Source organism: Larimichthys crocea, chromosome III, assembly GCF_000972845.2.
Source record: "Larimichthys crocea isolate SSNF chromosome III, L_crocea_2.0, whole genome shotgun sequence".
Classification (NCBI taxonomy): domain Eukaryota; kingdom Metazoa; phylum Chordata; class Actinopteri; family Sciaenidae; genus Larimichthys; species Larimichthys crocea.
Window position 1 is genome coordinate 15,778,114 of NC_040013.1, and position 70,489 is coordinate 15,848,602.

General features: G+C 40.5%; 4 protein-coding genes and 1 long non-coding RNA gene across 10 annotated transcripts; 3 read left to right on the forward strand and 2 right to left on the reverse strand.

Moving 5' to 3' along the window:
* Positions 1 to 4,712: 4,712 nt before the first annotated feature.
* Positions 4,713 to 10,751, reverse strand: slc25a28 (solute carrier family 25 member 28). Of its 2 annotated transcripts, XM_010744618.3 has the most exons (4): positions 10,180 to 10,751; positions 7,776 to 8,004; positions 6,962 to 7,018; positions 4,713 to 6,542 (listed from the first exon to the last, which is right to left on the reverse strand). In XM_010744618.3, exons 1-4 carry the CDS (start codon positions 10,519 to 10,521, stop codon positions 5,974 to 5,976), a joined length of 1,197 nt encoding a protein of 398 aa, XP_010742920.2. In that variant the 5' UTR covers positions 10,522 to 10,751; the 3' UTR covers positions 4,713 to 5,973. The 2 variants fall into 2 exon arrangements, with proteins under 2 accessions (XP_010742920.2, XP_027133671.1); XM_027277870.1 differs by lacking the exons at positions 7,776 to 8,004; positions 10,180 to 10,751 and adding an exon at positions 7,420 to 7,769.
* A 2,721-nt stretch (positions 10,752 to 13,472) lies between these two features.
* pyroxd2 (pyridine nucleotide-disulphide oxidoreductase domain 2) lies at positions 13,473 to 21,230 on the forward strand. 2 transcript variants are annotated; one of them, XM_019260829.2, is made up of 17 exons: positions 13,473 to 13,680; positions 13,873 to 14,070; positions 14,437 to 14,456; positions 14,583 to 14,676; positions 14,999 to 15,072; positions 15,188 to 15,343; positions 15,557 to 15,710; positions 15,844 to 15,905; positions 15,994 to 16,091; positions 16,625 to 16,766; positions 16,880 to 17,014; positions 17,094 to 17,166; positions 17,841 to 17,994; positions 19,549 to 19,700; positions 19,967 to 20,073; positions 20,497 to 20,617; positions 20,848 to 21,230. In XM_019260829.2, the coding sequence occupies exons 2-17, from the start codon at positions 13,935 to 13,937 to the stop codon at positions 20,916 to 20,918; spliced, it is 1,749 nt and encodes a 582-aa protein (XP_019116374.2). In that variant the 5' UTR covers positions 13,473 to 13,680; positions 13,873 to 13,934; the 3' UTR covers positions 20,919 to 21,230. The 2 variants fall into 2 exon arrangements, with proteins under 2 accessions (XP_019116374.2, XP_010742927.3); XM_010744625.3 differs by having other exon boundaries at positions 13,473 to 13,662.
* A 1,541-nt stretch (positions 21,231 to 22,771) lies between these two features.
* On the forward strand, positions 22,772 to 32,078 carry zgc:123010 (tetratricopeptide repeat protein 31). 4 transcript variants are annotated; one of them, XM_027277391.1, is made up of 16 exons: positions 22,772 to 22,992; positions 25,346 to 25,428; positions 25,523 to 25,603; positions 25,713 to 25,769; positions 25,866 to 26,075; positions 26,154 to 26,267; positions 26,759 to 26,804; positions 26,932 to 27,022; positions 27,102 to 27,243; positions 27,373 to 27,477; positions 27,690 to 27,783; positions 27,916 to 27,946; positions 28,093 to 28,167; positions 28,352 to 28,454; positions 28,547 to 28,668; positions 29,533 to 32,078. In XM_027277391.1, the coding sequence occupies exons 1-16, from the start codon at positions 22,935 to 22,937 to the stop codon at positions 29,666 to 29,668; spliced, it is 1,548 nt and encodes a 515-aa protein (XP_027133192.1). In that variant the 5' UTR covers positions 22,772 to 22,934; the 3' UTR covers positions 29,669 to 32,078. The 4 variants fall into 4 exon arrangements, with proteins under 4 accessions (XP_027133192.1, XP_027133194.1, XP_010742938.3 ...); XM_010744636.3 differs by having other exon boundaries at positions 22,773 to 22,992; positions 28,090 to 28,167; XM_010744660.3 differs by lacking the exon at positions 22,772 to 22,992 and adding an exon at positions 23,003 to 23,483 and having other exon boundaries at positions 28,090 to 28,167.
* On the reverse strand, positions 28,607 to 36,384 carry LOC113745599 (uncharacterized). The gene is made up of 3 exons (XR_003462233.1): positions 36,268 to 36,384; positions 35,970 to 36,092; positions 28,607 to 28,710 (listed from the first exon to the last, which is right to left on the reverse strand). It is a non-coding gene; the product is annotated as an uncharacterized LOC113745599 (long non-coding RNA).
* On the forward strand, positions 34,929 to 57,052 carry loxl4 (lysyl oxidase-like 4). Its single transcript, XM_010745686.3, has 15 exons — positions 34,929 to 35,074; positions 36,274 to 36,621; positions 37,653 to 37,951; positions 38,039 to 38,253; positions 45,316 to 45,354; positions 45,647 to 45,860; positions 45,955 to 46,132; positions 50,464 to 50,618; positions 50,706 to 50,873; positions 51,266 to 51,428; positions 51,522 to 51,765; positions 52,786 to 52,901; positions 53,223 to 53,359; positions 55,992 to 56,103; positions 56,195 to 57,052. The coding sequence occupies exons 2-15, from the start codon at positions 36,294 to 36,296 to the stop codon at positions 56,263 to 56,265; spliced, it is 2,439 nt and encodes an 812-aa protein (XP_010743988.3). The 5' UTR covers positions 34,929 to 35,074; positions 36,274 to 36,293; the 3' UTR covers positions 56,266 to 57,052.
* Positions 57,053 to 70,489: the final 13,437 nt, after the last annotated feature.

Genomic DNA, 70,489 nt, shown 5'->3' on the forward strand with positions numbered 1-70,489 from the left:
CAACAGCTCCTTTATCCAGCAGCACCCCCAAGGAGCGTGAGATCACAACCTGTATGTGTCTGTGTGTATCCCAGTGAGTTAGATGAAGAGCCTGTAATCACACCTCATCCATTAACTGCTGGCAAGGATGGAATAAAGTGGACATTATGGCGTAATCCTGTATCACTCTGTAATTCATGCTGAGTGGTCCAGTCATGATTTGGCTTAATATATGGAGAGAGATCTGACAAGAGGAGCAACAAAAGAGCCATAAATATGTAGAGTGTAAGAGAAGGCGAGCGACTGAGGGAGAGTTGTTGTAGAGGACCTGAGTCCTTCAGGCGTTCACATTCCTAAGTACCCTTTGAGTGTGTGTGTGTGAGCGTGTGTGTGTGTTTGTGTGAAATACACCCTTCCACAGGTGCTTGCAGTAAGGGGCTTTGACCGGAGGCTTGAGTTTCCAAAACATGGGCTTACACCAATACACAAGGGATTGTATGCATGTGTGTGTCTGCCAGCCCTTCATCAACTCATAAGGGTCTTTTCCAACAAAAAAAAGATTTATGCAGTGTGTGTGTGTGTGAATGTGTGGGGGCGTGTTATTGTCCAAATAAGTCCAGATAAGATGGCCTTGAAATTGCAATAATTTTCAGACAAGGAAAGAAAGTGTTTCAGGTTTATTTAGAGGGCAGCAGCCACTCATCTACACACTCGTATACATCTACCCACACCCACTGGGTAAACACCTTGGAGTAATTATGACTGACAGTGTAAGGTGTGTGTAACGGTAGACAATATTATCATAATGTCAGACCTCTATTAAGACACATGAGGGTTGAAGTGGTTAATGTTTGATGTTTAAATGAATCATCAAACAAGTCAAGGTCTTTTAAAGTCAGGCTCATTTATTTACTGTACATACAGTACACAGGCAAACCTCTTTACAGAGAGGTTAGGACAACACTAGTAAACAAGTAGGTATCAACAAAAATAAGTGACATAAACAGCATCTTATATAACTATAACACCGGAACATGTATTAGATTGATTGTGTCTCTGCATTGCATAATATTTAAGCATTGTTTAAGACATACGTAATGTACAAAAACAAATGCACATATACTGAGTTGTGTTGATTAGTGATACTCGCTTTAATATATGGAGTGACATTGTGCGGTAGAGTCGGGCATGAGCTGCGCCAGGTACAGGAGAACAGTTTTTCTACCATGTGACACAATGTAAGTTTTTTCACTGTATCTCCTGTCATTCATGTTAGACTGAAGTTACTTTTCCTACAGTTGGATTATTGCTTATTTTTATGAATGTCATTAGATTTAACAGAAAAACTGCTTGGTGGAAATTAGTCGAGGGAGTGCTGGATGGAGATTGATGATGTTGGTGGCTGGAAGATCTCACTTATCTCTCAGACTTCAACAAAGGCAGATGTGTTAGGCCTGGACACACAGTATAAGCACAGAATGCATATATTTTCTGATGCTGTTAAGAGCGCCTATAGCTCAGCGTCTTATCTTGTGTTGGTAAATTAGCAGAGCAGAAGTCATCGTTCCCTTAAACAGGTCACTATTCCAAGACCGGAGATAACTGTGGCAGTTGTCACAGTGAGAGTGGACAGGAAGTCGCAAGAAGAAGGAAGAAGATGTTCCACTTCAGAGGTCTATTTTCTGGACTGAAAGTACAATGGTTTCCAGATACATCAGAGTGAGACAGTTTTTTTTTATTGTAAATATTCGTCCTTGTAATAATGTTTCTATACACTACAAGGCTTGGGAATAAAAACAGTATCAAAACAAAATACATGAGACATTTTGACCTGTAGCAGGACAAGCATTGGTGTTACTAATAACATTAATGATGGCTCAGTTCCAATGAAGCGTCTCAGCCAACTTACATCAAGGCTCAGGAATTGGCACACTTTAGTGGAAAGCAGCCATTCTTGGTGTTATTAATACACCTGTTTGTTTTTTGCAATGACATTTTATTTTTATCCATAGGACTAATGTCAGCAAAAATGAAGGCAACACCTGTATAATTTGCCAAGAGGAAGCACGTGTCCAGGTGACAGAAATGACAGACAGCCATACACAACAAACGATTCCAGTTGTGCCTTGACACCACTTATTTTATGTACAAAGGGGCAAGCAAACTGAGCGAGCAGGCATGTTTGAACAGATTGTCCTGATAATGGCTCCTACCTTACCTGACATCTATATAAACAACAAATTTTACTATTCCAGGATTAACAGCTTTGCTTTAACACAAGAACAATATCAACCACATTGAACCAAAATGTACTTGCTGTGCACTGTACCATCTCAACTCCAGCCACCATTTACATTTGAAAAGATCAGTACTGAGGACTCTCCTACACTCGTTAAAGTGATAATGTGCTTGCACAACAGGGCAGGTGTTGTCAGGTGAGTATATTAACAAAAACAACACCAAGGTTGTACGTGTGGTTATTTCAACACTACATGCAGCAAACAGTAAAGACCGTGGACAAGAGACTGAATGAACGGGTGAAGCAGAAAACATCAGCTGTCTGTGAACATCAGATTAAAACAGGTCACATCATTGATTGGGTACAGGTTAAAGTCATTGACCAGGAATCAGTGAGCGAGAAGCAACAAGGCAACCACATCTGACACCAAATACCACTCTTGAACAAACACAGGGAATGATCTCCCTAAATGATCACCCCATTTAAACAGTATACCCACCTCTTTTAGGTCGAATGGTGATACCTGTGATACCTGAGATGACATGTAATGTTCCCACGGCAACGATTGAACTTTCATCCTCAAACAATGAAACTCTGAAGATTTCTGAATGCCCTGTGATGAGAAGCCATTATTTTCATTTATAGAAGAGGAGAGAGCGAGACAAAGCCATTCCTTCAAATTGTCAATGTGTCTCTGAGTGTTTCTGTCCTGACATTGCTTACTTATTACTCAGACTACACACACTCTTACACAAACAGGGTGAGAATGAAAGGGGCAAATGAGCAGACTAAATAGTTTACTCCTCTCAGACTGCTGAGATTTGGAGCAGACACACTCAGTCACACTCTCCTACACATACACACACATTCACAAACAGAGAAATGAAAAACAGAAATAGCATGGCCGACGACACTCACCTTTATATCCATCTATCGGATATCCAGTTTCTACTGGTGTCCATCTGTATTTTTACCACAGTATTTCTACGCACGTGCCATTTCAACACAAAACGTTCCTACACGTGTCTGTCAGTCTGTCATGAGATTCATCAGCAGAGACACACTGGGCAAGCTCTAGCTGGCTGAGCAGAGGGAAGAGAGGAGCGCACAAATATGCCATTCGAACAGCATAAACTTTGACAGGCCACACATCCTGTATACATGACGCAGAGTGAGCAACAGAGACTGTTCATTAACACTCCCTGTTTGAACAGGTGTCTGTCTGACAAGCATGGGTGTGAGTGTGCGTCCGATTGTGCTTGTATAAATGTAGAGGCTGTCACTCTTCACCATGATCTGTAAAAGGGTTAAACTTGTTTCTCTCAAACTGATGTGTCCACAGATTATAACTAAAGCATGTCAGTGTTTGTGTAGTCTATTTCATATTTCTCCCATAGTGGAATCATGTGAACATGTGACATGACGTGACTTCAAATGGCTGTTCATAATCTCTGCCTGGTGCAGATGTCACATGCTGTTGATTCATATTAATATACATCAGGGGTCTTTTTGATGTCATGTCATTTCTACTTATATTTAAGGACAATAATAATAAAATAATAATTTGACGTTGTTGTTGTGACAATCCAACATTCTAAATAAAAAATGTAGTATTTTTCACTGTAATGGAGGGAATGGTAATTCTGCAGGTGTCATCATGTATATCGATATTACAGATCTCTCACAATTAATGGAAATGCATGTTTCCAGGACTTTCTGTAGAACTGGCAATGAGCTTCACTTCACTAAATTTCAGCATCTCAAAGCTTCTCTTTTTACTGGAGAAAGATTATCCTGCAATTTTGACCAACATGATCACTAGTTCTGAAGGTGTAAAGACCTGCAACAGGTTAACAAGCTCCATATGTCATGGCAGAATGGTGACAAGCAAGGATGTTTTAAAAAAGAACTATTTTCCTAGTTTTACTTTAACGTTGTTCTACATTCATGCCGATATAATTTTGAGAATTTCATGCTGAGCTTGTTCTGGTTCCATCTTTTTAGGCAGTAGTATTTCTTGCAACATGCAATCTACCTACATCAGTTTCATACCAAATACCAGTTTTGCTTTTATCAGTTTATGTTATCATGCATCATCTGTTGAATTCCAAAAGCTTTACTTGCCCGGCTGTTTGTGCGCAGATACACAAGTTCAAATCATGTTTTCAGTTTAGAGGGTCAAAGTCGAAATCTGCAACTGTGTTCAAGACTAAACAACTGTACATGCGTCAAACTAAAAATAAATACCTGAAAACACACAAACTCTCAACGTGTCTCTGGCAGTACAGACGTGGCTTAAGGCATTGCCTCCTTTTAATTCATTCTTTGGTTTCAGTTCATCCAGGAAACAAAGATCAAAATCATACAGACTGTATACACAACCAGATTAAAACGGCAACATGGATTTGTTGTTTTTACAATTATCATGATTGGGCAATAACCTTCTATTAAGTCTACTACACTCAGAAGCTTTTAAAGAAATCATGACTGCGCCTTTCATTTATGAGCAGTGCTTAGAGCCCAGCTGCTCAGTCTTTATTCAATGAGTGCAATTCAGTGCTGGAAACAATCAGACATCAATCGATAAGAATGACAGCTTCTATTTATGTGTCCTCAATAGGGGTACAGATACATATCTTGTCTTCTTTTGGGCACAGTACATTGCAGACAACCTTTGCTATCAAGCACAGATATTGAAACTCTGTAGTTCACAAAAGCTGAATAGAGGCTGATGGCTACGGTAAATGCACAGAAATGGCCATCTTAATGCTGCCCTGGTCTGCTACGCCAAACACATACACAAGGCATTGATGTTGAGTATTTGGATGATCCAACAAGACTTGGTTAAACACATAAGGGGGGAAAAAAGTTTAAAGTAATATATTTGCTGAAAATAATTATTTTAAAACAATTATTAAAAATAAATTAAACACATGCTGTAGACACCTTAGAGCCACTGTAAACTGGTGTTTTTCTGTCCACTTAGATGGTGGGGAACAATCTTAAACATTGACATTTTTCGTTTACCATGTTGGCAGGGTTACTTTAATGGTATCTGGGTACTGATCCACGCCAGGAAACGTGTCAGACTAACAACAAAATGTTCTCAGCTAGGGTCAATTTACTTTCCATTCTAAACGGCCAAAATATCAGAATCAAGTGAATACAATATTTTTAATTAAAGACTGAATGCCTGTGTCCAAACTAGACACCAAAATGAACGTGTCTAGGATTTCTGTCAGAATAGTGTGTCAGAAAAAGCAAAAATGATTCATAAATCCAGGGAGGGATGTGAAACAGGAGTCAGTTATAAGTTTTATTTGCAAACTCAAGGTCTGATGGGTGAAAATAAAAATCTGGTCCTAGGACAGCAAAGCTCATGAAACTACGAGATTTAACAGCAGAGATTTAAGTAACACTACTGCCCTCTGTTGACTATCTTTGTGCGTTCTTCATATTTATCCTTAGCTTAGACAAACGTAGTGGTCACTAGAATGGCTTTAAAATAAATCTAGTTCTATAACACTGTGTAAATGTTTTCTCCTAGAAGAGAGAAACAACATAACTCAAAGTCTTGAAATAGTGTAGCAGAAATATTACGACTCAAACTATCTTTGAAGATGTCTTTCTTATCTGCTATGTCTGAAATGGACAGGACAACTGAGGTGGATTTTAGTCAGATTCTATGTGCGCATTGACTTCATATTCTCCTTACAGGGAGGGCACAGCAATATTAGGATATTAAACCACGACATCTACGCCTCTATGTGCTGCGCTCTCCTCTTGTCGTGCTGGTGTTTGGTGAGTCCATACTTGAAGAACTCATAGACCGACCAGCTGATGGCTGTGGAGGGCATCTGATAGATGACCCTCGCCTGGACTCCCTTGAAGAAGCCCTGCAGGCCGCCCAGCCTATACACTGTCCGGAAGGCATGGGCCAGGCCTGAGATTTGTCTGTGGGCTCCTTGGCTTTGGCCTTTGCCGGGGCCTTGGCCGGAAGATAGGGAGCCAAGGGTTAGAGACTCCTGGGTGTTGAGCAGGGTCTTGCAGACGTCTAGAGGCGTGGTGGCTGCAGCCGCGATAGCTCCTGCCAAAGCTCCGGACAACATGTGGGATGAGGGATTGTACTGTCTGTGGGGGTTGAGCAGCTCCTGGAGGTACTCGTAGGTCATGAAGTGCAGCGCCTGGAAGGGCACGTTCATGGTGAGCTGGGTGGTGTAGCTGCGGTAAAATGCAGCAGGACCTTCTTTCTGCCATACGGCGCGTACACAGTCCAACACGCCGCGGTAGGGCGAATTATACATCTGCATGCGCTGCTTCACAACTAAAGACAGGAGACGGCCCAACGTGTCCAGGGTAAGCAGTACAAAAAATGGAAAAAGAAAAGAAGAAATTTGTGAGTTGTTACCTGTAGTAAGGCAGGTTAAGGCACATTTCCTTTCAATAAACACACAGAAACATGTAGTGTGTCATGTTGATAGTGTTTGCTGAAACAGCTGCACCCCATCTAACAGCTGCAGCACATGAGGACTCTGACCACTGTCCTTCTACAGACATGTCTGAGCAGGTGGACTAGAGGCAGCTGTGAAAGCCAATATGTGAGAGTGCAGGGTTAAGGCCAACATGTGAAGATGGTTGGCCCAGGCGTGGCACCTGCAAGTTTCTTGACTGGAGTTTCTATGTGGCAAACTTAATTCTTTGATCAAAGTTAACTAGCTTCGTACTGTAAAGTGTCACTCTTACCTTCAGCTGGGTTCATGACGGCATCATGAAGCAGTGTGGCCACACACCCAGCGGTTCCTGAAACAAACAAACCTCAGAAATTACTACACGTTAAGATAATCATGAAGAATACACAAGAGACTGCAGCAAAGAGGCACAGACTGAGAAGGAAAAGCATTTTCACTTGCAACAGTAAGAACCTTTTTTGATCATGTCAAAGCCTCCACTGCCTTATCCAGAAAAAGCATGTTCAAAACAATATATCATAGCAGAATTGGTGCACATTCATCAAATTGCACAGGTGTATACTTGAGATCCCGCCTGATCGAATGCAAGAGGCCAAACCTGAGCAAAGACAGACACCTAGTGGACAAGGCAGTTCACTGCTCTTTTCAAGGAGATTTAAACCAAACCCAATACGCTTGAAAAGACAGGAGGACAGAGGAGAGAGCAGGTAAGATGGGACAAAGAGGACTTACCCAGCCTCCCACTAACTGGAAAACAAGGAGGAGAGAGAGTAAGGAGAACAAGGAATAAGGAAATGGTTGACATTCAGAGCAGCTTTTCAAATTAAAACCCTGGCACTTCCTTACAGTGTAATAATGTGGCTATGAAAAACCAATATGAAGGCCTGCCAAGGGGTTTTTAGAATTGGTCATGGCATGTCTACTCTATAACTGGATTAGTCTGGGTCAGCTGTTTCACTGGTGTTGCTTGGCACTAGGGTTGAACCGACCTATGTTACTGTGATCTCAAAGTTAAGATAGCCATACACGATCTTTACATCTATGGTATAAGTCTTTGTTAATATGTGTATATGTGTGTTTTATGGTACCATTAGCCAAATGACTGTTAGCCCCTGGGTGAATGACATCACTTAGAGTCTTTTTGAGTTTCTCATAGCAGGCAAAATAGAGGGCATGGGCAGGTCCCGCCCCAACCGCTGTTGCATTCAGCCCTCTCATTGGCCGCCAGACTCCCTCTGTGGTTACAATTCGGCGAAGAGCATCCATCACGTTCCTGTAGCGGGCTGCGGGGTCGGGCTGGAGACTCTGCATTCGTGTCTGTAAAAAAAAAAAAAAGTAAAAAGTGGAACGTAAGTTGACCTTCCTGCGCACCACAGCTAGTTACTAAGTTTAGTGATATGTTGAGGGAGTTTGGAGTTAAAAATAGAACGAAATCTGTGATTTACATCTTACAATATGTCTGCCTGTTATAGCAAATAGTCCCGGGACAGACTGCAGTGTGAATAAGGGGTCAAATAAGGGAAATGAGGTGTTCGACATTGTGTGTGGGGTGTGTTGGTGTATATGCGTAATTGAATAGAAGGAAGTATGGAGTTACAAGCTCCAAGGTCATGGGGGGACATAAACTGACTTCCTGTAAGCCTCTTTTCCCACTGTCCCTGAAGCACACCTTTCTCTCTTCCTCTTAACAAACACAAGCGCACACACACGCACGCACAAGATAAATTATACATTATATAAACATTATTTAACAAACAAGTGCAAAGGATCAGTGTTTCAATCACCTGCTATTTGCTATCTAGGGAGATCTCCTGGGGTGGGACTGGGTGAGTGAGTTTGTCTCTGAGGAACTAGCAGCAACATAATCCCCAAATACCAAACTTCCAGCGGAATGGACAAGCTCCCAACCCACTGTGTATGTGCACGTAGTGCTCAAGGAAAGCATAAACAAGGCCTCATATCAGTCTATTCTGCAGCTGTGGAATGCAGGCCCAATGAGTGTATATGCATCAGATTACTTGCCTTCTGGCACGTAAAACTATGGCACTGCTCTTGGAATGACAGAAGAAAGACTTGGTCCCCTCGTTCGTTCATTGATGCCTCATACAAATGCGTGCATGTGTTTATCTATAGTATGTTTGCACTTCTAGAAAGCAATCGACCTTTGCACTTGTTTGCAAACGCGGCACCCACCACTCTTTGAGAGGAAAACACTGACGACTTTTTGGGGTTTCTTCCATTAACTAAATGATTTCAACTGAAATATCATTCATGCGCCGTGCAGTACACACTTTGACAGGCACGCTTTTTCCAAAATCCACAACAAATTACTGGGATTTAGGATACAGTAAGGGTGTATGACAGTCTACTCTACACTATAATTACGCAACAATCTCTTAAGTGAGGAGCTTATCGTACAGGAGGAGAAGTCTTTCTTTGGTAAAGTGGAAACCTCTAAATAGAACAGGTCAGATGACGATGAGGTATTCGATTGAGCATGTTTCAGTTTTCCGGCAAATATCGATTTTCTCTGCAAAATGTGTGACTGTTTATGTGTGGGAGAATTAATTCTGCTGAGTCACTATGCCTCAAATCTCCCGTGGCTTGCTTGCTTGCTTGCTTGATTGCTTGCTTGCTTAGAAAGGCGCTGGGATCAAATGGCGGGATTGCAGACAGACACTCTGCACATGCGAAGGCTCTGTGAACATTGGTCTTGCAGGTCCAGGTTCAGGGGTGGACAGGGCTGCAATAGAGTTAGACTACAGGTGGCAGAGACATGGATGAAGCATGTGGGCATATGAACAGCTTTTCAAGTCTGACACGGACAGCTGACTATACAAAGCTCATTGTCTCTTGCCGCATCTCCCTGACCCTTAACCCTGTGTGATACAATGATCACACAGCTACATGGCCATGTTTGCGAAACCTCTTTGGGTAATAGGTCATGTTTCACTAGGTACTAAAGGTTTAAGAGAAGAAAAAAAAAAACAAATAAAACTCAGCAAAGAAAGACCACATGGATGACATGTGATCAAAACACCTTTTGCAAATGAGTTAGGTGCAGATGTCTGCAGCCTGTATGAAACTATCAAAGTGTGATGGGGAAATAGCAACAGATGCTCCACTTTGGACTGGAAGTGTGGTTAATTTACTTGTCTTCAGAGGCAGACATGCACTCAACATGTACATGCAGACTGTTGTGATCATGTTTAGCAGTGTTACACTGTGTTCCTGTGCTTAACCCCGCTAAAGGTTGTCATAACAACTAGCCAGCAGCTAACGTTAGTCACGCTTAATTTGTAATAGCATGCTAACAGGTTAGCCAGTGGGGGATATGAGTCTCTGACCTTGTCTTGTTTACGTTAGCGTGTCGGCTAATGAGCGAACAAACAAAACCAGGAATATAATACACAACACAACAACAACACACAGCAGAGAGCGGGGGCTGTGGAAGAGCACAGCATCAGCTGGTTAGCCACCGAGCTATGCTACCTTGACACAGTCGACAGGGAACATGAGGCAGTGCTCCATGATCCCGGCCACGGCTCCAGCCAACATGTGGGTGCTAGTGGAGGCTCCCTGTGGCAGCCCTTCATAGTCTGGTTCACAGTCCTCCGCCTGTGCATCTTGTGCGCTGCGGGTAAAATCAGTCAGTAGCTCCGTTTCCCCTCCGATCCGCGGTGTGAGGCTCCCCACGATACTTTCCGAAACTCCCCAGAATCTGCCCCCGAGCCATCGAACTTCTGCCCCGGCTGATGCGCCAGCAACCCCGGGCTCACTGCCTGTAGTCTCCGCTGTCATCCGACGCCTCATCACATATCCATCTGCTTCCATGAGAAACCAGGTTAAGTCTTTAGGCACGCAGAGACGGCGTCTTGTCGGTGATTTCAGTCCTTAAGTTTTACATTCCTTTGAGGGGGGGGTTTGGTTTCACAGCTTCTCGCCTTCTGCAACCATTTCCTCCACACCTCTGTAGTTCCCAGCCGGGACCAAGCAAGGGAGGCCCGTGGTGAAAAAAACACGCCGATCCGCACCACAGGCCGCGATGAGGAAGTAATCTCTGGTTGGTTGCTGGAGCCAAGTCCTACTCCTGTTATTGGCTGCTAGACATGCCACTCACAGTGCATTTTTGGTGAAGGCTTCCCAAACGCTGTCATGTGGAGCCTGACATGGAGTACTACACATTAGGTTCATCTGTAAAAGCTATCAGGAGACACACCCAGCAAGGTCACTGTAGGTCACTCATTTCTGCAAAGAGCATTGGACTCCTGTACACATGCATTGTACCTTATTTACACTCGAGTCTCACTCACTGCTGCTTTTCTAGTCTTATATGCATTGTTTGCAGAACTACAGCTTTTACTTATTGTTGCATATCTCCAAAACATCAATTTTAGTTTCACATAATGGAGCCTGAAGACATAAACTGGTCAAGTTCATCTTTAGATAGTCAGCAAGGCACAAAATGTAACTATAAACACAGCTGTGCTGCTAATTTATGCAAATTTCCAACTGATTTTCAGCTGTTGTGTCCTCTCAAAGTGATATTTAAAGTATTTTAACCGGTTAGCTTATTTGCTCATCTTGGCACCACAAAACTTCAAATGTGCAGTATTTGCAGATATATAGTAAGAATTTGTTTAGAATAAGGGGGAAAACAAGCTTCTACTGCAAAGTATTTTATTAACTGTACATTTGATCAAACATTTTCTGATGCCGTATAGATCCTATCAAGCAAAATTATGAAAAAAAAAAGTATTTTGTAACTAACTGAATAATTCGGTAACTTGTGCCACATCAAATGAAAATAAGTTTATATGTAAAGATATTAATAAACCAAGAGCACAGCACATTTGCACTTTAGATTATTAGTGTCACAATGCCAATTGTCAATTACTCTCCAAAGAGTTTAGCTTTTAAAATATATAGAAATATTTTTAATATACAGTTCACAATTTCCCACATTCATGTTTTGTCCTTAATAAAAAACCTAAAGATAATTAATTTATAAAAATATAAAACAGGTCACAGTTTCAAGACGCTGAAATGAGCAAATGTTTGTAACTTTTTCTAGATCAGTCTTAAACTTTCAAAACAGTTACCAGTTAATTTTCTGTCAATAAAGTAATAGACTACTTGTTTAAGTGTTAGACAATACTTTACAGACTGACATATCTTCACATCACACTGAATAGTATGGACATCTAATCAAGTCCTGCAGGTGTTCAACGATTCAGTCATTCATTTGTCATTTTGTCATTTATTCTCCATAAATGCTACCAAAGTATTGCACATACAAATCAGTTTTCTTTTTTGTTATTGCAGCTTTTATTTAGGTAATGTGACACCGTCAGTTCTTCAGTGTGTTTCTATATTGAAGTTCATTCTGTTTTCCCCTTGAGCCAAATGACACGTCACCTAACAATGTTACACATCGTGGGTAAAAACAAGGACAATAGATTTCCTTCAGTCACAAGTTACAGTAAGTAAAGAATGTTTTTTTTTATGCACTGTAACACCTCTATGATCAGCTATGAGATAGTGGCTTATATTTCATAATTATGAATGCTTTGAGCTGTGAGACAAACATCTCCAGGTCTAACATCTTCACTACTGAACCTTTCTGCCTGGAGGCAAAAGGAGCAGTTTTTTTCAGAAAATGAGGTAATTGTGTTTTGGTGTGGCACCGTTATAACATAATTGAATTTTCTCCTTTATTGCCTGGGAGAGCCTTCAAGGGCTGTAGTGTTGAATTTCTGCCGACAAAGGGGAATGAAGTGTTAATTTCTGCTTACAAGAACAAAATCTCCTGCTTCTGATTTAGTTATGGTTGATTGGCTGTTGTCCGCAGACGTTCCTTAAAGGAAAACCAAGCAGACACTATATCAGGATCATTTCTCTTCCCTGAAACTAATGCTACTCTAATACACCAAGGGAGAGGCATGTTAGGTCTAGCGGGAAACTCTAGATCACCATAACATCTCATTTCATTCCCTCTGCCAAGAGAGTGCACAATCTATATAAGCCTCAGGAATTATTTTACACTGTCTAAGCAAAACATAGTCAAAAATCCACATTATATAGACAAGACGAGAAGATAACTTGGTTATGTTCTGCTGTGTTTGGTTGTTTTTGCACCAATAAACACGCTTCCTTCCTTAGATCACAATAGACATTCTCCTTCTCTGGCTCTCGACTGCTGCTCATGTCAACAGATGATCTATGGCTCTTATCTTATTAATGCATGGTAAGTGAACCACTAGGCCAATATGACATCTTCAACAACAGCACTAAGAAACCATTGTGTGTTAAGAGCTCATCTTAAAACTCTTCAGGTGGACCCTTACTGTGAGATGACTTGAGCACAACATCAAACCAGCTAAGAGTAGAAGTCTTGAACTACACTTTTTTTGATAATTATACATACAGTAATTTATATATGTCATATATATCATACCTTCGTTCTATGGAGAAAATGTTGTTATTCCCACACGGACAATTTAGTCACATTGTATTGTCTGACATCTCAACATATGGAAACAGCCTGGATAGGAAAGTCTGAGAATTGATGTAGTCATATTCATAAACTGGTTGGCCATCTGTTAAACTGCTTTAGAGCTAGATTAAATGGAACAACTGTGCCACCAAGTGGACAACTGGATAATGACAGATGCAGATAGATAGATAGATAGATAGATAGATAGATAGATAGATAGATAGATAAAACCAAACAGTACTATACCAGGCTATAAACATGTTTTTTTTTTCTGCTGTGGAGTTTTGGCTTTTGGACATTGACTTGTTCTGTTCAAGTGGCAGCTTGAAGAACTGCATTTTTTTTTTTACACTTCCGTATTGTATTCATTTCACAGCCACGGAGGTTGCCGCCTGCTCCTGAGTCCTGCTTACGTAGTGCAGATAGTTGTGCAGTTTGTGATTTCTGAGAAAAAACGGAATATTATATAATTCAAAAAGGTGCATATGAACACTGGGGTTTGTATCTGTGTCTTAGTTTTGTAAACTTGTATATTTTTGTTTCTAAATTCTGTGCAGCAGACTTTTATGTAATTATTACAGGTTGAACATTTCGGTGTCCGCCTGCAAAGTTTTGCTTTTTTTTTTTTTTTTGCATTAAGTTAAAAGTCTTTATTCAATACCTGTGAATTAAAAAAAACACTCACACAGGAATGCATGACTTGTAAAGAGGAGGGGCGGGACTGCAAACTTTTGACCAATCAGCTTTAGCTATGGCCGCAGCGACAATGGCAGCAGCGTGGACTAACCGTGGGAGGAGGGCTGTGATTTTTCTGGGGACAGTGACTCGATGTGCATCAAGTCACACCGCTTTGAAATCCCAGTATGACGCTCTGGTCATCGGAGGAGGTGAGATCTGTGAACTGTGGGGGAAAAAAGTGCAGGGAACACAGGAGCTGTGCTGCAGTAACAACTTGTGCCATATCGTGTTATATTGATACGTTTTACATATATTTGCAAAGAATAACTGCATATAGTAATGCAGTGATAAGTAATTAGTGATTAAAATGTAAGTAATAAGTTTTGTGCATTGAACTCAACTGGAAGATGCAGAGAGAGAAAGAGAGAGAGAGAGAGAGAGAGAGAGAGAGAGAGAGAGAGAGAGAGAGCAACTTGAACTGTCACAATAAAGCTGAATATAAGAATAAAAAACTATTAACACTAGATTTAAAATGATTAGGGAACCTGTCTGACATATTTTATATTTCCACACAGGACACAATGGACTGGTGGCAGTAAGTTTGTGCATTTGTTTCCCAGCACCTACAGTGCATTTTTATACATTACATTGTTATGTAACAGGGTAAAAGTGGTGTGTGTTTGTTGTTGTTGTGTGTGTTTGTGTTTGTATGCATATACAGGCTGCCTATCTTCAGAAGGGAGGACTGAGGACAGCAGTGCTCGAACGCAGACATGTGCTCGGAGGAGCAGCTGTTTCAGAGGAAATATTTCCAGGTAAGTGTGTCAACTCAGGTTACAAAGGATCCATAGATATGGGTATATGTGTACTACTTTATAATAAACAAATATACCATCTGAAAAAAGAGCGAAACGCAACATAAAGATATATATTTACTGTGTCTCATGCTGTCTGAATTTCCCTCGGGATCAATAAAATATCTATCTATCTGAATGAATTTTGGCTGAACACTAGCAGCAGGGTTATACATTTACATATATTTTTATAGTTTTCATTTTGACAAGTAACCTACAGTGCATTGATATGTGTTCTATCAAGTCATACTTACACACATACATCATTTTGCCTCATGTGCAGGTTTCCAGTTCTCCAGGTGTTCCTATTTACTCAGTCTATTAAGACCGCATATATATGCAGACTTGGAGCTCAAGGTAAGCATATAAAAGTTGTCAAATATATATTTGACTAATTTTGAGAAGCCTTAAAGTGATTAGTGTTGTTTGCTGCTCTTCATGTTTTCATGTTTTATGGTGCATATTTTGTCAGAAACATGGACTGAAGGTGTATATGAGGGACCCCCATGCTTTCACCCCCATGTTGGAGGAGGGGATGAAAGGTGCTCCACCAAGGTCTCTTACCCTAGGCTCAGATCTGGCCATGAACCAGATGGAGATTGGCAAGTTCTCACAAAAGGATGCTAAGGTGATTTAAGCATTATGATAGCAATAGTATATGCTTGACTGTACTGTACATTTTACACTCCAGTGCAGACGTGTTTAAGCTCTTTACAAGGTATAAACTGATTGTACTTCACTGTCTCTTTAAACTTTTATTTCTCCATCAGTATTATTTCTCATGTAATCCCACAACCCCACATCCATCCTTACTTTCACCCATTCTTTGACACGTACCCAGGCTTATGCAGATTTTGAAGCATATCTCCAGAAGTTAGCAGGAGCTATTCACCCGCTTCTGGATGGTCCTCCTGCAGATGTTCCAGGTGTTACAGCTGGATCACTGAGGAAGAGGCTGGCTGCAGCTAAAACACTGATGCCACTCGTAAAATGCGGTATGTTTGTGAATGTCTGCTTAGGAAATAAACTTTTAAATGTTCAAGGTCAGAATAACAAACAATTCGCCATGTAGTCACTGTGTTTTCTTCTGTAACTTAGTCATGATGAGTTATGATTTTGAATTTTAAGGTCTGAAACTGGGCGCAAACATTCCAGCCTTTTATGAACTTATAACTGCACCAGCAACAAAGGTTTGTTATAGGTTACACAAGGTTTGGCATTATTTGCTGTTTTCTATTGACTGCATCATGAACAACTTACTTACATTTTGTGTCGTAGATCCTCAATCGGTGGTTTGAGTCGGAGCCACTGAAAGCAACGCTGGCTACTGATGCTTTGATAGGAGCCATGTGCGGTCCAAGTAGTCCTGGGAATGGGTGAGACACTCGGCTGTGTAAAACATGGACTTAGTATCTGTGATATCACTCATAGGTTTCTGAAGTGTTTTGGCTCTGGCCATCTTAGCAGTCCCGTCCCCACTAATCCAAAATTGGGTGTGGGTGAAGATGTGGCAGCAATAGAAAGTATTAACACAAGTCACCTGTGATGGACCCACCTGTCAATCAAAGTGGCCACTATTCATTATGCCAAATTTTAAGTTTTCATATAATTTGAACAGGTGAGTTCTGTGAAAAATCAGCACAGAACAGAGAAATTAGTTATAGAGACCAAAATGGTTTTGTACCAGGCTGTAAACATGCTTATTTCTGCTGTGAAGTGGGCATTTTAATATGGTAATTTATCAAGATTGGCTCGTTTTGTAGCAAGTCTCAAGTGGATGTTTAAGGAACTGCAGTTTTTGGTACCACATTGGCTTCACTTCACAACCACTCTGATAACTACAAGTTTAACTGCACTGAGTTTAACACTGAACTCTCATAAACACTGATTTTATGGTCTTGCTTTTAAGGTATGTGCTCTTGCACCATGTGATGGGAGAGTTGGAGAAGGAGAAAGGAGCATGGGGTTATGTGGAAGGAGGCATGGGAGGGGTGTCTCAGGCTATTGCTAGCTCTGCTCGATCCTATGGTGTAGACATTTTCACTGAGAAGGTAATGTGGTTTTGATTAGTTACAGTTGCAGTTCATTTTGGGGGGATAATGGAAATTATAATCTAGTGTCAGTATTTCGCTCTTTGTGCATATACGACGTGTATACTTGGCAGGATGTGGGACAGGTCTTGGTTGGTTCAGATGGTGCTGCCAAAGGAGTGGTGCTGATGGATGGCACAGAGATCCAGAGTAAAGTTGTTCTATCAAATGCCACCCCATACGTCACCTTCAAGAACCTCACACCAAAGGTAAGAAAGAAAAAAGACACCACATGTACACATGGCACAAGAGAATATGATTTATTTTGGCTTCCTGTCTTTATTGTAGGCTGCCCTTTCTCCGGAGTTCATCAAAGCCATAGATCAGATTGACTACACTTCACCTGTAACAAAGATCAATGGTAAATCAGTTCTGTTTCTGTCACGCTATTCGCAAACCATGATCTTATGCAAAGGTTTCATTAGGTGGTACTCACAGTGTAGTGGAGCCATTTTCTCTTTATATGACCAGCATGTAGGATTTCGAATCTATGGTGTAGTTGCTAATTGCAACCCTGTCGCCTCACCCTGTCTTGCCTAGCATGGATGTGGCTGCAAACCACGTAAAAAATGTGAGCCAAATGTGAGTCAGTATTGGCCAGTGATTAGTTTGTCCATTCTGGGCAACAGTAAACAGATGGTTGTTCAACGTGGTATAAGTTTGAGATATTACCCAACTGCATAGAACACACGCAACTAAGAAGATGCTTTTGAGTCAGTTTCCTGTGCAGTGCCACTTTCAGCTCCTGCTTGTTAATTACAGTAAAGCCTGAGCTGCAGGGCTTCATTACTCCTAACTGATTCTTTACAACACATTGCTTCTCAGACTTAATGATCTAATCTGTTTTGTAAAATTTATTTTCACAGTCTTCGCTTTCTAGTGAAGGACTTGAGCAGTGTTATACAAGATGTTGAATGCACTGGGTGTTGCCTTAATTGTAAATCGAATATTTAGTTAACTGAAACGCAAAATAATAAAATGATACACAATTGTAGCACAAACACTGTTTCCATGTCATTTTCTTTGTTTTCACAGTGGCAGTGGACAAACTACCAAACTTCCTAGCATCTCCTACACCAGATGATAAGCCCGGACCCCATCATCAATGCTCCATTCATCTCAACTGTGAAAACATGGAGATACTGGAGACTGCATACAGTGAGGCCCTGAATGGACGTCCCTCAACAAGGTACATACAGAATATCTTCACAAGACATGCATAACACTTAACCATTGCCATGACCATTACTTTTGGATTACTAAATATTAATAAAGACAAGAGAGGAAGAAGAAACATCAATAAGATGACTTTTGTGTATTAAGTGTATTAAGACAACAGAATAAAAAATGGGAAAGCCAAAACAATGTGTCCTCTGCTCAGTTTATTTTTAAACAAAAACCTCAAGATAAGTAGAATAACTGTCACTGGTAATAAATCTTAGTGGACAGTGATAAATTGAATCTAGGGGTTTAAGAGTGGAGGCATGTCCATAGACAACATCACCATAATCTAGAACGGACAGTTTCAGATTAAAAAGTGCATGGTGTAATTTGTCAATTATTTTGGACAACAGATAAAATATAATTTATACCCAGAGTAAAAGCAATGACGATATTATGTTTATCTCTGAAGTTTGAGGTGGAATGGTTTGAGCTGATGACTCTTGAACCTTAGCAAGACAGAACAGTTCTTCAGGCCAATAGTTCTTAAGATGATTTTTATCACCACGCTTATGTAGTGGTAGTGCATGCAAATTTTCAGACTTGAGAGGTAACTCCATTAGAAATGGATTTAAAGGATATGTAATAATAAAGATTAAAGGTGAAAGGATGCACCTATTGTGGCGAGCCAGTCCATGTAGCTACAGAGTCTGAGAAATTATTATTTACAGAAATCCTCTGCTCTCTGACAGTAAAGAAGTTCAAGATCCATTATGCAAGTTGGTGAAGCAAATGAAAATTACATGACAACCTTTGCTGATGGTTGAATGCAGATGAAAAGTCAGCAAACGAAAGCCGGGCGTGGGCTTGCAGCTTTTCCAAGTGTTTGTGTAGCCTCTCCATGCCTGGTAGACAAATTGCAGTTGATTAAGTTTTCCATCCAACCATCAGCTGACAGAACACATTTTGCCAAGACTAGCAAGATGACAACTTTGCTAACACAGCCAAACATCAAGCAAGTACAACAATACAATACATAGCAGCCACCTAATATTACTAACTAGTCCAACAGCAGAAAGCCCGACGTCTGTCTTTATTTCAAGTTCTGAACAGAAAGTCAGTCTCAGTTGTCCAAAACACTTGTGGCAGAAACACTAACACTTCACCAGTGCAAATACAAATGAACACTGAGACAATAAAGATAAATACATTTCTAAATGAATATTGGTACTCTACTTTTACCATCAAAAATAAAGAATAAATAAAATAGCTAAACATCAGTACTGGAATGGAATGGAAGTATAAAGTAGCAGAAATGCCAAGTAAAGTACAAGGAGCCTACCTCTAACTGTACTAAAATAAAAGCAATCTTCAGCAATATTTTATTGTCAGTGTATAAAGGTCACAAGCATTAACTCAGGCTTCTGAGATTCCTCTCCTGTGACGGTTGAGTTACAGGAGGAGAGTGAAATATAGGGACATTATTGATTTTCTTTCCATCGTTGCATATCACCAACTAGGTCACAAAGTAGCGTTAAGTCAGCACTCAACAACATGTGTGCATACTATTGTATTCCTGTAGACCCATGTTGGAAATGACCATCCCTTCTGTGTTGGATCCTACACTGGCTCCCCCTGGCTGCCATGTGGTGTCACTGTTCACCCAATTCACCCCCTACCACATAGAAGGCAGGGAGTGGACTGACCAGGACAGAGAGGCCTTTGCAGACAATGGTAACACACAATGATCCATGACTTCATATTCCTAGTGTACAAATGTATATTCAACTACTGTATATTTAAAATATAGGCACACAAGTTGTAGCTGAATGAGATGAGATAGCCACCTTTTGATAACAGGAATTTACATAGAAACATGCCATAATCTATGCTTTTATAAAATTCTGATGTTGTTTTGTTTATTTGTATTTTTTCCAAAATGGATAAACAGTGTTCAATGTATAATGAGTAACTGATAAAGCATGTGTTTGTCTCTTTAGTATTTGACTGGGTGGAACAATACGCCCCTGGATTCAAAAAGTCGGTGGTTGGCAGAGACATCCTGACTCCGCCTGACCTGGAGAGGATCTTTGGCCTGACTGGAGGGGTACTGTACGCTGTAGACATTGTAAAACTGTGCAGTAATTTGAATGTTGATTCACATTTGATTCACTTGACAAAACCAACTGTTCACTGGATGAGGAAGTAATTTACATCATCGGCAGTGTTCTGTTCGCTATTCACTCAGGGAAAGACCTGTTGTATAAGCAGTTAATGGTTACAGACAGCTTTACCACAACACATGAGGCAGATTCAAAGTTCACATCAGCTGTGTAAATTGACACCAACCGTCTGAATGATATCTGCATCTGGACTTTACGAGGCATTGCTTCAACAAATGTCAGGCTTTCTAACAATAATACAGTGCTGTGCTGATTTATTAAGGGATTGTAACATCGAGTCCTAGGAAACATACTGATTATATTAAGAAATAAAAGGAAAAGCAAACATTCTGCTCTTGATTTTACAGAATATCTTCCATGGATCAATGTCACTGGACCAGCTCTACCTAGTACGACCTTTGCCCTTTCTCTCACACCACCGCTCACCAATTAAAGGGCTGTATCTGTGCGGCAGTGGCTGTCATCCAGGTTTGCTTTTAATGTGGCTGTTTTGTTATGGCTATTTAGTTAGTACAACCATTTATTTTATGTTTTCTATTGTAAGAAGAGTAAAGTTAATGAACCTTTGGACCTTGCGTTGGACCTTACTGCTGATGATAAAGAAATGAAGTCACTTGGTGAAGTCAGGTGGCTGAGTAAGCTGTTTATGACAGAACAGGACTAACCCCGTCTATTTTATGTGTGTAATGTTTTCTTAGGTGGTGGCGTGATGGGTTCTCCTGGCTGCAATGCAGCACGCATTGTCATGACTGACCTGAAACATCGCTGAAAAGTTTGACCGCATCGGTGTACGCTCATCAATGTTCTACCTCTCTTTTGTCTGATTTTTGTCTGAATTTGACCAATTTGAGCCACCGTATTATGCTGTGAATATAGGTGACAAGGAAAGACTCAATAAAGGAGGCTTTCAGGCTCTTAATAGGCCATCTATATCAAATTCACCCAGTAGTAAAACTGGATTACAGTCCTGATATTAACACTAGTAGACACAAAATATCATGTTGTGACACCACTGATGAAGTCATTAATGAAAGCAAATGCATTTTTTAGAATGATTGATACATGTATTAATAAAATGAACTTAAACTATAATGAATAAATTCAAATGAATTCAAGCAAATGTTTCATTTTCTTTAAATTCTGCATAATGACTGTGTTTTATGTTGTGTGGGATTGGTGTGACATTTGAGGATATCAGGGTAGAAATCTAATAGGGCTCACAGAAGACATTTTCAGGAAACACATAGGTGTTACTAATACTATTAACAATGGCTGTATTGTATCTACAAGTATCTCAGTAAGTATCAGGACCCTGAAACTGAAACAGCTAAAAGTCGTCATTAATTATATTACGTTCACCTTTGCTTTTCTTACTGTGCCATGTTAAAGTGTCCCTCAGTGGCCTATTTATCCACAGGACATTAATGACTATTAAAAAAACAATTAAAATAATGTTAGATGACTTTAATAACCATAATAAGTTTATCTTTATTTTTTATTTGGATCTCCACTAGCTTCTACAGAAGAGGTCGCTAATCTTCCAAAGGTCCACAAAAAAACAACAGTATCAATAAAGAAACTGTAATATAAACCAAATATAAACAAGTGAAACGACTCTCACATGAAACAATAAGTAACAAAACCCTATAAAAGAGACAAAAACAAAGCCAATAAAATAAGGCCAAATAAAAATAAACTACTATAACTATGCAAAACAGCGATAACAACATAACATCTATGTCTGATCAATGGAGTTACTAATGGCATTAACTTATTGTTAATTGTATTATCTATCTATCTTGCCCCCCCAAAATGTGCTTGAATTCTGTTGACATAAGATCTGACTGAAAGCCCTACAATAAAAATAGTAAGTGCCCCTAACCCTTGACCTTTTCTTTTCTTTTTCTAACCTTCTGTACTGAATTCTGTGCTCCACTTCCACTCTAGGATTTCTATATTCTTGTTTTTTTCCCCCATATCATATTATGACAATAAAATGTAGATCAATAGAATTACTAATGGCTTTAAATTATTAGTCATTAGTTCATACCGCCATATTTGCCACATTTATACTATTTATACTATTTATATCTCCCAGATTTGTCTTTTCTTTGATGTCTTTTAGCTTGTATATATACATTTTTATTTTAGATTTTTTACATCTTTTACTTATATTTTATATTTCATGTGTATTGCTGTTTACCACCAGGATAAGTATGTATGTCAGAAGTCAGAAACAGAATCAGAAGTACTTTATTAATCCCCATAGGGAAATTGTTTTTGTTACCGCATCTCCCAAACGGTAAGTGATAGGAAGAAAAACAATAGTAAGAGAAAACAAAACTTTAACAACATACCCTATACAACATCCTAATTTTAACACACTAGATACACATGTATAAATGTGACAGTAAAGTAACAGTAAAAAATAAAAAAAAATAGTGAAGTAACAGTGAGGTAACTCACCGTGACTCATCCTGTCCTGTACATATGGCAGCAACATATAATGAAGTTGACTTGAACTTGAAGTTGATCACCATACCTGATCAGATCTGAAAGCTTTCAATAATCGATATGGTGTGTACTGTCCCTTTAAGACGTTGCTCAGGGTGGACCCAACGTCTGCGTTTGACGCTCAGGAAGTGGACTAAACCACCAAAGATTCCCGCAGATTCGCTGTCGATAGTCCCGATGTTACAAACGTGTCCACACTGACCTAAAACCTTTTTGTTTTCTTTTGTTTTTTTTAATACTCCTTGTGGGATATTTGAGACGATAATGCTGGATGGTTGCGCTCATGAAATTCACCAGAGATATATGCAGGCTGTTGGGACTCGGGAGCGGTAAGGAAAAAAAAAAGAGAGAGAGAGAGAGAAAGAAGAAGAAGAAGAGAAAAAAAACTGAGCCAAACTTTTTAAAAACTCAATCACAAGTTCAACTGATAACAAAACGAGAGAGACAACGACACCAGAGTACAATATCTAACACGTGGGGCTGTTAAACGATATGTTTATGGTCGTGTTTCGCTGTTGTCTTTGTCGTCAAATTCAAACTAACTTGTTGGTTAAACAATGAGAGTTCCCCTGTTGCCAGTTCCACCCTCGCTCGCTTGCACATTTTTCAACTTTTGCGCACTCGTTGCCAACAACTTTTAAATATCTTTAAGACGGACGTCAACAGACCGTTTTTTGTTTTTGTTTTTTACATAACCAGCAATAACACGAAAACCTACAATGTCGACTTTTTAAATAGCAGCGAGATGTAGCTGGAAAAACAAAACAAAAACTACTTGTTGGTATGATCACAATGCTTCAGATAGGTGTAGCCGAGCTCGGTGAGTTATACGAGCATCAAGTAATGTGTGTTTAAATAAGTCATGTGTTTGTCACTTTGTTCCTTTTCTTGCTTGTGCATGTGTATTTAGTTTCCTCGTAGAGCAGGTTAGTTTACTGACTTGTTAAAAACACCATCAGAGGCCGTTTCCCAGCATTGAATCAGGAAATTAAGTGTTTATTATTTTTTAATGTCTCACTTGGCATCAGAGAGCTGACCGGATATTTGTTTTTTCTTCTGTTTTATGGTTCTTTTATAACGAAGGGATGTCATGTAGATCATAAATTAAATTGTCCATCCACAACACTTTGACCTTTGTGTAGAAAGGCTGAATTAGGTTACTCTTATTATTGTTTTTAATTATTATGTAACTCACTTAAAGCCACTGACACTTGGTTTTATTATTTGACTGTGTCCCCTTTCTCTTTGTAATGCTGAGGTAAGGAACAAAACTCTGATTTCCTGGTTGAAGCCATCCAGTCCGTGATGATACACTGTTATTTTGCATTCCTGTGGAAAGAGCTCACCTTTCAGCTCAACACTAATTTAAGCTGTCTCCACGAAGGGTAGAAACAGTGACTCTTTTGTTGCTTTTTGTCCACGGCTCTCCAACGGTATCATTTATTTGTCGGGAGGACGTGCGGTTATAGGTAAGATTTGACAGAAAGCCTGATTGGGCTAATGGGATGGAGCTGTGCTTGAGCGGTAGCTGTGTCGTGACATTTGAGTCGTGGGGGCAGACAGCTGAAATTCCTTCCTCTTTCGATGTATGTTTGGAGACATTAAATACTTGCGATGGTACACTCCTTACTGTACCAACGCCAATGAGACGTGGTTTAGTAGGGTGCAAAAAAAAATGTGCGTGGATGGATGATTTAGGCAGCAGAGTTTAGATAGTGCCGTTCGTTGCTTACACTAATCATATATTTAGTACTTGCCTCAGCACTGTCTAAAATGGTGATTCTGTCAAATACACTATAGAAAGAGGAAGTTCACTGACTGATTGTGCTCGTGTTCCCCCACAAGTAATGTAGTAAGCAGTACAGAGAGCTTGTGTGCCAATAGAGCAAAACTCCAGTCAGAGTCACATCATGAGTCACAAACCAAGTATGAATTTGTCACTCTTTGGAGATCTTTGCTGAACAAATTGAAATCTGACACCACATAGATTCCTGCATGGTCCGGTGTTTTGCTTCCTTTTGTCTTGCCATTTGCCTGCTGCCACTGGGCCTAAATCAACGGTTTGATCTCATCTATGCACATGCGCGCGCACGCACGCACATTCACGCACATCCCACATTCAGGGCAGTGGTTGTTTTCAATGTCATTTTTTTCGACCTAGTTTCTGAGAAAAGATGTCATGTTCTCAAACAGCATTGATTGATGCATATGAGTAAACTGAGTCTTAACAAACAACTTGAATCAATCTCACTGAGCAGTTTTCTGTTCTGTTTGCACTTTCTGTCTCAGGCTGAGCTTTCCTGGCTTTTAATAAGAAAGCATTACATCATCTTTGCCAGTCTCCACCCTATGTGATTTTTGTTTCTTGTTATCAGAGGTTGCAATGGTTTGACTTGAATGTGAATGAGGAAGGAGGAACGTGTTTATTTGCAATCCAGACAACATTTTTTTGTTTTTGTTTGATGGAACATAATGTGTGCAGACAATGACTTGCTGTGCTAACTTTCCCTGCACGCTTTATCAGTTTAAGAACGAACCACACTCATTCACACATTTTCTAGATTAGAGCAGTTCCAACAAACCACATATCTGATCCCCAAGCATTGATTAAAAACGAAAACCGCAGAAGTCTGTGTGATCTGGTTCTTGAGAGCTGATGTGCTTGTGTTTCTCTCCAAACAGGCCCCCCTGTCCAGCAGCAGGAGGAGCAGATGGACTGTGGTGCCGCAACCGCTGACCCAAGTGATGATGCCCCTTTGTCACAGGTAAACAAATGGTGTCAGACTGACATGGTGATGTCAAACCTACTAGGGTGGAGGTATATGCCTGGTGCAATGTTCAACTGTGCTGTTTGTTTAGGATGCATTAAATGGAGAGGAGGATTTGAGTGAGGAGGAGAAGGTCAGACGGAGGGCAGAGCGACGCAAAGCGAAGAGGAAGGTGAGCGTGCAGGTCCTCACATCCACTAAACATGCATTTGATGTCTATTATGCTGTGAAAGATGAGTAAAGTGCATTTTCTAATGTGTCAAGTGCTGCATCTGTTTCAGCGCCGTCGGAAACGTAAGAAGCAGGAGCAGGTTAAGCAAAACGAGAGCACCGAACGGGTAACAATCTCATTATTCTTTCTATTAATGCAACCTACATTTGTCTACTGTTAATGACTGTACATCTTATATTATATATGTGGTTCTGAACATTAGGATGATGAAGATGAGGATGGAGGGGGAGATTCTGAACTGGATGAGAGCGAGTCAGAAGCAGAAGCCGGCGCTGAACAGGAGAAACAGACAGTGCAGAAAGAGGAGGAGGAAAATGAGGCAGCTGCCTCACAGAAATACGTCACCACTCCAGACGTGGCTCCTTCGGGAATCAAGGGACATCAGAAGACCCAAGCCAGATCCGCTGAAGAAGTAAGGGACACTATAACTAGAGTATTGTGCAAGTGTCTGGATGACGCATGATTGAACACCAGTGTCTGTGTCCCACAGGAGCCTGAGTGGGACGTGAGCAGTGCCTTCTTTGCTAATGCTGCTAGCCATATCAAACCCAAAGGATCAAGTCGCAAGTCCAAAGAGAACAAGGAGAATGAGGCCAGGAGAGAGGTGAATGAAAGCTAAATGATAGTGTAACATGAGGAGGTATAGCGAGAGTTCCTAACATAACTCTCCACTTTTATCCTTGTGGCAGCGGATCCAAAGTCCGATGTGAGGGAAAAGTGGACTCTGGACCACGAAAGCCTTTACAACAGTGTGTGTGTGTGTGTGTGTGTGTGTGTGTGTTTGTTTGTGTGTGTGTGTGTGTGTGTGTGTGTGTGTGTGTGTGTGTGTGTGTGTAATCTACTATCGCTCAGCTGTGGGATGAAGCGTCCGGTCTGGACAGTTGTGTGTTGAATTAAGCTAATGATTTATTGAACCCAACAAAATTTCAGAACTCGTTAGATAAATCCTTTTCTTCAAATCGTATCTTTGTACGTCCAGTGTACAATTGATGGGGCGACCTCATTGTCTCAAGCACTGAAGTATAGTTTTATTTCTTTTTTTCAGAAAAAAAAGTAATTTGTGAATAATAAACTGATGATTGTTTTTCCTTACAGTCCAACGGAACTGACACCATGACCAAGAAAAGTGCATCACTGACAGGTATGGATTATTTCTGCATAGCAGAGTACATAATCAGCCTTTTCATTTTTCATTTCAGAGGAATATGATGTCTTTGCCTACTAGCTCACCTGAGAATTGTTTACAAGCATCTTTTTCTTTCTAACAGAAAAGGGGATAAAGCTGGTGCAAGAAGGGCAGTACACCCAAGCAGTCAGTATGTTTACAGAAGCCATCAAATGTGATCCAAAGGATAACAGGTACATTCATGGCCATGGCTAGTTTATTAGAAAAGGGAGCACACAAATAACGTATTTTTTTTTATATTGCGTCTTGTAGGTTCTTCGGGAATCGTTCCTATTGCTATTACTGCCTGGAGCAGTACCCTCAGGCCCTGGCAGACGCTGAACGCTCCATTCTGCTAGCTCCAGACTGGCCCAAAGGACACTTCCGCCAGGGCTGTGCTCTCATGGGCATGCAGGTGAGTGCAGGCTTCTGTGGCCTTGCCATATACACACGCAAGAAATATCTACCGAATAGCTTCACGTGATAATATTGGCCTTTACTTAACTAATTTTGTGCATCATGTGTGTGTCTGTGTGTGTTGTAGCGGTACAGTGAGGCAGAGAAGGCTATGGAGCAGGTGCTAAAACTGGACAGAGACTGTGACGAGGCTGTTAATGAACTGTTTAACTGCCGAGTGCTGCAGTTGATGGTACGTACACTTGCAAACAAAGTTGCAAAGGTGTTTCCTGTAAGCTTGGCAGCTGTGAATGGAAATAACCAGAACTTCCTCTCAACTTTTCATTTTTGGAAATAACATTTTGTTATTGAACTTGTCATCCTGACTTAAAACCTCATTCCTTTTGATTGTATTTTGACTGGTTATTCATTTTTTTTTTTTTAAATTCTTCTTCTATTCCTCAGGAGCTTGGTTTTGAAGAAGGACAAAGTGTCCTGCTGCTGGAGAAATTTTCAACTGTGCAGGCTGTTCTGACATCTTGTTCTGATGTTGCCAAGGGTAAGCTTACATGTGCTGTAAATATTTGTTTGCATTTTGTCTTTGTCTAGAGTAATGTATACAATATGTATGTGCTAAAAACATACAACCTTTTTTCTATATATTCTACTGATGGAGCTCTTTGTTTTGCAGGGAGCCAAGATCCATCAGTTGTGCAACCAGGGTAGGTGACCATTTGTTTGTCCAATCAAAGCGAGGGGTCAGAGGGGTTTGAAGCCTCTTGTGGATTAGACATTTGTCTTTATACATTGTCACTTCTTTAGTGTTTTTTTATTGCCTTCAATCACATTCCTTTCTTTCCTTTAGAAGCCCTTGTCCATCGCTGTGGGTGGGAAATGTGACGACTGAGCTAACTGAGAAACACCTATGGGACCTTTTTAAAATGTATGATCCTAGTTCAATAAAATATTTCATACTAACTGAATTTATGACTTTATATTCACAACATTCCACTTCCTTATTCAAAAGAAAGGAATTTCAGCCTCTTTGAACAGTAATATGAAAAAATCTAATATTTAACCAAGGTATTTATTGACTTGTTGGTTAAGTTGTTTGCTTTGGGTTGTAGGTATGGCGAGATAGAGAGTATCCGTGTGCTGCATGAGAGATTCTGTGCCTTCGTCAACTTCAAGAATGCAAACATGGCTGCTCGTGCCATGGAGAAACTTAATGTGAGTACTTCTTTTGTTCCCGTTACTCAATCTTGTGCCTGTTTTTTACAGAACATCATTGTGGAGAGTTGCATGTATTCGTCTTCTCACAGGGTTATTGTATTGAGAACACACGTTTAGTGGTGCGCTATCCTGACCGTCGCACTCAGAGGGTCCTTCCCATTCCACTTAAGACCTGTCTTCCTGTCACACAGCAGGCAGGGGCAACTGCTGGGTAAGAAGCACTTCAGTCTCACTTTAGAAGCTCTCTAGGTCACTGAAATCATACAACAAGAGCAGGGATGTATGCCATTAGTCAAATAATCAATTAAAACTCCCCACCATTGTCAGTCAACCCCATAAATGACTAGTTGGGTAAACTAATTATAAAATTTGAATAATATACACACACCACAAGACAGGGTTGAGATGGCCCTATCCAGGGGAAAAGGGAGCTAGTGTTGGTGTCTGAGTATGCTAAGTTACAATGACATTAAGGAGTGAGAAATTAGCAATCACATGATAAAACACCTGTCAGTCTGTCAACTGGTGTAACGGGATATGCTGGAGACTGTAACTTGGCTGGCTGTGTGTGGTTTGTGTGTTTACAGAGTCTCTTAATTGTGCTCAGTTTTGACTCTTCTGAATGTTTTCTTAGACTTTCGTTACAGTTTTTAGACAAATTGCTCCTATACTTTTTAGGGTTGTCAAAATAATGGGTCTGTTTTGCCTTGTTTATTATAACGCGTCAGAAAAAATGAACAGAGAATAATCATGCTCTATCGTACCGCTTGACCCTATAGGTCACACACAGCTGTACACAGTAGATTTATCAAGCTAAGTCTTATCAGGCCACACATGAACAGGCGTTGAGACTAGACTGAGTCTACCTCCCAATCAGTTTAGATTGCAAGTGTTTTCACAGTAAATATGGATTTATTTAGATTAATAATCACAAAACATGTAATTGATTAGATTAATTAATCACAAAACATGTAATTGATTAGATTAATTAATCAACTGACAGCCAGACAACACTTCATGTTTTTCTGTGTCTTGTTGTATTTCTATTTATGTCATCTTCCTCTCATCTGCCCAGACCGCGACGACGTGGCCCAGTGAACGGAGATGAGTGTTACTTCTGGAGAACCACCGGCTGCCATTTTGGTGACAAATGTCGCTACAAACACATTCCTGATCAGAAAGGCAAGGACAGGAAACCTTGGCAGCCTTGAACTCAGCCTACTCTCTGCCCCAGTAGCGTGCAGGAAACTGGGATGCACAGACTGAACCAAAGGAGCCGGCACTTACTGGACCAGCTTCTCTGGGCTAAAAATATTCACTGTAGCAGAATGGACCAGAATAGTCAGAGCCAGTACTCAGGCTCTAGGGCAGGGATAGTCACACATGTGCCACAAAAGACTGGGAGTATGAAGGGTTGAAGACTAAACTGAACAAGATTGCTCAGCAGTACAACATTAACCAGAAGTGTGCAAGGAATTCACCTTGTATAGTCTTTGATTTGAAACAAAGACCTTCATAATCACAGCGCTTCATGGCACATGGTGACCTACTCCCACTTCAAGGGATACAACTAACATCACAGGCAACACAACATAATGAGGAAGTGAAACTGCCATGGTCCCCTAATGGAAAAAGAGGTAATGACTCTTATGTATAGCAGTAATGAAAGGACTCAGGCCAAGGTGCTTCAGTGACGATGTGTGGGATGTTCCTTCTTTAGAAATGCCACCACAAAGCAGTGTTCCTCCCCATTTTTCAAAGTTCAATGGTTAGTAATGTTTTTGACCAATACTTTAACTTACGGTTTTTTGACAGTTTAGTTTGATCCATGGCCCACAACTGCTCCCATTACTATGCGGTTCATATTGGGGCTTCATTTATTTACCATTAGGTGTTCCTATGCCAATACAGATTGTCCACCAGACCAAAGACTTACCAACAGACATACTGGACATTTCAGTACCTCTCCTATGCAGATGAGGGTTTTCTTTTAGCCAAAAAGCTACAGAGGCCCACAGAGGTGCCTTTATACTGTTCTGTGTAGCCTTACTTAAGTAAACATGGGTACATGGGTAAATAGACTTGAGAGATTGAAAAATTGTATGTATTAATGCATGGATTGTGTGTATATTTAATTTTATTTACCTATTGGCTGTCCTTGAAAGAGTTGATGCACACACTGCATGACAGTAATAGAAAACACTTGACGGTCTTATGCAGTTCAGTAGAATAAGGGTGTGAACAGAGGCTGTTGTGGTCTACTTTCAGTAGAGGTTTTGTTCTGAAGTGTACAGCAGCTTGGAGTTCATGGTTTTTTGGTTTAGTTGTATTGGACTGCATGAAATGTCAGGTGTGACATTCTTCAGTTCTGCAGACTTCTTCTCCCCCATTTTTGTGGACAGTAGGAGAACTGGTTGTGGTACTGTTCTGCATACCCAATGCAAATGAATGGCCTTCATCCAGTTTATCGCAGCATTAGAATATGAAATATACTTCAGGTATATTTGCATAGTAAACATCACACTGCTTTATGCCTATGCAAAAGAAAGGTGCCGACTTGATTGTCAGTTCTGTGTCAGACGTACACGCCTCCCACCTCTGGCACAAGAAGTCCATTTTTGTAGATTGGAATGTCAATGACAAACAAGGTGATGTCGTACTATAGAACAGTGCCTTTAAAATAATTTGTGCACACACATTTATGGCCACGTGTAACATGGTCCACTTAAAGAACTTTTGAACCTTGAAAAGCAGTGTTTTTGACCTTAGGGTGGTCTCCATTTCAGTATTTTAGTGAACCAAAGAATGCTTCATCTGACGGCTCTGAAAACGGCCTTGTTCTTTCACGAGTTTCAACACTAGACAGTTCATTAAAACCCATTGGCATGTGTCTTTATCAACCACTAGATAACAATTACAGCCACACAGTCCACACTACGTTCACTATTAAACTATGCACAGCATAGCAAGAGTATTTATTTTCCTATTTATACCTGTTTTTTTTCCTATTCCTTTTTTACAACATCCTGGGAGCTGAACACAGCTTTAATTCTTTTGTCTTTTCTCTTTATGGTAGAGTAAAGAAATAGCTCCCCCCCCTTTTCTGGCTTTAACAAACTACAGTTAATATTCATTTGGTGCAAAAATCTGTCAGATGCTGCACTACTACTTTTCTTGTATTACTTTCTGTCTTGTGGCTCAAACTTACAAAAAAAGGAATTGGACACCAAACCTAAAGACTACACTTGTTGATTTAACAAACTTGCTTGTTTTGGCTGGTGCTGTTTACTACGGTTGCACAGTGCATTTAGTTTTGCCTAATAAAATGTGTCGGATGTTCCCGCAGCACATTTTGATTTCACCTTATTGAAATTTCAGAATTTGACAAAAGATTGCCCTGAGTTTAATTGTATCTATTTGGTATGTTTTTTAGTTTTTATTTTATTTTATTTTTACCTTGTTTCAAAATGTTTCAGGAAATGGAGTTTTAATTCTGATGTACACATTGATAACCAGAGCACTGCAATTCTTAATTAATCTTCAAAATATTTTGTATTATCGTTACTGCACTGCAAAAGAGGATTTTATATTTAATAAAATGTATTTGAAACACCTAGAACATGTATTTGTATTTGTCTCTACATGACTTAAAGAGAAATGTCTGATGTATGCAGTTATTCTGCTCATGCGTTGCAAAAATGTGAATTTTCTGGCATTGGTATGTAGTTTTTCTGCATGCCACAAGGTGGCAGTGTTGTACATGCTGAAACATGTATTCATTGCACTGAAACACCACCAACTTAACCAGCCTGTGCAATGCACATATACATTCATCTTTTTTTTTTTGATCTCCAGAAACCAAGACGTTCCTTTAAGTCAATCCTGATGCTCAAAACCCTCAAGAAGTAAATCAAAGCAGACCATACTGGTGTGGGGGGTGGGGAATATGGTAACCCTGTCATCTAAGGCTGTCAGTTTTTATTTGATATTCGAACATGGGTTCGGATGAGGTGGTAAAAAACCTCCGTCCTACGGGAGACACTTGTGTGGCCAGCATGAAAGATGCATTAGGGAATCTGTAACCACCGAGACCAGTGGGAGATGGAGACATGACTAAGAGAACTGAGAATGTGTGGGAAAAGCAACTATTATGCCACAGATGACATTTTGAATGGAGAGGAACTGAAACCTGATGCAACCTGCATGTAGGCTACTTCGTAAAACATTACATATGAAGTTTAATTCACTCATGGGTACTACACAGCATGTGAAAACATTGTATAATGCTTTCCAAAAGTAAAAAAAAAACAAGTAACAGAAAGCATGTCCACAAAGAAGACTGGGATAGCCTAATAAGAAATGTTTTAGGGGCTTGATTCACAAGGAAGAAAATCAGAATATCTTTGCCTCTGCTGCTTTGAAAATTACCCTGACTATCTGAAAGCTATCAGAGTAGAGTATCAGTATAAAATTACATGCATGCATTTAAAATGGTTGGTGTTGGCTGTATGAATGCTAGATAAGGTTATATTTCAAACATAAATGGGTGTGTGAAGGTATCCATTGCTAACGTGAAATTAGAATCCTGTTTTAAATATTTTTGACCTCATTGTGAAATTTTAGCCCACCTTGTGTGTGTTTAAAGGAATGATGTCATTCTCTTCACACTCTCAGCCCTATAACCTGTACAGCGTATCCTGTATACAGTATGCGCTCTTATAGCACTCTTTGAAAGTAAAAGCATTATGAAAGCCTGAAGAGAAGGCAAGTGGGGGTTAGTATGAGGAGGTGCTGTCTTTTGAAAAGGCACTTGTTTATTGTTGAAGAGCATGTATTTATTTCATGCCTCCACAGATTGTGGGTAAGGGCAGAGCCGGCTCGGTCGGCGTAATTAGAGAGGTGGAGAGAGCGAGAGCTCTGCCACTGAGAGTTGCTTCGTTCAGATACTCTTAGCCCTGTGAGCCCTCCGAGACCTTGTAATGCACTCTCACTAGCACACGCACCCACTGAGCTATTAAGTATTGGCACACACGCAGGGACACCTGTCTGGTCTAGTTTAATTAGTCTGATATGCAACAGTGCATCTCAAGTTATAATGGAAGGATGTCACACAAAGCAACGATAGTCATATTTTTAAACACCTTTCTTCTCTTTACAGCTTTCATTCCTTTCCCTGTCGGCCTTGGAGATCCCTCTGATTTGGCCCCGCTAATAGGGGGTCTGCTCTTCCTGTTCGGGTTTACCAGTCAGGGAGGGACCACCATCCTGCCACCCAGTCACACCATGACTGGCAAACATCTCAATTACAACTTCAAAGTTTACATGTGTGCACACAAATACACATATATGTAACATGTGATTTTTTCCCCCTCTTTTTTTTCACTCTGCATACAAGTAAGTGTTTTTACGGTTGTGGTCGATGTTTCATTTCCTACCTCCCCTGTCGTGATTGTAATTTTTCATGCCTCTGAATAAACCTTGCTGCCTCAAAAAAGATGCCCACTGAGGTTGACTTGAAAACTGAAATACAGTTTATCAACACAACACCCTGAGGCTATATTTGTCCCAAATCCACCCAAAATGACTCAAAAAATAAATAAACAAGTTTTAAACTTGTACAAAGGCCTAAGCAGTCAGATCAGGACTGAGCACTGAAGTGACCCTAGGAAGCCATAAAGGAGGACCTCCTTTTTAAATCAGGATCTACACTGATCAGTTCAATCTTTATACTTTCTATATCACAAAGACAGGTTAGGCACAGGTTAGGTAACATACTTCTGAGCAGGGGTGGTATGGCATATTCTCATCAGTCACGTTCACCATGGCTACGATGAGGCTGAGCCTATTTTAGAGCTGGTGGTTTGCGGCCATCTCAACAAGGAAATATCTACCCTGTGGTATGGGGAGCTTCTTTAAGACACTTGGAACTTGATGTTTGAAACTATTCTGGAACCAGAGTCCTTCCTGTTGGTTACATTTACACACGTTTACCCACCGAAAGGTTGTGTAACGCTCTGAGTGAGTAGAGAGGTGCAAAGATGCCCAATCAGAGAAAAACACTTGATTCAATCATGAAAATGGATTTCATAATGTATGACGTCCATTTCTACTAAGGTACAAAACATCCCAGCCTGAAACTGATGAGTCTTGTGGTTGCTAGAGATTAATTTCATTTCATTCACCATCAGATTCATTTATCTGTGAGGGCTGACTGCCCCATATTTCATCTCAGATCTCATTCAGCAATGCTTAAAAGTATTCATCCACAATTTTATAAATGTCAGCAAAGAAAGGAACATAGAATAAGTTAAAATGACAAATCCTCCATCAGAAGAGCCTCACTGCTTTGATATTTTTAGATTTTATAGGAACAGAGTTGGGACATTATTAAGACAATTACATTTTAGCATTGGAATTACACTTCTATATTAGAGAAAGATACCTAAAGGGAAAGAGAGCACAGGAGGAAGGAGGGAGGGAGGGAGGCAGGGATATAGGGAGAAGGAGGGAAAAAGGGAGGATTGACTAAGGAGAGCATTTAGTAGACACACTCCTTCACTCAGTCACTCTCCCCTAGCTGGTGACGTCCACCACTGCAAACATTTGCTGCCTGCCAGGTGAGTGAACTTTCACCTTCTCCTTTTACCCGTTTCTTGGCAAAGAATAACATTTTATTCTCACTTGACTTCTCAGTCTCTACAGTGCAGTGTCTATTTTTTAAAATGTATTTTGTATTTGCATCTGTGTGAATGTGTAACAGGTGTTTTAAGGGTTGAGATGCTTCTCTCCTCTCTGGATTCTTTATTTCAACTAGATACATTAACAGAGTTAAAAAACAGAAAAACAGACCAAAAAAAACAGAGTTAGTTATAATACTAACACAGTTCAAACATTTAGAGGAAGTATCTGTTGTTTTAAATGTTGTTCTTACACTGATTTAAACTTACAGATTAAGGCTGTATGCAAACAGGCTGCATTTTCCTCACTATGATTTACTAAGGCTAGTCTCTATTTGCTTGTTGCTGGTTTGTTCCTTTGTAATTTTACCATCACCATAGACAAACAAATTTCGTGTATTTTGTGCTCAGTGTTGCCCTGTGGCCTGTAGTGATTTAGTGTTTCAGTGTGCGTCTCTTGAGTTCTTGTTTGCCTGTGTCACTTGTCAACCTCCAGTTATAACCTGCCTCGTGTTTCTGTCTGGTTAGTTAGCCTTGGGGAATTTTAATTCACGTCAATTGCAATACAAAAAGGCGCTGGCGTGTCTCTAATTACATGCCTATGTTTGACATGAGTGGAAAGCATTCATTTCATATGTTGAGGCTTCCATTGCATCACTGCAAGATTGATGCTGCTGCAGGGATTAAAAACTGAAATGTGGGACTATAAAAACAAGTGAAGTTGTATCTCTTTGATTGTGAACAGAAGGGCTGCCACTGCAGTCTGTCTGAGCACACAGCTCATTTCTTGATAAAGGTAAAGTGCATACTGGTGGCTGTACTTAGCCATGCCTACCTGAACTATTTTGTCCAGAGGATGTCAGCGTTGGTCCGTTTAATATCCAGGCCTCCTCGGTTCTCTACTGGCTGGCTGTTTGAATTTAATGTATCCACAGTAGTTTTAAGTCTCAGGATGTGTCTAAAAGTGATGATAGATGTTTCTCATTAAGGATAAATTAGCCTGTAGCCCCGCTCTGCTTAATTGACAAGCTAGTAAAGTGACTCCGCTGTTAAATTTGACATAAATGAATAAAAACACCGCGCAGCATTGACTATTTTAACTATTTAAATCATGCAGCGTTTCACCCCTTTACCTGCAGACCCCCTCCTTTCAGTCACGATGACCCGCACCCTCTGCTTGAGCTCCCTCCTGCTCCTCGTCCTCCTCGCTCTGCTGTCCCTCTCCTGTCCCGCTCGTGCTGAACCTCGACGGGGCACGACGTCCTCTCACCGCAGGGCGGCTCGCGCGCCAGCCGCCAAGGTGCGTTTGGCGGGAAACTACGCGCGAGAACCGCACGAAGGGCGAGTGGAGGTGCTGCACAACAACACCTGGGGGACCATCTGCGATGATGAAGTGGACATCAAACTGGCCAACGTGGTGTGCAGAGAGCTGGGTTTCCGGGGTGGTATAACCTGGGCACACAGCGCAAAGTATGGAGAAGGAGCGGGTGAGCACGTTATAATTAAGCCATCTTTGGTAGTCTGAGGAAAGGTCAAATGTCACCATTTTTTCTTGTGGGCCAAACTGACTGGATATGAGTTATAAAAGAAGAGTAGAAGGGGGCTCTCTTATGTATTATAGCTGCAACCTAGAAACATCTAACAAAACTAAAAATAAAAGCGTCTGCTAAATGCAATGTAATGTAATGTAATGTAATGTAATAATGCAACACCACAGGTGTAATTGATAATATTAGTAGGGGCTGCAGTCCATTTGGCTTTACTAGTTTCAAAGCCACTGTGCATACCGTCTGCTGGCACTGTCAAGCCTTACTGACAGACCTAATTGGAACAGAGCCATCATTAATTGTATTAATTACACCTGTGGATTTTCTGCTGAGCTCTGCAAATGGCCCATTACACTGACATGGTCATTTATTTGATTCAGAAATTCTTAGACTCATTGGCAAGCAGCCATATTGGAACAGTTCATCCCAATCTGTCTCCTACAGAAACGTCCATGATATAGTGTGTTTGCCCGAGTACAAACTACATGTATTGCTTTATACCAAAAGTCCACCAATTAAGACATCCAAAATAACTAACATCATAAAGTGACAAAGATAACTTGTCGTGGCACTGGAGTCTACATCTCGTTAAGGTCTCCTGGCAAGCTGTTAGAGCAAATATATGGGCCAAAAAAGGGCATTTGTTTCAGAATAATGACAGCATTCGTTTGCCAGAGTTGTGCAACACTTGCTGTGGTTTATGTACATTCTTTACTGCTGCTTTTAAATCCAAATTAAAGAGAAGGTTGAGTGGATTCTAGGAGTAGGATCCTGCCTTGTAAAACACTACGTATCTACTGTTAAACATGCCACTAAGGTGCAACCCTAAATCAGCATGCCAGTAAAAGTCGAGTGTTAGGTGTTTAGGAACTAATTCGGGCCTGTGCGTAGATGCTTTGCCCAGTCTGTCTATTGAACAATCAATGAAAATCACAACGAATTAAATAATGAATTGTATATTCTTTCACAAGGCCCAATATGGATGGATAATGTACGCTGTGATGGCACAGAGAAGTCCTTGAAGGACTGCAAACACAACGGCTGGGGGGTCAATGACTGTAAACACTCTGAAGACTTGGGGGTGGTGTGCACCACTGAGCGTAGGCTGGATCAGACGGCCAGCAGAGGCTACACCACCGCCTCCAGGCCCAATGGCAGCCCCGCACCTCAGTGGCAGGGTCCTGTGACCTCCCGTGGGCCAGGATATGGCTATTATGGTAACGGACATCCACATGAGATCCCCAGGTTCCAAAGACACCACCACTACCAGGTACAACAGTTTGCCTTACATTTCATACATTTGATGTTTTGATTAGAAAGACACTTATCAGTTGATGTGATGTGCATCCTTCCTAAGGGTCAGAGTAAGGTGCAAATTGAAGAGGTCCGTCTTCGTCCTATCCTCATGGCTACTAAGAGGAAGAGTCTGGTCTCAGAGGGTGTGGTGGAAGTGAAGCATGCTGGGAGATGGAGGCAGGTTTGTGACCTGGGTTGGAGTCTCAACAGCAGCCGGGTTGTGTGTGGGATGCTCGGCTTTCCAGAGGCGACTAAGCACAATGTCAAAACATACAAGTGAGTATGAATTCTTTCAGCTAGCTGCACTGAGAACAACACAATTCACCTTTATGAACTCAAGTTATTAGATTACAAAACACTGGGCTGTTGACTATAGTTCAAAAGGGCAACATGCTGTGCCATTCATCCCATTGTTAAGTGAATAAAAACCCATCCTGAAGAATAAAAAAAAACAACAGTGGCATGGTGTTTAGAGACACTTTGAGTAAAGGCCTTTTGGGGGCTTATCTTCCTCCCCCAGCCTCTTCTCCCCCGTGTCGCTCTTTATTCCCCCCTCCCTTCCTCAGCCTTGGGATGATGATAAAGAGATCCCTGTCCCCTCTCTACTGCCCTTTCTCTACAACCCTCTCTAAGCAAATCACCTCTGCTCACCTCATTACCTCTCTTTCACTCTCTCTCTGATGCTATCTCCAGCTTGCAGCGCTCAGACAAACAGCCCCACTTTAACTTTTAGATTCCCATGCCGTGGTGTAATATCACTGCTGATTGTGCTTTAACGCTCCCATCGATACCATGTGTGAGACAGGAGTAGCTATTGGAGAGTGGGATGAGGGTCTTTGTGAAGCGACTCATCTTATTAGCAGGGCAGCCTCTGCAGGCTTGAGTCAGTCATGCATCTCTTCTACACTTGCACATCCCACTCCAACAGCATGTGCGTCATGCTGCCAGTGTGTGTGTGTGTGTGTGAGTACTTTTTATACTGTTGCCAGTACACTTCTAGTCAGTCTTGGTGCCAATACCAAAAGAACACGTCTTTCAATACATTATTAAAGGAACAGTTCTGAACATTTTAGGAAATATGGAGCCATCAGCATTTGGCTTAGCTTAGCAAAAGACAGCTAGTCTGGCTCTGTCCAAATGTAACAAAATCCATCGAATATAACCTGTAATGCACACAAAATAACATGTTACATTTTGTTTGTTTAATCCACGAATAAAGCTGCATATGTAATTACTATTTTAAGGGGTTTGGTAGCCGGATTTTAACTTTTTTTTGGACAAAGCCAGACTAGCTGTTTCCAGTCATTATACTAAGCTAAGTTAACCGGCTGCTGGTTCTAGCTACATTTTCAACTGACAAACATAAGAACAGTATCAAACCTCTCATTTAACTCTCAACACAACATGCAAATAAATGTTTTATTTTAAAGTGGTTCGATACCAAGCCTCATGCAAACACTGTTCCCATGAGACATGTGGTGCCTCCTTTTGCCCCTTTGACACAGATTTACACTGCTTCTCCTCCCTCTGAAAAAAAAACATTGACAGTGGTTTTTTGGGAAGGCTCTGCTCTTAAACCACGAGAGGACCACACATTAGCACAGAATAACTCCATTGCTATTATAAGAAGAAATGGTGTCTGACCATTCGCTGTCCTCGGTGGAAGGGGGACCTAGTTGGATCTTGCTCTTGGAGAGTTGCCGGCTCTAGGTGATTCACAGTTTAACTATTCTGTCTCTCTTGGCCGGGGGTTATTCTGACTCAAATGGCAACAGACCGCAACATCTGCTCTATATTGTACATGCTAGATTCCTCTTGCTACTGAAAGGCTATGACTGTGGAGGGGGTAACTTATTCATTTTATAGACTTTTCTAACTTTTAATTGACTTTACAAACTACCCCTATTGGAGCACACTCACTCAGCGAAAGTATTTCTGCATTGCCCTTGAATTAAGCTATCTCCACTGAACTTTGTGTTATTGGGAACACAGTGACGCTATAACTAGATTCTATTGTTGGAGGAGGGCATCATCAGGCATCATATCTTCGGTAATAAAAGGTCCCCAGAATGAGCTGTCGTTGAACAGCCCCAGCATGACTCTGTACACAATCTGTACAGGATCATTTATTAGAGCACGACTTCCCCGCATTGCAGGTGTGACGCTTCTCATGCCTCTCTTCGATTTTCTATCGGATTCCTATTGCGCAGATTCGCCACTTAATGCAAAGAATGGGAGGTGAGAAGTACAAGTAATAGTTGAGTGAGAAATTCAATTGGTACATTAGTATGACTGCAACATAAGAGATTTTGCTGCTCACCAAGAAGAGAAATATGACAGAGGAGGACAGGGCTGCTGTAGCTTGAAGGACTTGGAGTGAAGCCTGCAGCCAATCTGCCCGCTGGCTGTTTCAGGATGTTGTTTTTAAATCTTCCTCATGCAACATATCTGCTTAGAAATACGCAGTGAAAGGTTTTGGCAAACGTGTGCCATTGTGTTGACTTCTTTATTGTGTGTGTAAATTATAAGGCTCTGGCATTGAAGCAGTCGAGGCTTGATATATCTTCGTCTGCCTGTCCTGGATATGACCTGGTGTTTTTCTCTAGCTTCTGGAGCTACACTGGTCTGAACCACAATGATTTATTTGTTTCCAAATCTGTACCTGTTTTGTATCTCTACAGATGGATATTTGTTTCCTCTCAAGATGTGTTTTTGACTTCAAAGTAGTTCTAGGTGTACACATGCCCCAACATCTTAGCTGTTAGTGATATACTTTTATATATTTTACAGTATTTGGTTTCTAAAATCAGGATGAAACCCTATCTTTGTTTTGTATTGGGATGTTTATATATAACAGGCAGTTATAAACAGGAAAATACTTGAAATACAGGTAATGCTATTTCAGCCTTGACTTAGGGGTAATTGTAAGGATTGCACTCTGACTGGAATTGCCACTGTAATTATAATCACAAAATGTTAGCAGAGCAGGTTTGGGACAATATGATGTTCAGTGTTCATGTTCATCTTCCACTTAAAGGGATGCCAGAAAAGCCTAGGATTGTGTTGCATGGTCTGACCAAATTTAGCCAGTGACACTCCCCCCTCTTTCTCCACCTTGCTCCAAGTCTCCCAGTCCATTCTTAGAAATCCCGGACTATGCCATGTCTTTCTGCTCCCTGTGTCTCTTGGATGAGACTCTGAAGATGCTGTAATTACAGGTTGGTCAGGACCAAGGCTCTCCGGGGTTTCTGCTGAGAGTGAAAAAACACCCCCAATTATAGCTGTGTGTGTGAGAGAGAGTAAGTCAGAGTTGGCGAAGGAGGAGAAAGAGAGTAACAAGAGGAGATGGAGAGAACGAACAAGAGCAGCAGTCAGACGAGCCAGATTTTCGCTTGCTCGTGTGAAATATGTCCAATTACAGCTGCAGTTTGAAGTGCGGCCCGCTGTGTCAGCAGCTGTCTGTCTTCCTCTGTCACCGTAGTGATTTGGGGACTTAACCAGCATTTTATGTTTAATTATGTTTCAGACGAAATTTTCTTACGATGAGGGTATCATTTTCAGGCTTTTGGGTGACATTCTGTGTGACCAAGTCTGGTTTTCCTGTCTGATCTTCCTCATTGAACTTCTCTCTAATCTCTCTAATTTATTTCACCATCTTTTAATTTCTGTATGCATGCTTGTGGCTATTTTTGTGGCCCGGAAGAGACTGTGGAAACCAACTTTGAAATCTGAGTTGAAGCAGAGTGATTTTAATTTTAAGCTCACTCCAGTCAGTATGGAAATATTTTGCAACTTTTTGTCATATCCGATTTTTTTTATAGATTCTCAAAGTATTAAATTAGTAAATTATTTTATTTTATTTATTTATTTTGTTGGCTTCAAAATGCTCTGTGTGAGAAATGATATGTTTAATCTAGTCCTTTTTCATTTTTCTTTAGCTGAGCTTTAGGTTCCCTGTCCACCAAGAGGACTTACTGACATATACTTACTAAATGTTTTAAATCAAGGTTTAATGGTAATATATGTTGGCATACTTAACCTCTAATATAGTCAATGTTTACATTAAAGTGAAAGATTAAAACTTAGGTTTACACCCTGATAACATTTACCCAACCACTCAGGAGTTGTCGTGTTTTCTGCTGCAATACTATTTACTATTTAAACCAGGCATCCTTGCAGCAGCTCAACAGCTTGGTAGTACAAATTTTTTAAAAAATTGATATCCAAATGGTATTTTGTAAATCTCACTTGCACCCATATTTCTGGATTTTTAAGACTCATATTTGAGCATTAAATCAGCAAAAGATACAATGACTTTGTCTTCAGTGAAGCCAATGAGAAGTATGAGCGTGATGAAACCCAAACAATGGTGTAATGCTCGTCTTTTAACAGGCGGGTGGGACTCCCTATCATTAGCCTCTGACTGTTCTCTTGGCACCACAACAAGTGCTGGATACACTGTTTGGCTAAGTAAGGGCAATGAATGCTATGGAGGTGGAAAACAAACTAATACTGAGGCTGTCTGTTCATTGCATCAGCACACAGCTTGTAGAGAAATACTCTCATACTGGTCATACTAACTATTACAGTGACAGGTGTTTAGAAAGAGTTAATTATACCCTTAATAAATAAAGCTAAAGACCTTATTGTTACTTATTTGATTTGATATATTAGAAGAGACATTTATGTATTTCATTTCCTTCGAATGAAGTTAAGAACAAACAGTGCTGTAATTCACTCAAATGAAAGACCTGAAGTGGTCATTTATAGCCTGTGCAGTAGTCCTGTTGGTCTCTGAAGAGGTAAAATAGTTATGGCTGATTGGTCTGTGGTGGTGAGGTCACAAACAAGTCACAGACATGTTTGCCTCATGAGAAAATGTGTGTGTGTGTTTGTGTGTGTGTGTGTGTGTGTCTATTCCCAATGACATATTGAGAGCCACATGGTAGACCCATTTAAGATGTTTTACAAGTGTAATTCAAGACACTGTAAAGAACAAGTGTTAAATTCTATACAATGTGTCACAATTTACAGTAAGTCTTGGTCTAGTGACATCGCACACAGCTTTATTTAGAGCGTGCATGTGATTTAAAATTATGGGATTTTTCTGCCATCAAGTGAAGTGTTTGATATAGCTTTGAAAGGCTGTTTAAGCTAGAGATTTTATTTACAGATGTTCATAATTTAAACACTTCGCTGAGCTCCTCCAAGCTACATTTATGCTTCAATGGGTCTGAGAAATGACCTAAAGTCAATTTGAAGAGTGTTATTTAAAAATAGAATCTGCAATCTGCAAAACACCTCTATTTGCTAAATGATTGCTGAAATGAGTGTACACTTGTTTTCCTTACCAAATACTAATATTTTTGATGAGAGGTCTTTTCTGGCTCATTGACTACTTACAGCATCAGAAAACAAGTTGTTATGTGATTTTGGAAAGCGTTCAGTCAGCAGTCCATGACTTCACACAGCCATCTACATAACATCATGTCAATGACAATGCTGCTTTTGATTCCAACATCCTCAGTTTGTTTTGCAAAGGCTTTTTGCTTTACTTTTATGGGAATGTCTGGAGTTCATGTCAGAAATTCAAATATTGACCTGCCTGTGCTTTCATGTAAATACCCATAGACATGTTTGTTTCTTTAAAGGGGAATGCCACTGAAATCAGCATTGGAGTATTTCCTAATCAAGTTTCTTTTTTTAAATGTGTCAGTAGCCACAAAAACTAAAATACTTAAGTTTCCCAAACACACGATGCCATGCTGTGCATCGTATTTTGATGAATACCAGTTTGTGTGTGTTGTGTTCACGTTTAGCATAATACACAGTATAGACTAGATATTCTGGACATTGGGTGGATGATCCACATGTTGAAGTGCAAGACGCTAAACCCCAACGTGCTTCTTATGGTCAGGTCACCTTCCATGGGGGGGCGATAAGTGAATGTGAGGAATAGCTTTGGATTAATGTGCTATATACACGCTGCCATTAACAATTTATATAACAAAGTTATATATTAAATATATATATATTATACATTGCGTTATGAAATTATTTTTTGCATATAGCAGCACCAGAATATCTCTACTAACTTCACCTACTGCATGTAGGCAAGAAAAAGTCTGAACTTCATAACAAACATTTTTGAAACATCAGTCAGGCTGTGGCGTATATATCTGAGTGTTTTGCTGTAATTGATGTGAATGTCGGTGATGGTGCATGCACTTTGCAGTGGTTTGAGGATGTCCTGGCATGGTCTGTGTGGCATGTCTGCTTTGCGTGTTTGCCAAGAGAACAGAAGGCTTTCCTCTCCACTGCTCTCCCGAGGAAGCCAGCCTACTTGCTGCATAAATCTTTATTTGGTTCTGGCATTTCTCGGACATGTGGAGCTGTGTGGTGCCAGAGTTTTTGTTTGTATATCGTGCTTGGTCAAACCCTGTTTTCCCAGAAATGTTGTACATCATTGACGTTGAATGTCATGACTTTTTTTTGGATGGCATGTGGCTTTGGAAGTTAAAGACATAGTTCAACATACATTGTGTGTGTTTTTTTAAATCCTTTTACAGTATAGTGCTTACATCCTATAGTTATGTTCAAACATTGCAACTAGGAATGGTAGACTTGTATTCAAATGGTCTGTGTTATTTTAAAATGTAACTGTTTAATGTAAAGGTGGGAAATTTGGATTAGCGAAACATTCCTGCTGAACACTTATCCTTATGTTGGTGACAGGAAGCACTGTTGCCTTATAACTAAGGAACATATGATACACTTGCCACTCTAAACATAAACACAGTAAATAGCAAGCAGCCCACATTCCAGATGGAAATATATGCTACTCAACCTATAAAGCAAAAAAGAGAGACGGAAAGTGAGGCTGCAGAAAGAGAACAAGAACAGTGCATTCTTCTTTAAACTCTACTAGTCATCATCATCAATCTACCTAACTTTACACTCACCGCAAAGCCACAAGTCATTCTGGTTTTATATACAAAAGTTCTATTTGGAGCTGTATGATTCATTTTTCTCGATAAAGTCAGCTGTAACTATTTTAAGTCATCACCAAGTACCCCAGTAAGACGATTCTTCTTTATGTGTTTGTGCTGCTACGCGTCGTGGTAGAAATTCTTCCTGTGTGGCCAGGTTACATATAAAACAAACAGCAAATGCTACATTATATCCTATAGTTGCTACATCTCTACATGAGAAACCGGTCACCCAGGTCACCTCACAACCTGGGTGATATGTGTGTGCGTATGTGTGTGTTGGTGACCTCAACAAATATACAGATCTGATAGAACTAACATCCATCTCCGCTCTTTGGTTCTTTTACAGGAAAATTTGGGATACTAAGGTTGTAGATCCATCAACAAGGTATTAAAAAGTTTCTCATGTTTCCATATTTTCTCGTTTTATTACTCTGTGAGATACTGTTAAACAAGTTGAACTGAGCTTCATACTATGAGCGATGGAGTCACATAAACACACAATTCTCTGTCAGCTCTGTGCTAATAAACAGTAACTAAGATGTTTTTTTCTTGAACTTTGATTGTTGCTAATTAAGTTAGAAATATTTAATATTATTGATAAATACTAAATATTTAAATCCAAGTTGTCAGGGGCTTTTGGAATATATTACCAAAACTTTTCTCTTCTTCTCTTCTAGACTGAGCCTCATGGCAAGGAAGAAAGGATTCTGGGTAGAAAAGGTTCACTGTATGGGCACTGAAAACACCCTGTCAGAGTGCCTTGCTCAGCTGTCAATCCCCCGTAGTCCCACCCCTTGTAAGAACGGGAGACATGCAGTGGTTAAGTGTGTACCAGGACCTCAATTTGCTCGCATCTCCTCAGGAAGACCCCAGGCCCCTTATCCAGTTGTGGTAAGATGAACAAAGTTACCCACACTAACACAATCACAGTGTGTTTAGGAACTGCACCTAAGCTGTCATATATTCCCTTTTCTGTTCTGTACAGCCTGTGCGTCTGAAGGCTGGTCCCAGGCTGGGTGAGGGTCGCGTAGAGGTGCTCAGAGACGGAAAATGGGGGACGATTGTGGACCACATGTGGGACAGAACTGCAGCCAGTGTGGTGTGCAGAGAACTGGGCTTCGGTACAGCCAAGGATGCCCTAAATGGAGCCTTTATGGGCCAAGGTGAGATAGAGAAGTACTGCTCAAAACAAAAGCTTACACAAACTGGAAATTTTTTGGAAAACTCCACATTCAATCTAGTTGTTTGAACTTGCCAATTTTTATTATCTGTGATAGTACTCCAGAAAAGGTAGGTTGACTTTTCCAGTGTTTTGCTTATTTTAGACGCCGCACCCGTCTGCCCCGACTGATCAGATAATGCATGGGCTTGTGGCTTACCTTGTAAAATTGCAAATGTGTTGATTGCAGTATCTCCAGCTGTGATTACATCCTATACCAGGGCTACCAGCTGCCCAAACACCATGCACATGTGCACACACAAACACACACACACACACACAAAATGTAATACTATAAGCCATAGTGGTTAACATTGGCATTTGGTAACTAAACCCACAGACATAATCTGGCTAGCTCTAAGCAAGCTTTTCATTCACAGAGTGCTGTGGTCTTTTTCTTTGGATTTTAAATTTTCAGCTTTGGTGATGCACAGATTCAGTCAGTATCCAGCTGTGGCAGTGGTGTCCCCACCCTTACGAAATGTGAGAACAGCTTCCCCATGCCCCAGACCAGGGTGTAGTCTCTAATCATGCTGATCAAGATGAAATGTGGGATGACAGTCTACTGGTTTAGTTGATCAAACAAAATATATTTTTGTATGTGTTGGATTGGTCCCTTTTACTTTTTAACCTCAAATGTAGTTTTTTTATTTTCTACAGATGATGAAATTTATACTACCTTTCTTTTTGATGAGTCTAACACAAATAAAATCTGGTTTGGTTGGCTCCTCTAAGGGAGCTATTGCACCAGCCTTCTCGCCCCCTTGTCGTCTGGTTTCAATCAGCACCTTTAGTCAGTGGGTCAGTGTTCAGGTTTATCATGGTTCCAGCAGTCTGAGACAGAGGCGTTTAATTGTCAGGAGGGGCTGAAAAAGCTTTCAATTTTCTACCTAAAATAGGTTTTCCCTGATTTAACCACAACGCTACATTTGTGCATCTGCAAGTGTGCAAGTGCTAGCACATATACATTGCATGGTTGTGTGTCTGTTATAAAATCAGGCTCAGAACTATAACATTAAGATGTGGCTATGTTTGGTTTGACAAATGGCAGGTTTACCCTCTACTTTTACCTCTACTATTACTCCTGTCTCATTCCTGGAAATGCCGGTTTCCTATACCATGCTTCCTGAGTCAGTGATTTGCTCACTCGCACACTTTGAGCCTTATTTTCTTGGCAACACCGGTGCAAGAAGCACTCCAACTGTTTCTTTTCTGACCTTGAAATTGGCTTTGCCCATCTGTGTGGCATTTACAGTCATATATATATACATATATGGCGCACAGGTGGGAGGTTCATTCAAATGAGGCAGTGCAAAGTGAGCTGTTGGTATTTCAGTGGAAATGTGTCTTAGAAGTTGAGCTGAGAATAAACCTCAGAACCACGTCTGTTTCTGCTGCCACTGAGCTGTAATTTTCTTAACGACATCAGACTAATATTCATAGCAATTCACAGAAATAAGGCCATAATGCTTCAAATGTAAATAATTTTTAATTTAATACTTTTCAACCAGTTGCTGCATACACAAATAAATTGGTTTGATTTACTGCATGATGTTCTATGCGCGCTAAGTTATGATATGACCATTTACAACATGAAATACAGTAGAATTTGTTGAGCTACTGTTGTCACGCTTCACTGTGATTGCCACTGCTGTTTCAGAGTGATGACCAGTGATGTGACTGGCTGAGAGTGTATTTATGAATCACTTCACCCTCTAAATCTGCTGTGAAAAACACATTTTCTGTGGCCAAAACGAAGCTTTGTGTTTGTCATTACACTTGCGTGGTTAAAATAGGGCCCATAAACACACTTAACATACATTTTTGTACATACTTTTCTTAGACACCTACACGCCCATGTGCATGTACACACACACACACACACACACACACACACACACACACACACAGCACAGTAGTCCCTTCTCGGCTGTCTTGTACTTACATATACACTGCCATTGCTGGATGATTGGACTTCAAAGGCCTCTCACAGCTTCCTTTCTATAACATGCAGCCTGTTAGAAATTTTACTGTGACATATAATTTTCCATGTGCTCGAAAGGCCACATAAACACAGGCCTATATGTCGTTGGAAAAGGCCTAAATTAGACTCTTTGATAGAACAAAAACCTCACTGAGAAAGACGTCCAAAAAGGGTCATTTAAAATGTAGGTTTGTACAAATGTTTAGTTGAGCATACATACATTAATATATCTTTAAAATTATTACATTTTAAAAGATGTCAACATTTTAAGTTAGTTGGTAATACACTCCTCACATCACAATGCTTTACATTCACTTGCTTTCTGTCAGCACGAGAGACAAATCTCTCGATCTTTAATCTTTGATTTCTATCACATATTTCTGTCTGTAACATCAGAACCCTACAGAGCGTTGATTATTTATGTGGATAAAATGTCATAATGTGATAAAGGCTGCAGTTGACTGCACAGTCAGCGAGATAGAGTGGAAGACAGTCTGCCAGTCAGAGATTCTGGCCTCAAATGTTGTCTCACTCATCAGACTCTTGCACATATGAACATACCTTCAGTCGTGGTACAGACACACAAACACAGAGTTGGAATAACTGAAGCGTCACCTCAACTTGTTTGATTTTGATTTGAAAACCCGTTGACAAAAGAAACATAACTTTAATGGTGGCATCTACGATCTAAAAACCCACAGGGAGACAGATGTGTTTAGAAACTTAAATGACTTTAGCACTTGGCTAAGAAACTGATCTGTCTGATGACAGAAGGTTTTTGTTAGAGACATTCCATGGAAAGAAAAACACTACACACACTACATTAATGTGCCTAAAACAGAGTGTAATTTCAGAGAGGAGAAGAACAGGGTTTCCCTTGTAACCACTAACCAACTATTTGTGCTATTCTCAACAAGAATGTGACCAGTGTTACCCTATTTCCATCCTAAAGTCAATTTTCTAATCTGTCCAAATGATCTGTGGCATTTGCCAATTCTAATTATATGGTAATCAAGCTCAGCCTTTTTCTTGTAAATACTGAATTTAAGCTACCACATTTATATTATGTCTAAGTACTGCTCTCATAGTGAATCTGCTGTCCGTCTAAGACATTTAATGTTTAATTTCATGGAAACTGATGCCAGGGAAAATGAAAGTGAAGAAAATACCCTAAGATCTGTTCAGACTCTGCCAACCCTCTCACTCCCATCATCATTACATTTTATTCATCATCGCCATCACCACCAATGATTTAAATTACAAGTACAATGTTTCTATTTCCTTTCTTGACCAACATTGTTATTTTACTGTGTAGTTTTGCCTGTAAACTACGTACACATATACTGTACTGTACTATAGGGAGGGAGTACCCACCCCATGTGTGTGTGGCCAGTTTCTTAGAATTTATTTCTGGTTTCTGTGGCTGCATGTCACTGCTCATTTTGAGGATCCCTCAAGTTAGCCCTGTGTTTGTCTTGATAACTTAAACAGTGGGAGTTTGGATCTAGTTTGTGGCCTTTACCATGCAGATCAAGGCGGAAGTGGTTTAGATGTGTCTTTTATATACGTGTGAACCCACGCTTGGTGACCAGTACAGAGGCAGGCCTACAATCTACCAAAACCAACACAGAGACAGATTGGGTTTGGCTCCAATCTGGTCCCTACCATTTCGGTCATCTTCCTTTTCGCCCTTCTTTCTTGGTTTTTCTCTCTTTCTCCCAGTTTATGTGGTTTTGGTTGTGTTTATTTCAACGCAACCATATTTCCAAGTTTGCAGTTTGTGCCTTTTGTTTTAAGAAAACACAGAAGCCATTGTTTGTTCTGTGTTTTCATATGTTTTCATCATTATGGGAACAGCTGTTTGCTTAAACACAATCTTAAGTGTTTTTTTCCCCCCGCTATCTTCTATGTTGTTTAGAGATTATCTGGTTTTAAATGAGAAACGAATACTCGAGAAAGCCTTTTACCTTGCTGACAGAGATTTGGTCTTGTTTGCTCACCCAGGGTGGTGGACTACGCACAATGTTGTTGTTATGTCTAAAGCAACACAATGGTGGTAATGAGGTGTTCTCTAAAGTAGATTTTGATAGCATAAAGTCGATAAAGTAGAGAAAGTTGAATCTGAAAGAAAATGCAGTCATGTGTGCGTGTGAGCTCCTTTGCATGATGACTAATCTCATTTTGCAGATGTTGGGTGGCCCAAAACAGTGCTCACAAAATGTTGCCCTTCAATTATGTCCATCCCTTGTTTCTATATATTTTTTTTACCACATCTCCTCCTTCCTCTTCAGGTACAGGACCTATCCATATGAACACTGTCCAGTGTATGGGATCAGAGCGCTCCATCCTAGACTGCTACTTCCAGGAAGTCCAGCCATGGACATTCAAACACAGCCAGGACGCCTCAGTACGCTGTAACATCCCTAAGACTGGCATAGAGAACACGGTATGAAAACTACACAAGACATGAACATACCAGCTTTCACTGATAGCAATTCATCCATTTAATCTTTTTAATCTACTTGATTTCTAGGTGCGGCTTGCTGGTGGTAGAGTCCCATCAGAAGGCCGTGTGGAGGTGTTAATGGAGGTTGGGGGTCGTAAGCGTTGGGGCACTGTCTGTAGTGAGAACTGGGGCATTAACGAGGCTATGGTGGTATGCAGACAGCTTGGCCTGGGCTTTGCTGCCAGTGCTCATCAGGTAAAAATCCCCCCCAACACATCATCAGTAACTGACAAGGTGGCAGCAATCATTCATTTTGACCTTAACTCGACTAATATGACACAACATACACCCAGTAGCTTTTCAGATCATTAATGTCTAAAATTAAGGTCACAATGCACTCCCACACGTTAACCAATTAGTATAATTTTGAAACTGTCCAGACACTAGAGTGGTCAGAGGCATTATTCCTCCAAGATTTGTCAAAATCCCATCAGCTGTGTCTCAGTTATTGATGAAAAAACAAGCAATAGATGCTTAAACAAATGGACACAATGAGGCCAATCCATCACCACAGACCCTGTATTTGCTATGGTGGACAACAAGCTTTAATACTGCTCATTCATAGAAAGCTTGATGTCCTTTTGCAGGAGACCTGGTACTGGTCTGGTGAGCCAAATGCAGCTGAGGTGATTCTCAGTGGAACTCACTGTGTGGGCACAGAGCTTTCAGTCCAACACTGTCGACGCAACAACCATGTCCATTGTCCACGAGGAGGTGGAAACAAGGCAGCGGGAGTCACCTGTTCAGATAGTAAGTCGAGCCATCTTCCTGTAGCGCTCCATCTTCTCCTCTGCTTCTAAATCGGTTTGAGTCCTAACATAACTTCTCACATCTGACCTCAAGCGGCACCTGACCTCGTTCTGGATGCGCAGCTGGTCCAGGAGACAGCCTACCTGGAAGACCGACCCCTCCACCTGCTGACCTGTGCCAATGAAGAAAACTGTCTGTCCTCGTCTGCTGCCAGGATGAACTGGCCTTATGGCCACCGACGCCTGCTGCGCTTCTCCTCCCGCATCATGAACCTGGGTCGGTCCGATTTCAGACCCAAAGCGACAAGGGAGAGCTGGACATGGCACCAGTGTCACAGGTAGAGTGAGTTTATGGGGGTGTTACACTGCATAGGTGTGTAGGTTGTTGCAATGGAAAGAACTGTTTAAATACTTACTATTTGTGGGATGTTGTGGTTGCCCTTGTGGTCATTCTAAGTGTTTTTTGGGAAAACTGTGGTTTAGAGTGTCCTGGACACGGGTGAGCTGTGGTTTTTGGAGGCCGTCAAAAATATTCGGACAAACACCTGTTCCTCATGCAAAATTGCTCGTACATGCATTAATGACATAGCTCCTTCCACGTTGAGTAATTTGAGTTATATTTAATTTAATTGCATTCAATTGCTACCAGCAAAGAAAATATGCTGAAGTGTGATCTCTGTGCCAGTGCACATATAGTTTGATGCGGGCTCTGCAGGTAGCATGCAACACAGGCATTAAACATAAGAGTCTTTGTCTGTCAGCGGGCCTCAGCAGTATTTTCTTCATTAGTTGTAAATAGATGAAATATTTTCCTCACGTCTACCGTCTACTCTAAACACATTCCACTCTACCTCTCAGTTTGCTCCACTCAGTAAGTTAGCTTCTTGTCAGATGACGAGAGCACTTCCAGACCACAGTATTGCCTGTGTGAGAATTAACCCAGTGAGGTACGGGTGGCCTGAAACAGTGTTGTCATCACAGTGATTCATTAGCCGCCCTGCAATGTGTCACGTGCAAATGACGGTTGAACCAATTCAGTTACCACAGGTCAGGTGTAATACAAAGGACAGGGCAGGCCACGCACGTTCAGGGTCCACCTCAGTTTGTTACAACAACACATCAGAGCTATGGGTGTGTGTTTCAAAGCCCTCCATTCACTCAGAACGAGTAAACAGCTCGACCAAGCTGGCGTTAAAACAAGCTTCTGTGAGAGGTGTTACGGTGACACCCACGCTCATGTTCAAGCAGTGAGGTCATTAGGCTACAAGCCATAGGGAGCCAGTGTTCAGTTAGTGTAAATGCACACACTGACACACACATACACAATCTCACCTGGACTTTCCCTTCTGTCGTCCCAGGCACTATCACAGTATCGAGGTGTTCACACATTACGACCTGCTGACTCTGAACGGCACAAGGATTGCAGAGGGACACAAGGCCAGTTTCTGTCTGGAGGACACGTACTGCCCTGATGGTAATGTTCACTACTATTCATGAGTCCCAGTAAAATACTGTTTCCCATTAGTGACAGGAAATTAATATCAACATTTCAGCTACAGCTATTTAGATTTTTACTTTGTGGTTAATGTATTAGATCACTGCTGTTGTTGTTTGTTCACTCTCCATTTACTTGTTATATCATGGATGAAATAACTCATGAAAAGGCAGCGTTCATATGTAGTCTAACACAATACAGAGAGCTAAAGGCTCTTAAATATAACAAGGAGTGCCAGGCATTAAATGAGCTTTGATGTTGTGATTGATAATGTTGTTGGTGTGCATGTACGTGTGTTAGGACTCCAGAAACGGTTCTCCTGCTATAACATGGGTGATCAGGGTATCTCTGTGGGCTGCTGGGATACGTATCGCCATGATATCGACTGTCAGTGGATTGACGTGACAGATGTACGACCTGGAGACTACATCTTCCAGGTCAGAAGTCATTTTATATTTCTCTTATCTCCCCTTTTGCAGTTTGGGTACAAATCAAAGAGATTTTTCTTACACCATTAACTTTGTGTTTAAAGGAACAGTCTAACATTTTGGGAAATATGCTTACTTTGCTTTTGTGATGAGAGTCAGATGCCAATCTCAGGTTGCGTGGTAAATATGAAGCTATTGCCAGAAACCACAAACTATAAAAGACCTCTTAGCCTTTTGTAGTTTGTGCTGATTTCTGGATTTCTCAGTTGGTCATGTGGCAATCTTCTTGCGCCATCAAAACGCATTCAGCCAAGAAATAGTGCAACATTTACTTTACACAATTACGTTACACGTACAGATTAAACAAACAAGATATCATATGCTAATTAATCAGCCTTATGGGGAGCTGATAGTTGCCTTTGGACAGAGCCAGGCTAGCTGTTTCCCCTTGTTTCCAGTCTTTCTGCCAAGCTAAGTTAACTGGCTGCTAACTTTTATCTATCTCTGCAAGAAATGAAATAACACTTTTCCCCAAAATCTTTAACTGCTCCTTTAAGGCCAAAGATTTAGTTACGAGAAAAAGGTTCACAGGCTCTTAAGGTGTACTTCCTCATGATTCTTTGGGGTTTCTATTTCAGTAAAACCTCCCAACCTACTTCATCACAGTCATCACCTCAACCATTCCTCTGTCTGTTATTACTTAGTCCGGGGTCAGTCGAGTCATTGTGGCTACTAAACTAAAACACATCAAGGACTTCATCTTCCATTATCCTCCATTTCCAGTTCAGACTACCGATCCCACCATGGTATGAAGCAGTCCTCAGAGCTCATGCTGCCAATTACCACCCATCTGTGGAGGACTGGTTACAGTGTAGCTCACTGTCTGATAATTACTGCTGTTACCCAGTTTGTCTGAGAGGTCACAATCAGTCTTTGTAATTACACTTCTCTACTCTCTGTTTGAGATGGATTTATTTAATTTACTCGTAGATGTGACATAAACATATATGTGCTAACTGGATATATTTTAAGCACGTTGAGTGGGGTGTAATTACACTGCTAAAGCACAATGTGGAGGCGGTAAGAATGATTGAATGATAGAGGAGGATAGAAATGGAGAATTGGAAGGTGAAAAGGTCAGGGTCATTTGAGGAGACCAGCACTAAAGGGACATAACCAAATTTAACTGAGCAGAATAAGAGAGGCAAATGAGAAAAAAAACACAAATTAAGCCAAGCACAGAGTTATTTATTCACCAAGGCTGCAAAATTGGAAAAATACAAACATCTTTTACAGCAGCTCTCCATCTTGCTGCTGCGTTCTTTAATTTATCTAGTAAAGTGCAGATGATGCCCGAATTCACTGATCCTGGGCTTCACAGAAAGGTTGAGCAGGCCTACCCTTGAACCACCCACTGCTAATGAAACACACCAATTACCCAAATTAACTATTGCCTCCTTTTAGTCAAACGGCAGCTAGTCCCCCCTTCCATTAGGAACGGCTAATTTGCCACCAAGGAATTCCTCCTGCCCTGTTTTTATTTTTATTGCCACTTTCTCACTGAGCAACACATTCTGCCACTGAACCAGCCCTCTGCAAAGGCCTCACACACTCTGGTCCAACACTGTAATTTACCCTGAAAAATTAAGAGAGAGTTTTTGTGCATTCACAAGAGTTTTTAAAGTTTTTTTTTTTTTTTTGCCTTCTTTCTCCCTGTAGCTGTTTGTAACATGTACTTAAAGTGGGTGTAGCAGTTTACAGAGCAGCTATTAGAGTAAATGGCTTCTCAGTATTATCACCAGACCAGATTAAGAGAATGGTTGTATCAGCAGTTATGGACCTGCTTTGCAAATGACAGACTATTAGTACAATGTGTGGCAGCACTCACAATAAGACTGATGTCAGACATATAAACAAGCCAATGCCTAACTACTCTATTGCAACAGACGTCAATTTCAGGCCAATTCAGCCCTTATTATCGCATACCTATGTTGGTATGAGGAGCATATTTCTCCTCATACCAACAGCTATGCTGTGGCATTACCACATTCCATGAGCTCCAGCCGTAAAGTTGCAAAAGCTCCGTTGCAGTTATCATGTTTTGTGTGGGCAGAAGTGCCTTTGTTTTGTGATGTTTTTCATACAAGTTGTAAAGTATTTTACGACGGGCTTTCCCTAAAGATCTACTAGTATGTTTCATGCTTGCATAACACATTATAAAAGCAAATGTGGAAGTCCATGAGAACATGGTTCGTTCATTTCCAAATAGGAATACTGTATGGAATAGTAATCCAGTTTTTTTATAGATGAGAAGGGGATTGACTATAAAAACAATACCAGCCACAAGTGTTGTTTAATAACAGGCCCCCTAACAATTTTACATCCAACTGCTCTTTATTGAAATGGCTTTTTTCAGTGTGTACAGAGACTTACTATTTGTTTGACCATGTGCCTGGCCAGCTGGAGATACAGTATTACTGTAGATGAAAATGAGAACAACAAAATGATAAACTCTCCCTGTTTCCTAATAAATGTTTGTTGTTTCACAATGAGCTGCAAGTCATCAGGTCAGAAACGTGCTGTGTGATATTGAATCAGTGCTTACTGCCAACAGGTTGAGTATGATTATGTTGTTTTCCAGGTGGAAGTCAACCCCGCAATGGACATGGCTGAGTCTGACTTTATGAACAATGTCATGAGATGTCGGTGCAGATATGATGGCCACAGAGTTTACATGTATGGATGTCATGCAGGTGAGGACAGAAAATCCTCCTTCTCTTTCTGTCTTGTCTTAATTTCTCCCCTCCTCCGTCACTCATAGTTATGTTCTTTTTCCCCTTACAGGAGATGCATACAGTGCGGAGACTGAAGACCTGTTTGAGCACCAGAGGCAAATCACCAACAACTTTGTGTAGCCCATCCCAGGGCCCAGTACGAAGGCCTTCCGATGGGGCCCGGAGACTACTCAGGGTGGGCTGAGGTTGATGGCCCTCTGGACCCTAGCACCCACAATAACACACAAAATTGCACCTGTTCATCTCCTTGGCATATGTGGATAAAATGTTCATCAGCACATCATATCACAGCAGTGACCATTGTCACTGGAGAGTGGAAAAGATGCCAGACAGCTCAACATGTTTTTTTTACTCTAGTTAAGTAAAAAGATATTGGATAATGATTCAAACTATACTGATTTTTGTGAATGTGGAGGACTAGTAACTTAAGTTAGTTATTCATATACGCATGAAAGATCTTAATGTCGCTATAACTAAACTGTCGCAGAGACAACAGGGAAGCCGATGCTGTTGGGAAATCTCATTCCCAAACTAGAATATATGAAAATCTGAGAAAAAAAATATTGTGAGTTTGTGTAATTTCTGTCGCAAAAGACTGATTTCATGCACATGTAGCAAAAAAGTACTATGATTGGCTCTGTTGGCTTTATTTCAACCAACTTCTTTACTTATTGAATCATTTGTAACTGTTGCGCATTTACATTACTTAAATATTGGTGCTCTTTAACAATACTGTATGTCGTTATATTAACCTCAATATGTTTCAGGTGAACAGTGTTGTACAATGCATTTTGTGTAGTTTTCTTTTACAGTTGCAAACAAAAACAAAAGTTAATTATGTGCTTTATCATCGCTTTGGTTTTAACAAAATTATTGTTTTATAAAAGAGTAGTCATGCTAAAGTTTTGCTTCTCGTCTAGAGTAGGTCAGAAGAGGTCAAATGATTTTTACAGAACAAAGCACTTTATTTTTTAAACATCAGTATTCTCGTTTCGCCCCCATACTTTGTTAAATTAGCTACTAAATTGGCTTTTCAGGGTGTTTATCTGAAAAAATCTCTATTGTGTTTTGCATTTCTTTTCAAGTGAAATATAAGGTTTGTGTTTAGTTTTCATATACAATGTACTATTTATGCTGTAACTTTATTTATTCATGGACTTCAGACATACACAACATGCTCAGTGAAGAGTTTGTTAGCTAGCATTTAATTAACAATACTGATCTTTTTGTTGTTGTTGTTGTTTTTTGACATAATTAACCAGGGAGAAAAAATGATTTCATACATTGGTTATAAGACAAGAACGTTCCCATGATGCAGATAAATAATTGATTTATTTTATTTTAGTTAGTAAAACAACTGTAACTGTACGGGTTTTCTCTTCCAGCCTCTGTAATGGGAGGGAGAACCGGCCTGACAAAACCACAGTATTGTGGTAGGCAGGCAGGCAGGCTGGGTTTTGAGAGCATATAAAAAGCCTTTTAATTACGTCGGTTTGGGTTAGACTTAAGGTTACGGTTAAGGTTAGGGCTATAGCATGTGCTTTATAAAGAAACACTATGGAATTGTTAGTTATGGATTCAGGAAAAGAGCAAACATCAGGATTTTGATCTTTACACAAAGTACAAGAAAGGAAAAGAGTTTCTGAGAGATTTAGTGAGGGAGACGGTGATTATAAGAAAGAATGAGAAAGTAAGACAGAAAGAGAGAAGTTTGGAGAAAGACTTATGCAGACATACAGTTTTTACTACCAGTACTGTCTTTTTGTAGGCAGCCATACAGAGACCACAAGCTGGCATTTTCAGCTCCCCAACGAGAACAACATGTTTGTCTGGGAGAAAAAATAAACTCCTCAATTCATGCTTCAACACAGTAAACAGTGGTCTTGTTTTTACTAAAGCTGGGCCCACTAAAATATACTGTATCTTTCTAGACTTTCTTTGCTAACTTTTTAGCTCCACACGAAACAATGATGCAAGTCCATTTTTTTTACAACGTGGAACTTGTGTTTATCGTGTTGTTTTAGCCCATTAATGTGTTTGATGTGTTTGGCTTATTGTCTGAGTGGTTAAACCTGTTAAGGTGATTTTCAAATAGACATTTTCCAGAACACATGGAAAGGACACGCCACTCCTTAAAACAACCGTAGACTTTATTAGTTTCTTTAGCAGATTGTCTTCTTCCTCACTGGGCCTTCATGATTTTGACCCCACAAAGAATTTGTACCTTTTTAAGAATAACCTTTTATAATCATGCACACCTAGCTAAACAGTCATCAATATTATTTAAAACTGTTGGAGATGTTAGAAGATGGGCCTACGCATCTAAAACAAGTGTTTTCTGATATGCTTATCTGTTGTTTTGTGCTTGTTTACAGTCACTATTGACATATTACCATGGTCTGTTCTGTGTGTTATTTAAAAATTCTATATTATTCCATAGCTTAAGTTGGTTCACATTCACCACTCATCACATTACTGTATGTGTACCCATGCTGCACGGCATAGCACTGGGACATTGTTTTCCATGGCCAGTTATTTTGTCTTTAAAGCTGAGAGTGTGAGCTACGTGGTGCTTATCTACAATAACATTCAGAGAACGCTGTGCTCTCAGGGACTTTGAACTTTATTGAAATAGTAAAAATAACATATCTTTTGATATGTTGTTGTGATTTGTTTGTTTGTTTTTTGTCACTCTCTGACAAAACCTAATCTGTGCCCACATGTTTATTTTACAGTTAAAATTATATTATTATATTATAAGGTATGAAAGTGAAAGTTTTTTTTTTGTTTTGTTTTTTTCCATGAGAAAAGTTAGGATAACTGTGCATAGACACTGGCTGAGTCAGAAGCAAATTTCAGTTACAGAACAAATCATAAGCCATTCATTCATCATTACTGTGAATCAATAAAACTTCATCACATACTAAAATGTCCTCTGCTTCTCTGCCTCCTTCTTGCTGTGTAATTCATGACGCTGCAGAATATTTGTAGATGAGAAAGTGGCTCGAAATGTATGTTTTCTCTACATCAAGAAGCAGCATTTTCCTTCCACCTGCTCTGATATAAGAAATCCGATCTGTCCAGACTGATTACCCAAGCACTCTGGGTTCTTGGTTTTAAGACACTTAAAGGCTGATGGAATACTGGAACTTTATTTTACAAGGTTTCCCCTAAAATGACTGGGCTGCCCAAGACCCTTTCAAGCTGTTAGATTTTATGTGACTTAATCCTTTGCAAACACTTCCCCTGATGGAACCGGAGAAATAAGCTAACTATTTCAGTAACAAAAATACACAAAAGTGTCGAGGAATTAATGACTAAATTCAAGCATATCAAATCTGGTAGAAGTGGGTGGAGTAATCAGCCATGTCTGGAAAGGAAATTTACTCTTAACAAAAGTCTGATTTGATCAGAGCTGACAGGTCCACCCAAAAAGAAAATAGCAAAGCTGTGAAGTGGTCACTCGCTGGGATGAAACAGCTGCTGGGCAAACAGGAAAGGGATACTTGAAAGCAAAGCACCTGGGTTCACAGAGTGTACTCACACACATTCAGCATCCTTTCATGCACTTTTGGGATACTTTATTCCTATAAACACTCGTGCAAATACACAAATACTGTAAGCAAGTATAGTCGTCATATATTATTATAGGTCTTAAAATCTTTATTATGTTTTAACCTTTGAAAGTGCAAGTTAGAGATAAATCCACTTGGCCTTTGTGTAGTTCCATTTGTTCACTGGAAACATGTCACTCCTCTGAAAAGAGCTCAAATTATCTCATCACGCTGGCAGACACCAGATTTTAGTGTCTGGAACTCGCTTTGAGAGAATATGATTTGAGTCAGAACTTGATTACATCTCAGGGAAAAGCTCATTCTTGCCCAGCGTGGACATGTGGGGACATTAAACCCAAGAACACTGAATCATTCCATCAAGATGAATCAAACCAGGAGAGAAAGAAAGAAGCATTTTGAGATAAAGAAAAAAGAAGTAAAGAAAGAAAAAAGAAAGAGTTATGGAAATATTATGACCAAACTCCATTCATAAACGCTTGGCCGAGCAGTTCTCATTTTATCCTTACAGAGCCACTTCCTGTTTGCAGCACGTGTTTTTATTCGAGGGGCCCCCTTGCAACCCCACCCTGACCTGATGGGGACCACAGACAGCTCCACAATGAAGACTGTGTGCGCTCTCTGAATGACAGACCTGTCTATACAAGCTACAAGGACACCCTCCCTCCCCCTTCACTCTGTCTCACACACACACACACAAACGCACATACAAACAACTGAACTACATAACAGATTTTCTCTTTTGGAAGAATTCATGCATGGTTCATATTGACGAAGATGTTTTAGTGATCAAACTTTAGATTATCGAGCAGGAATGTTTTCTCTGAAAGCCACGTGGCAGATTTGATAATAGGAAGTGTCTAGTTTTGTGCGGCCCTCATGATAACTTGTTTTTTAGCGCATTCAGCTGCTACTGTACTGTAATCTAAGAAGCTGATGAGAAGGCTCATTAGCATTGCACTTGTACTTAATTTACTTGTTTTCATTATTTTAGATGTGTATAGTATGTGAGTATGTTTTCATGTGCTCATAGATCATAAGCAGTCCACCTGACATACAGGCCCTAACTCATCACCTGGGCTTGTTAATATTTACTGATAAGGATTATGCCTTCCTGAATAATGAATGCATTTGCATAATTGTCCCATCCTGTCAAGTGAAAAACACATTATGAGAGACATTCAATTTCCATGTCTGGCCCATTGAGAGAGTAAATGAATAGGCAGTGAAATATAATGGCTTACAGAAGCAAAGAGAGTGCTTGCAAATGAGTACAATGTCTTTTCTTAGGTGCTTGAGCAGTTTTATCTGCTTCTCTATGTGCTTACTGTATTGTTTGAGCATTGTGTATAAGTACATTTGTCTTTATGTGTGTGCATGTGCTTACGTGCACGTCCATACCCCCCCCCCCCTCAACCTCACCCCCAATCCTCTCCACTACCAGATTTATTGCAAAACAGCCCTGTGAGAGAGTACACATGCTCTGCCCAGTCTCCGTACTGCACCCTGACAATTACTGCTATATATACCACTCCAAATGAGAGCCATGAACCGGCGTGATTATAGGGTGGAGCAGAAGCAAAGAGGGAGAGGGGGGAAACGAAAGAGTGAGGCAAATTAAGAGAGAAGGGGATAGAGAGAGAGAGAGAGAGAGACAGAGAGGAAGAAAGGAAACGAGGAGAAGCGGGACAGGCAAGTGTAAGTGACTGAAGTCTGCTGCAAATTGTATTGTGTATCTTTCATAAATCACAGTGTATAAGGCAAGCTATGTTTTAGTCTGAAAAGCTTCCGTTTCAAAATAGTGAAGATGAGATTAAAGGGATGAGAAACATGTAGGGAATGAGCAGGAAAAGTCAAGATGATGACCTCTGTCTGCATGCTTCTCCTAAATAAATTACACAGAAGAGCTTTCGGTGCAGGAATACTGTATATGGCTGAGGTTACAATAACATTTGGTAAAGAAGTGCTGCCCTCTTCTGGAAGTCTTGCATACATTGTCCACGGTGCAAATAGAAAGAGATTTCTGGAAGCCTGACAAGAAAATAGACATAAAAGAAGAGAATAATGTTTGACACAACCATCCTGGAGGGTAAAGAAGCTTCCAAAGGCTATAAACAGTCAGCATACGTACCTCTTCTCCATTCATTTCTCACTTTGCCGGTGGCTGTCCAACACTGAGCTTGTCACTCGAGTTGAGTGACAGCCTGCTGTCTGTCAATGAGCTGCCCTGACTGTGCCGTCACGTCCATCCACCTGCCTGGCGACATCAGACTGCCTAGAAAAAAGAAAAAAAAAGCATCTAAAGGAAGACTGATAGCACAGGAACTGATGTCACAGCGAAAATCCCCACACATGATGTATAGAACTGCCGGATGTAATAGATGCAGGTTGCTGCAGAGCCCAGGCCCCAGTGATGAACCATTTGCTAAATAGATCAGTCTACCTTATGGGGTCATGAGACTGTGGGAAAAGTGGTGAACTGGGAAGTGTTGAGTAGAGAAATGGCTGTTCTTTTAACCCCCATCCCCCCCTCCATGAGTGGAAACCATCCCTGTGGGGAGAAAATAGCAGGATCACATTACCCATGGACCAGTTTTCATCGCACAGAAACCTATGCTCTGCCTCACTCCAGCGGCTCGCATAATTGGAAGCATCTTGGCATGAAGATAGAGTCAAGGTGGCATATCAATGGGTGCGTACTCCAAGGGCATGCAGATAAGAAAAGGCTGCTTCTCTTAACAGGTCGTGTCCATGATAGGGTCACTTGCCCTCCCTAAAAAGACAGCAGGCTGGGTGTTGACTCACATACAAATAGCTAAGGCTGATCAGTGGTGTGGAGCCTTGTAGTACAATTCACTCCCATCGGCACTCATCCCTGACACACCAACAAGAAACTGTTTTGTTACTAAGCCTTGTCTCATCTTGTATGCATGCATAGCAGCAGAGAAACCCAGCAGCTCAAAGAAACCAATTGATGAGCGTTTTACATCATGCAACATGACTGAAAATCAATTCTTATGAAAAGTAAGTTGCTCGATAACTTTGCTGCTTTTTGATGTCACATTACACCATAAAGAGTCCTGCATGTTGTAGTTCTGTAACTACCCTGCACTGTCGCACTGCACAAGTGCAGTAAGACATTCATGCGCTTTTATCAGGGCTGGGCAACATTTTTGAAATCAATATCACAACATCAAAATGATACTCCATTGATTTAGCGTTGGCTTCTGTAATATATGGGGGTTTGCAATGGACAGATTCCAAAAAGTGAAGCAGCAGCAAAAGCCAAGATCCTCCTCACTGATGGTCCCTACTAGTTCCAAAAAAACACTGAATCCTACATTTCCCATAACACAACAACATTTTTCATTAGACTCTCTATGCCATATAAATGCCCATGCCTTTCCGGATTACTGTTTTCCAATCCCTAGCTGAGACAACTCTGATGACATTGCTATGAGGCTCGACAAAAGGCAGGCTTTTAAGGAACTGAGCTACTTTACCTGTATTTCCACTGCAGGAACCAGGGTCTAAATATAGCTCCTTGGCAATTGTTCTACCCCCCAAAATTGTCCCTGCTTGAAGAGCAGTACTTTCCAAAACTTTCCAGTTGATCAAATATGCTTTCATTTTCCACAGTATTTTACAACCACCACTACAAACTGTAACTGCAAACACATTCTTTCGTTAAAACTTTGTTCTGTTGCGTTGGAGAAAAGATTTTACGGCTAATGGAGTTCATTCTTTGTTCTGCTCAGGATATCCAGAGAGATGGCATCCCTCAATGAGAAGGTTTAACTGAAAGGTAGTCTTACATAGGTAGACCTATAGCTATACAGCCTGTGGCAGCCCTGGAGAAAGGTCTGACTTAACCAATTATCAGTCATCAAGAAGACATTATGTAGTACTCCACAGGACTACTAGACTATTATTTATGTGTAAAATTGGTAGAGAATCCCTTAGATTATCATATTTTTACTAAAAATACTAAAACTTCAATAACCCAGTTTGTTCATTTTTAATGGCAATTTATTTTGGAAATCAAAAAAAGTCCAGTAAATAGCTTAATATAATATTATATAAATATAATAGTGTAATTTTGACAAGCTTTAAGCCATATATCAAATAAGTCAGTCCTGCATTGTACTTCTGATATGGACGTAATAAAAATGGTCAGTTCCCTTCTCTCTCTCACTCCCGTAACACATCACTGCTTCTCGCCCTGCAACAGTATCCAGCCGCTCTACTCCTCTGTGGAAGGGGGAGAAGAACGGGACTTCTCCACCTCTGCACAAATAAAACTGCGTGCCAAGCCGCATTAACCCTGCATCCTTATCACCTTTCTGACTTGAGACATTTTATGAGCAGGAGTTGTCAGCCCTTCTCAGGCTCCAACAACAAGAAGAGGCATACTTTACGCACTGCTGCATCACTGTTTACTAGACACCATTATCATTTAACTGCATGTACACCATGAAAGGTCACATTTTGGACTGCAGTTTATCACATCTCATTATTTGAAATATATATAATGTAGATTTAAAGCTGTTTCTGAGCCGCTGGCAGGTGAAATTGAGCAAAGTTGTGGGGAAGTTACACATAAACAGGGTTATGTGTACACACCTAGACCCGCTGTGGCCTCTTCTGCCGGCTTAAACCAGCTCTCCGGACTCTCTTAAAGTATCTGCCCACACAAACACTAACCGCACTGGCCCTTGCTGTTTGTGAAATAGACGTTTATACTTACTGAGGAGAAAATGACTCAATAGTGTGCTGGAAATGTGTGCATATCTCCACAAATATCTAAATAAAAGTGTAAAATAATGTGAAAGTATCTAATTTTAAAACAGTGGCATGTTATATTATTGGTCAACATGCTCCACCAGGACAAATTAATTTCATGCTCCTAAGTTTACTAAATGTTTGGTCTCTTTGCCTTTCAGTATGCATCCACTGTTGCCTGAATCAACATATGAGCAACATTGCTCCAGCTTGCACTCTAGCAGCTACAGCATTAGTATATGCAAAACCTCATAATCAGGCTGTGGCTTTGGCCCCTTGTGGTTTCTATAGCAGTGACTTAATTCTGCTCCACTAATCATAATAATTATATATATTACAGTAGCCTTGGTAATTACTGTAGTGCACTGGCTCCTATCCTTTAATGGATGCTTAAACAAACAGATTTCAGATAAGTTTGGGAAGAAAACTAATTTATGGCCTCTGAGGGGAGATCAATCAGGTGACGGGTTTGAGGATGGGAGGGTGTAATAGGGTGGGGTTCAGTAATTAATACAGAATGCAGTAAGCGATGGAACCTGGCTCTTCCTCTTTTATTTTTTTCAATTCTGCATCCCTTTCATCCCTACATCCCTCCTTCTCTCCGTGCCTTTGCCACATTATTTATCTCCGCTGTCACACCATTGTTGTGATTATGGATGTCATGCAGCTGTAAAGCGCTCTACGATCAATAGGCCTGAAATTAAACCAAAAAATGAATTTCCGCAGTGTCGGCCACATGCACTCCTGAGCAGGAATTACATCGCAGGAGAGTGGCTGATTATCCCACTGAGGAGACAGCAGCAGAAACACAGGAGAAGGGATGGTGCTTGACTGAGGCTGAAGGCAATGGCAGCTGCTTTTACAGCTACAGATCACGGAATACATTGCATAGATGTTCAAACTTTGTTTAACAAAGCCAACACCAATTTTAATGCAACAAAACATCAGGATCGTTGTATTAGGATCTAATGAGATCCTACAAGTAGTTATATGGCCAACATCACTTAGATTTTGCATTTAGTGCTAATTGTCTGTAATGTAATGTAAGATGTCCAGGCTGTTGATGATAACACAGATCAACTAAGAAGGTAATTTCTTCACAACATAAGGTCTGATGAGATGAAAAGCTTGCAGACTGGGAGACTTTGATCACATGGCAAATACATTAAAAAGCTGTGATTTACATAGAAAAAAACCATAGATGGAAGAGCATTGTAGAAAGTTTGTTAGAAAGGTGCACAAAAAATTTGTTTTGTGACGTTTTGTGAAGCACAGTATAGTATGAAACATGCAGCTCTCTTAGTTTTAGGACTGTCAACATCCAAACCAGTTGCTATTTGTCTTTGGTAAATGACATGGAGTTGGAGAGAAGACGGGAATGTCAGGGGAAATGTTTTCATGCTTTTAAGATACCTTGTGGAGCACTCTTAAACCAGCCTCTGCCTTCCAGCATCTTCGTCTCCGCACATCCCTCCACTGGAGATGGATGCTTCCGTTTGTTTTTTACTTGTTTCCCTTGTCCCTCATTTAGAATCGATTTGCTATTAATGTCAAAGCATCACAGAGGGAGGGTGACAAGAGGTTGAGGTGGCTGCAGCTGCTTGACAGGCTTCTTCATCTCCGAACAGGAAGTTTGGTTTACATCAGCCATGGGGCGGGAACTGTCATAAAGAGACCTCAGGGCTAATGTTCTGGATTTATGCGCTTCTCTCCTCCTCTGAGTGTGGACCAAGTTGGAAGAAGATGAAGTCACCGATCTGAGGTCTTTTTAACGTTTTCTTGTGGTTGTTCCTATGATAATTTATGAAATCTGAGCTTAAATTCAGAATGGCTATGACCTAAATGCATTTATATAACATGCTCAAACACTTAACCTGAAGTCATTTCTTTCCTTTCCCCTAACTCGACATGTCAAGACAAATTTCATTCATCACTGCAAGGAGCCTGGTCCTGGGCAGTAACCACAGTTATGTTTTCAAATCAATTTGACAAATCCTCCGAGAATTCTTTGAGCAAATAATGGCCTGACAGCATGCATTAGAAGAAAAGATATGACTCAAGACTGACATCTAACCGTGTGGCTTCTGGGTTTGTAAAGAAACACTGTGTTCTGTCACATATGACGTCGTGGTAAGATGTCGATAAAAGTTAGCATTTTGAACACACAAAGTACAGCAGTACCTGGAAGCAAAGCGTATTATAGCTCGATGCAGCCTGGAGCTTCATTTTAACATGATGGAAACATCATGTGACTTGTTGTGCCCTGATTTAAACTCAAAGGACCCAAAGGTGAAAAGTTAACTCTAGTAATCAATTATTTTTATTAACTGTCAGTGTCACCTCAGATTTGACAATATGCATATGATAGTCGACTGCTGTATCATTCTTTTTCTGTTGCTTTCTATTTGTGTTCTTTCCTCCTCACTCTGCCTCTCTCTCCCATCCTTGGGAGCATCGCAGTGACTGAACTCATTCTCAACTATTTATTTGCTTTATTTCCTGAGATCAGCTATAAAGAACAAACACTATTAAGCCAGCCAATCAATAAGGGAACATCAGCACTGTTATCCCCCCCACTCCCCTCCACCCCCCTCTGCAAAATAGATTTATACCTTCTGCCTGAGAAACATAAATCACATATTCATACATTAAATTAAAAATGTGATTGATAGCAACGCAGAGAGTGTGTACAAAACCTCACCATGTAAAAAAACAACAACAAAAAAACAAATATTAGTTGGGGACTGCGGAGGGTGAAGAGAAAACAATTTTTTTTTTTTAAGTGTAATTCTTCATAGTCTTGTGAGGACGTCCAAGTTCAGGAGATGAGTTGCTGCTTTAGGAAAAAAGGAAAGTGACATTTGGGAAAACTGTAGCTACAGAAGCAGATCGTGTAATATAATAATATAATTAAGCATAAAATAGAAACTCGGTGTTACTGAACAGTTCTCACAATAGAAACACTACCTTTTAAAAGGCTAACTCAGAGTCCAAGAGACATTTATCTTGCCTTTAAAGGAGCTGGTCAGCTTCCAGCTTCTACCCTCTGCATGTCATTCTGCAAAGTGAACCGGGTGTGGAGAAACAGGTTCATTCACAAAGTGACACTTAATGGGATATATACAGATTGTGTCATGCATTACAGGGCCCAGTGGTTATGGGAGCTTTCCACTGGAGAGAGGCATAGAAATATGGCAGCATCCATCAGAGGCTCGGCCAGAGAGAAAAAGGTGCAAGAACAGAGAGGGAATGAAAGCTGGGGGTTGGGGGGCTGCCAAGGACATTTAAGAGAGCTGTCAGGGGAGGCTGATCTATGAAGGACCCTGTTGGCTAAACCTATATCCCAACATGAGCGTATGTGTGTGTGTGTGTGTGTGTGTGTGTGTGAGCTAGGGAAAGACACAGTCACACCCCGGAGGGCTAAAGTACAGTGGAGTCTCGATGCACAGGTTCAAAGATCAGAGCTGGAGCTCATCCACACAGAAAATCAAATGTTTTCATTCTGAGCATAAACTAAAAGAGAGAATAAAAAACAGAAGAAGGGAGACAGAAACTGTTCAGCTGCAAAGAAATATATGTTTTCTGGCAAAAGAAAAAAGTGTATGTGTAATAAGGTAGTAGTTTAGTTAGTTTAGTTTTATCATGCTGAAATGGAAAGCATGAATGACACTGATGAAGTCCAGCAACAGGGTGTCAATTCAAACAAATATATACATTTATGTCTACAACAAATAGCAAAAAAAAGCAGAATTCAATAATCAAAACAAATTAATATCTCCATCTTGGCTTTTTTGAGACAGGTAGACAGAAAATGGAGTTCACTCTCTACTTCTCCCAAACCAAACATCTCACACAATCTTTTTTCCAGCAGATTCAATCTGCCATTCTGAATAGCTAGAGATAGGAATACTGCATATATTATATTGACATATGTCCATTGAATTACTTACATGGTTTTCATGTGAGACACAAACATGCGCAGGATTTGACAACACGTTTCCTTTTGGTAGAATAAGCATTAAGACATATCAAAGGGAATTTGTCTATGTTGTTGCTCAAACTCTCCTTTAATGCACCAATAACTAGATTTTACTTAACAAATTTGTCAACCAAGTGTTCGGGCTGCTCATCATGATAGTAAAAAAATAAAAAATACTTTCATTTTGTGCCATTTTAGAGAGTAGAATAATATATTCTCAAAATAACAACAACAAAAAACCTGAAAAACTTCATATTCATAGGGAATTAAAGCTTTAAGGATAATATTAAATTGATGAGAAAACATTCTGGATCTGGGAGCTTCACTAAAGATTGCTCCAGGAAGCTCTTCATCAGTATCTGAGGTAGCAGCAGCAGCAGCAGTGAAGCGATGGGATTGAAGGTAGCCAGCAGGCCTGTTAGCCAGAGGAGTGAACGCCAGGCAACCCTGCCAGAGGGGACGCGGCAGTGGGACCATTACTAAAGCTTAATGATATGAGAAGTGTTCTCCTATCCACCACGGAGGGGATTCATCATGATGCTGTAGCACTATACATCTTTCAACAGCCCTTAAAGAGGAACGGGGACATTTCTTCATGCCGTAGTAAAAGCCCCTCCCATTCCCTTGAGCTTTCTACACTCCTCATCTTCACTTAAAGAAGCTCTATTTTAAGATTATCGCGTCTAAGGTGGAAGGGAGGGAGGGGGGTGGGATGCACAACCTTGCCAATGAGTGAGGGTGAGGTAAGGTGCTGAGAAACGCCGGGTGAGTGTGTTTGTAGCCATTGGAGACAGACAGAAACCACAACATCTTGTCTGTGGTTTGTCCCAGTGTGCCCCAGGGGAAGAAATACAATTCACTTTCTGCTTCAAAGTCACACTATACACTGTCACTGGCTTCAGCTGAGTGCTGATAGATGTCTCTTTGTCCCCTCATAAATAAAAACACTCTGGTCTCTGCTGTGAGAGACTGTAGATCAGGGAGTAAATAGCTGAAGGTATCATGCAGTGCAGTACGTCAAGCCTCGAGGATTTTCTCTTTCTTCTTACCCCTTGTATTTTTTGTTGACCGTGTAAGAGAACTCCGCAACCTGTAAATCAAATGGAGCAGATAAACTGCAACATAAGAGCAATCAAAAGAAGTAAAAGCAGTGTTGACTTTGGATCTTTAACTTAATTTTATAGCCTGGAGCCAATATGCTTTAGTCACAGCATGGAAAAGCTTAACGTTTCTGTCCTGGTATTTGCATTGTTTGAGTCACAGCCACCTGCCCGCAGATTTACACCAGTAGATCACGGACAATAACAGTAAAGACAGAAGTGCACTGGTTTATGACTTCAGCACTTTCAGTTTGAAGTCTTCCAGCACCAGTGAGTTTAAATTATGGTGGGAGACGTCCTTGGGATGTGAACATCTCATTTCACCAGGCTGTGCGCAACCACACACACACACACATTCGCGCACACACCTATAGGCCTACACACACAACTCATTTCATTGGGGGTCTCTGGGAAGCTGGACTCAGTGGAGCATGACATAAGAATTATACATCTGGCAGCAGTAAACCTGCAAACTCTCCCTCTCTCCCTCTCTTTCTCTCTCTCTCTCTCTCTCTCTCACACACTTGTGACTGTTACGAGAGAGAAAACTTTTTGCTCATCGCTCAGTGAAAGAGTTATTTATTATTTCTGAGGATCATTGCTATTGATGCTCGTGACTCTGCAATTGTGATGCTCTTGTTTTATTACTTGTATTCCTCAAGGAGTGCTAAAACAGCTCTCTGGGGTCTTCTAAAGATCACGTCAAAGAGGTCATTTGAGAATCTACTGTTTCATTTGCAAGTGTGCATTTAATTAATTCAATTACCTCATTTTCTTTAATCATGTTATTACATCAGAGTCAAAACAGACAAGTTAGTCACCAATTAACCTATTAAGTGTCTTTGGACTGTGGGAGGATGCCAGAGGTAAATTAAAAGATTCAGATATAAAAGTATAAATGACACAACTAC

What these genes read in the sequence shown, in the direction of transcription:
- pyroxd2 (XM_019260829.2), top strand. Translation starts at nt 13,935, where the DNA reads ATGGCCGCAGCGACAATGGCAGCAGCGTGGACTAACCGTGGGAGGAGG. An exon ending in GATGCCACTCGTAAAATGCG is followed by an intron (nt 15,711 to 15,843) that starts GTATGTTTGTGA and finishes TTGAATTTTAAG; the next exon opens with GTCTGAAACTGGGCGCAAAC. An exon ending in TAGACATTTTCACTGAGAAG is followed by an intron (nt 16,767 to 16,879) that starts GTAATGTGGTTT and finishes TATACTTGGCAG; the next exon opens with GATGTGGGACAGGTCTTGGT.
- zgc:123010 (XM_010744636.3), top strand. Translation starts at nt 22,935, where the DNA reads ATGGTTGCGCTCATGAAATTCACCAGAGATATATGCAGGCTGTTGGGA. An exon ending in GAAAAGTGCATCACTGACAG is followed by an intron (nt 26,805 to 26,931) that starts GTATGGATTATT and finishes TCTTTCTAACAG; the next exon opens with AAAAGGGGATAAAGCTGGTG. An exon ending in TGTGATCCAAAGGATAACAG is followed by an intron (nt 27,023 to 27,101) that starts GTACATTCATGG and finishes TGCGTCTTGTAG; the next exon opens with GTTCTTCGGGAATCGTTCCT.
- slc25a28 (XM_010744618.3), bottom strand. Translation starts at nt 10,521, where the DNA reads ATGGAAGCAGATGGATATGTGATGAGGCGTCGGATGACAGCGGAGACT. An exon ending in TCCCTGTCGACTGTGTCAAG is followed by an intron (nt 8,005 to 10,179) that starts GTAGCATAGCTC and finishes TTTTTTTTACAG; the next exon opens with ACACGAATGCAGAGTCTCCA. An exon ending in CGTCATGAACCCAGCTGAAG is followed by an intron (nt 6,543 to 6,961) that starts GTAAGAGTGACA and finishes TCCTGTCTTTAG; the next exon opens with TTGTGAAGCAGCGCATGCAG.
- loxl4 (XM_010745686.3), top strand. Translation starts at nt 36,294, where the DNA reads ATGACCCGCACCCTCTGCTTGAGCTCCCTCCTGCTCCTCGTCCTCCTC. An exon ending in AAAGACACCACCACTACCAG is followed by an intron (nt 37,952 to 38,038) that starts GTACAACAGTTT and finishes ATCCTTCCTAAG; the next exon opens with GGTCAGAGTAAGGTGCAAAT. An exon ending in ACATGGCACCAGTGTCACAG is followed by an intron (nt 51,766 to 52,785) that starts GTAGAGTGAGTT and finishes CTGTCGTCCCAG; the next exon opens with GCACTATCACAGTATCGAGG.